This window comes from Andrena cerasifolii, unplaced genomic scaffold, assembly GCF_050908995.1.
Source record: "Andrena cerasifolii isolate SP2316 unplaced genomic scaffold, iyAndCera1_principal scaffold0039, whole genome shotgun sequence".
NCBI lineage: Eukaryota > Metazoa > Arthropoda > Insecta > Hymenoptera > Andrenidae > Andrena > Andrena cerasifolii.
In genome coordinates this window covers 41,978-114,066 of record NW_027484932.1, presented here as the reverse complement: position 1 = coordinate 114,066, position 72,089 = coordinate 41,978, and the positions used below count along the sequence as shown (strand labels likewise).

The 72,089-nt window shown below is 36.3% G+C and overlaps 1 pseudogene across 1 annotated transcript; it reads right to left on the bottom strand.

Annotated features, from left to right (window-relative positions):
- Positions 1-32,683: 32,683 nt before the first annotated feature.
- Positions 32,684-34,649, bottom strand: LOC143378054 (uncharacterized; annotated as a pseudogene). Its single transcript, XR_013087484.1, has 2 exons — positions 33,550-34,649; positions 32,684-33,470 (listed from the first exon to the last, which is right to left on the bottom strand). The product of XR_013087484.1 is annotated as an uncharacterized LOC143378054 (transcript).
- Positions 34,650-72,089: the final 37,440 nt, after the last annotated feature.

Here is a 72,089-nt window from a genome sequence, read left to right as displayed (position 1 = left end):
ACCCGGGTAGTTAATATCGAATCTGTTATGATTTTTACTTATTTGACGGTAATGCTCTGTACACGCGGTACGTAACTTGAACAAGAGGTTTTTGCAACGGGGCATTCAGGGAATATATCGTTAGGTTGGTGGTAGTGCACTTGATATATCTCATCCACTTCCACCGTGTTTGAATTAAAACAATTTAGGCAAAATTTTACGCCTTCCGTGGTCGTTGCTACGCCCCCCGTAACACAGATTAATGCGTTTGAATCTGACAAAACGCCCCGCAGCCTGCGGCTTCGGTAATATAACGTGTTTTGACGTTGACGCGAATCGCGCATGTTAGGTATCAATGTATTATGTCTCGTCAGGCAGTTTGTTTAGATTTCGTAGGTAAATGTTTCCTAAGTGATTCAGACTTGGTTTGAAGAAAGTACCACCGTGTGCACACGACACAATTGGTTGCGGGACGCGTTTGTAATAAAACTGTATTGCACCGAGGGCAATTAGGGAATGTACAAGGCGTATGTAAGAAATGAATTTGATACGTTATCACCGTATTTGTTGGATCTAGTTGGGAGCAATTTAAGCAAATTTCGTCGTCTTCGTTATTTGCTACTATGGTCCCGGAAACACAGACCATCCACTGTATAGATGCCGTCAAATTTTGTAGTTGGCGGCTCCTGTAGGCCGGTTTCCATGGACTAACGTATTCTGTATACATGCTAAATAGGCAATTGTGGGTACCGTATGTTAGGGAATTTATTCCTATTAACAGTTGACGGATCCCACCGCTGTCACCAAAAATATGTCCGTCCCGGGTGAGGTCTTTAGGAACGATGACTATGGGGAAGGAAAAAGACAGGCGCGAATCTAAAATCCGGCACTCTGAGATTTTTGGGGGAAGACCAGGCGCGAATATTAAATCCGTCACACTGAGGGTTTGGAAGGAACTTAGGCGCGAATCTATAATCCAGCACACTGAGGGTTTGGAAGGAGAGGAACGTCAGGCGCGAATCTTGAATCCAGCACACTGAGGGTTTTGAAGGAATTCAGGCGCGAATCTATAATCCAGCACTCTGAGGATTTTGAAGGGGATCAGGCGCGAATATTAAATCCGTCACTCTAATCGACCAGGGAAGGATTTAAAAGGCGAATACACACCCTGGAAACACCTGTTAGGTCTTATTTTAGGTTTGGCTCGGTAATTGGATTTACCGTTATATTATTCGGCTCATGCAATAGTATGTTTGTAAACAGAGTAAGCGTCTCGCGTTCACTAACAGAAATCAGCTGTTGCGGCAGCTTGTTGGTTTGGGTTCTTTGTAACCAAAGGGTGCACACAATAATTCAAAGCGTGATTTAAAACTAAGCGGTTTATTAATAATGCTTGGGATTTTAAGCATTGGCACATGACATTGATATAGATAGTAATTAATCACAATATGAAAATATGAATATGAAGTACATAGGTATAAGCAAATGAGATTATTATAGAAGCAATAAGCGTTGCTAATATGAAATATAAATGATCGCAATAAGCTTTAGAATGCAATATAACGTGGAATACAATAAGAATAGTAATGCAAAAATATATATACACAAAGAAAGCATTAATGAGAATATATAGGTAATAAACGTTAGTAATACAAAATAATGAAGGTTCGCAATAAGCTTTGATAGACAAAAATAATAATAGTCAGTGGTATGGAGATGAATAACAATATTAATAATTATAATTGCTTACGGTAGTTGCCGTAGAGCACTAATTTGAACACTTTGGAATCTTCCAATTATAAACTTTTAGTAATATAAGTTAGTTGCTCACGGACTTTCGTGCAGCAGAAAAATGATCGCTCTGGCCTCTCAGGACCTCGTATTTATAAGATTTTACAGGAGTATTGCGGGGGGTACGCGCGGTAAAGACCTTGACATATTTAAGAAATAAGTCGTAGTAGGACTTCCGGGGTTTTTATAAACGGTACGTCTATTAATAGACGTATTTATGTCACGTACGCCAAATATACGTCGCAATTAGGTTTCTGGGGTTTTTATGACTGCGAAAAGAGATACTCAACTCGTCGTATGGATTTCGGGTGTTTTATAGGATAGGGGTTAGATTGGCTTGGACTCTGTGAGTCGTAAAGAGGGGATTGAGACGTGGTCTCGATTTAAGAGGGTTTTTGTAACGATGGACTTGTTTGAATTCGTTTTAAAGGGAAGGATTCGTGCCTCATGTGGCGAATAGGCGAAGGGGTTTTGTAACGATTATCTCGTGTTGGGGACCGCTAAGGTACAACATCGAGGTGGAGTTTTGTATCGATCATCTTGTATTGGGGACCGCTAAAGTACAACATTAAGGTGATCGACGATTGAGGAGATGGGGTAAGAGTTGAGTTTCAGGGACTTCGGTGGAGTGGTTTTGAGGTTAAATAATAGATTTTTGGAATAGGACCGCGCGAAAAATAGTGGGACGTCACATATTTAAAACAAAAATAAATAAAGAAATAAAAAGAAATTTAAAAAAATAAAAAAAATTATAAGAAAATTTAAAGAAAATAAAAAAAAAATTTTAAAAAATTTAAAAATATTTTTTAAAAATTGATAAAAAATAAAAAATAAAGAAATTTTTTTAAATTTTGTTAAAAAATTGAAAGAAATTTTAAAATTTTTTTTTAAAAAATTAAAAAAAAATTAAAAAATAGAAAAAATTAAGAAAAAAATTTAAAAAACATAAATAATTTTTTTTAAATTGTTAAAAAATTAAAACAAAATTTAAAAAAAAATTTTGAAAAATTTTTAAAAATTTAAAAAAAAATTTTTAAAAATTAAAAAAAAATTTTTAAAATTTAAAAAAAAAAATTTAAAATTTTTTAAAAAATATAAAAAATAATAAATAATTTTTAAAAGAAATAAATAATTAAAAAAAAAATAAAAAATGAAAAAAATTAAAATATAAAAAAAATATATACAAAAATTTAAACGAATAATAAAAAAATTTAAAAATGAAATTAAATAAACAAATAAAAAATTTTAAAAAATAAAAAAAAAATTTTAAAAAATTTAAAAAAATTAAAAAAAAATTTAAAGAAATAAATAAAAAAAATAAAAAATTAAAAAAATTATATAAAAAAAAAATTTTAAAAAAATTTAAGAATTAAAAAAAAATTTAAAAATAAAAAAAAATTAAGAAAAAAATTTTAATAATATAAATAATTTTTTTTAAAAAAAATTGTTAAAAAATTAAAACAAAATTAAAATTTTTTTTTTAAAATTAAAAAAAATTACAAAAATAAAAAAATTAAGGAAAACATTTAAAAAACATAAATTTTTTTTTTTAAATTGTTAAAAAATTAAAACAAAATTTTTAAAAAAATTAGAACAAAATTTTAAAAAAATATTAATAAAAATTTTAAAAAATTTTAAAAATATAAAAAATAATAAATAATTTTTAAAAGAAATAAATAAATAAAAAAAATAAAAAAAAAATTAAATAAAAAAATATGTACAAAAATTTAAAAGAAAAATAAAAAAATTTAAAAATAAAAAAAATAAACAAATAAAAATTTTAAAAAAAATAGAAGAAAATCTTTAAAAAAATTAAAAAAATTTTAAAAATTAATAAAAAAAAATAGAATTTTTTTTTAAAAAAATTAAAAAAAAATAAAATAAAAAAATTTTAAAATATAAAAAAAATTTAAAATAAAAAAAATATACAAAAATTTAAAATAAAAATGAAAAAATTTAAAAATATAGAAAACAAATTTTAAAAAAATTTAAAAAATTAAAAAAAAAATTTTAAATTTAACAAAATAAAAAAATTACAAGAAAATTAAAAGAAAATTAAAAATTTTAAAAAATTAAAAAAAAATTTAAATTTTTAAAAAAATGAAGCAATGAAACATTTTTAAAAAATTTAAAAAAATTTTAAAATTTAATAATGAAATTTTTTTAAAAATTTTTTAAAAAAATTAAAAAAAAATTATAATAAAAAATTTAAAAATATAAAAAAATTTAAAAATAAAAAAAATATACAAACATTTAAAAGAAAAAAAAAGAAAAAATAAAAAACATAAACAAATAAAAATTAAAAAAAAAAAAAAATAAATTTTAAAAAAAAATTTAAAGAATTTAAAAAAATGAAAAAAATTAATAAATAATATATAGAAATTTTTTTTTAATATTTTAAAAAAAAATTTAAAAAATATAAAAAAAATAATAAATAATTTTTAAAAGAAATAAATAAATAAAAAAAAATAAAAAAAAATTTTAATTTAAAAAAAATTAAATAAAAAAATATATACAAAAATTTAAAAGAAAAATAAAAAATTTAAAAATAAAAAAAATAAACAAATAAAAATTTTCAAAAAATAAAAGAAAAATTTTAAAAAATTTTTAAAAATTAATAAAAAAATTGAAAATTTTTTTAAAAAAATTAAAAAAAAAATTTTAAATGAAAAAATTAAAAAACATAGAAAATTTTGTTTAAAAAAAATTTTAAAAATTAAAAATATTAAAAAAATTAAAATATTTAAAAAACAATTTTTTTAAATAAAAAAAATTAAGAAAAAAATTTAAGAAACATGAATAAATATTTTTTAAATTGTTAAAAAATTCAAACAAAATTAAAAAAAAATCAAAATATAAAAAAAATTTAAAAAATAAATAAAAAAATTATAAGAAAATTAAAAAAAAAATTTAAAAATTTAAAAAAATTAAAAAAAATTAAAAGAAAAGAAAAATAAAAAAATTAAAGTAAAGAAAAATTTAAGAAAAAATTTAAAAATTAAAAAAATTTTTTTTTAATATTTTAAAAGAATTAAAAAAAAATAAAATAAAAAATTTTAAATATAAAAAAAAATTTAAATAAAAAAAATATACAAAAATTTAAAACAAAAATGAAAAAATTAAAAAATATAGAAAAAAATTTAAAATTTTTTTTTTTAAATTTAACATGTAACGTCCCACGATTTTTCGCGCGTTTCCTATTCCAAATTCCACTAGTAAACCTCAAAATCACTCCACTAAAGTCTATCAAACTCAACTCCTACCCCATCTCCTCAATCACCGATCACCTTGATGTTGTACCTTAGCGGTCCCCCATACAAGATGATCGATACAAAACTCCACCTCGATGATGTATCTTAGAGATCCCCATCACGAGATAATCGTTACAAAACCCCTTCGCCTATTCGCCACATGAGGCACGAATCCTTCCCTTTAAAACGAATTCAAACAAGTCCATCGTTACAAAAACCCTCTTAAATCGAGACCACGTCTCAATCCCCTCTTTACGACTCACAGAGTCCAATCTAACCCCTTTCCTATAAAACACCCGAAATCCATACGACGAGTTGAGTATCTCTTTTCGCAGTCGTAAAAACCCCAGAAACCTAATTGCGACGTATATTTGACGTACGTGACATAAATACATCTATTAATAGACGTACCGTTTATAAAAACCCCGGAAGTCCTACTACGACTTATTTCTTAAATATGTCAAGGTCTTTACCGCGCGTACCCCCCGCAATACTCCTGTAAAATCTTATAAATACGAGGTCCTGAGAGGCCAGAGCGATCATTTTTCTGCTCACGAAAGTCCGTGAGCAACTAACTTATATTACTAAAAGTTTATAATTGGAAGATTCCAAAGTGTTCAAATCAGTGCTCTACGGCAACTACCGTAAGCATTTATAATTATTAATATTGTTATTCATCTCCATACCATTGACTATTATTATTTTTGTCTATCAAAGCTTATTGCGAACCTTCATTATTTTGTATTACTAACGTTTATTACCTATATATTCTCATTAATGCTTTCTTTGTATATATATATTTTTGCATTACTATTCTTATTGTATTCCACGTTATATTACATTCTAAAGCTTATTGCGATCATTTATATTTCATATTAGCAACGCTTATTGCTTCTATAATAATCTCATTTGCTTATATCTATGTACTTCATATTCATATTTTCATATTGTGATTAATTAATATCTATATCGATGTCATGTGCCAATGCTTACCATCCCAAGCATTAGTAATAAATCGCTTAGTTTTAAATTACGCTTTGAATTATTGTGTGCACCCTTTGGTTACAAAGATCCCAAACAAACAAGCCGCCGCAACATCTGATTTCTGTTAGTGAACGCGAGACGCTTACTCTGTTTACAAACATACTATTGCATGAGCCGAATAATATAACGGTAAATCCAATTACCGAGCCAAAACTAAAATAAGACCTAACAGGTGTTTCCAGGGTGTGTATTCGCCTTTTAAAACCTTCCCTGGTCGATTAGAGTGACGGATTTAATATTCGCGCCTGATCCCCTTCAAAATCCTCAGAGTGCTGGATTATAGATTCGCGCCTGAATTCCTTCAAAACCCTCAGTGTGCTGGATTCAAGATTCGCGCCTGACGTTCCTCTCCTTCCAAACCCTCAGTGTGCTGGATTATAGATTCGCGCCTGAATTCCTTTCAAACCCTCAGTGTGACGGATTCAATATTCGCGCCTAAGTTCCTTCCAAACCCTCAGTGTCACGGATTCAATATTCGCGCCTAAGTTCCTTCCAAACCCTCAGTGTGACGGATTTAATATTCGCGCCTGGTCTTCCCCCAAAAATCTCAGAGTGCCGGATTTTAGATTCGCGCCTGTCTTTTTCCTTCCCCATAGTCATCGTTCCTAAAGACCTCACCCGGGACGTGACAATATTTTTTTTGTTATATTTTTAAATTTTTTAAAAAAAATTTAATAATTTTTTTCGTTCTAATTTAAAAAAAAAATTATTTAATTTTTTTTTTCAATTTTTATTCGTTATTTATTTTTTAATATATATAAACTTTTAAAAAAAAAATTTTAAAAAAATTTTAATTCTTTTTTTAATTTTTTTTTAATTTTTCAGAATTTTTTTTAAAAATTTTTTTAAAATTTTTCTCTAAATTTTTTTTTTAAATTGTTTTTTTTAATTTTCTTTTTTAATTTTTTTATATTTTTCTGTTAATTTCTTTTTAAATTTAAAAAAATATTTATTTTTTTTCAATTTTTTTAAAAAAAAATTAAATTTTTTTTACTGTTATTGTTAATTTTTTATTTATTTTTAATTTTATAATTTTTTTAAACAGTTTTTAAATTTTTTTTATATTTTTTCGTTATATTTTTAAATTTTCTTAAAAAAAATTTTTAAAATAATTTTTTCCTTTTTAATTTTCTAAAAAAAAATTTCCTAATTTTTTCTTTAATTTTTATTTATTTATTTTTTTATTCGTTATTTATTTTTTAATGTATATATATTTTTAAAAAAAAATTTAATAATTTTTTTCTTTTTAATATTTTTGTTAATTTTTTAAAATATTAAAAAAATTCAAAATTTTTAAAAAATTTTTTAAAATTTTTTAATTTTTCTAAAAAAAAAATTGTTAATTTTTTTTTAATTTTTCTAAAAAAAATTGTTAATTTTTTTTTTAATTTAAAAAAAATTGTTTTTTATATATTTTTTTTAATTTTTAAAATTTTTTTTAAAATTTTCTTTTTTTAATTTTTCTACATTTTATTTTTTTTTAAATAATTAAAAAAAAAATTTTTAGTTTTTTTAAAAATTATTATTATTTTAAAAAAAATTGTTTTTAAAATTTTTTTTAAACTTTTATTTTTGTTTTTTTTTAAATTTTTTAAAAATTTTTTTTAATTTTTATTTATCCTTTTTTATTTATTTTTTTAAAAAATTATTTATTAATTTTTTTCATTCTTTGTATATTTATTTTAATTTTTTTTAAATTTTATATAGAATTTGTAACAAAAAAATTATTTCAATTTTCCTTTAATTCATTTATTATTATTATTTTTTAAAAAAAATTTTAAAAATTTATTTTAATTTTTTTTACAAATTTTTAAATTTTTTTTTTAAATTTTTTAAAAAACTTTTAAATTTTTTAAAAATTTTATTAAAAAATTTATAAAAAAAATTTTTTAATTTTTTTCTTCAAATTTTTGTTTATTTAATTTTTTCTTTAGTGATTAATTTGTGATTATCATTACTCAGGACTACGTTATGTAAATCTGATACGTCAACTATTCTATATGGTCCAATATAATGAGGATCGAATTTGCTTAGTCGAGGTTCTTCTATAACATAGGCGTACTCTCCTTCTTTGAATTGTTGCGGGCGTGCTCGTCTGTCGTAGTATCGCTTTGATCGTTATTTTGCTCTGTTGAGGTGGTCTGCTGCTGTGTTGCGAATATTTGTCATCCGGGTGATTAGTTCCGCCAAATAACTCCCGTAGGTTTCCGTATCTTGATCCACATCAAAAGCGCTGGGAAAACGAGCCATTTTCCCAAATACCAACTCATGTGGTGTGAAGTTGGTGGCTTCGTGCACAGATGTATTATAGGAAAACATGGCAAATGGATTGAAGAGATCCCATTCTTCATGCGACTCCATGTAATGTTTTAAATATTCCGTAAGGACGATATGGCTTCTCTCCAAAGATCCGTTTGTTTGAGGCCTGTATCCGGAAGTGGTTACTTGTTGTATCTTGAATATTTCGGCGAGATGTGTCATTACCTTCCCCACAAAACTAGTTTCTTTATCGGTTAATATTGAACGAGGAGTTCCAAAAATTGAAATAGAATGTCGTGCAAAGGCATCTGCAATTGTAGTGGCTCGAATATTTGGTATTGTAACTGCGATGCAATATTTCGTGAGGCTATCTTGCATTGTTAAAATGTAACGATTCCCAGCAGGAGTCTCTGGGAGTGGTCCAACGGTGTCTAAAGCGAGCTTATCGAAGGGCTCCAAAGGTGTATCAGTGATGATCATAGGTTGCCGTGTTTTTGCTCTAACTAATTTTTGTTCCTGACAACTCTTACATTTTCTGATGAAATCCTGTACGTCTCTTCGCATACCCTGCCAATGGTATTTTGTTTGAAGTCGATTAAATGTTTTGGTAACTCCTTTGTGTCCTCCAATGAGGCTGCTATGAGCTTCCTCAATCAGTTGTTTCTTGATGTCTTCTGGCGGATTTTGAAGATTACTGCTCGATACGGTTGGCTGTGGTATGGTTGGAATGGCTGGTTCCTCTTGATCCGAACTGCTATCTTCAGGTGGTGATGATTCACAATCTATTGGAATGGTGTTTATCGCCCTGGGGGTGTTTAAACCAAGGGATAAATTCCGCAACGGAATTGATACGTTTTGTGACGGAATTGTTATGTTTCTCACAGGGATGGGCGTGGATGCGATAATTGGATTACTGAACGTAGATGATACTGGTGAAATAGGAGGATTTGACCTGTTTGGTCCTTCCATGACTGTTTGTGAAAATAATTGACTTTGATCTGCGGGTATCAGTGTAGCGTCCAGTGGATTCAAGTCGCAGAAAGGATTCGAATCTGCAGTTAAAGTTCTGTCCTCCTCAATGGATTCCTCTTCTTCCTGATTTACCGGTGCAGGTTGTATGGTTGGAGACGAGGGAGGCGGTATGTTCCCTTTTTGCATGGTTTGTGGTAGTTTAGTTTTTCGATACGTTCGGCGAACAACTGGGGTAGTTGGTTCGTCGGAATCTTCAGAATTGGGTTCCTTGTAATTTGGCTTCGTTTCTTGGTTTCGGCTTAACGTCCTGATGCGATGTCCAATGGTGTTAGTATCAGGGTTCGTCCTTCCTTTAGGGGTGAGAGGTAAGCAAACTGCTGTAGGGTTTCGTGATAATGCGTCAGCATTTTTGTTGATTTTTCCAGCTTTGTGCACGACCTCAAGAAGTTTCAGTTTCCATTTAACCAGTCGCGAAGTCGGATCTTTGACCGAATGCAACCAAACCAAGGGTCGGTGATCGGTAACTAGAGTGAACTCCTGACGAAAAACGTATGATCTAAAGTATTGAACAGCGTATACCATAGCTAAGCATTCCTTCTCCGTGGCGGAATAGTTTTTCTCGGCTTGATTTAAGCTAAGGGAAGCATAGGCTATCGGTAAGTCAGAGCCTATGTCTCCCTGGCTTAGAACTGCTCCAACTGCAAAATCCGAAGCATCTGTAGTGATGACGAATGGTCGATTGAAGTCTGGGTATTGCAGAATTTGTGCTTTGCAAAGCTCGTCTCGTAATTTTTCAAAGCTTTGTTGTTGCTCTTCAGTCCATTTGAATCTAATTCCTTTTCCCAAAAGTTGGATTAACGGTTTTGCTTTCAATGAATAGTCTTGAATAAAACGGCGGTAATATCCTGTTAAACCCAAGAATTGTTGGATATTTCTCTGTGTCTTAGGCACAGGAAAGTCCTTCACTGCCTGTAGTTTCCCTGGATGCGGTTTTACCCCGTCTGCTGATACTATGTGTCCCAAGTATGCAACTTCTTTGCGGAGAAATTCACATTTGTTGGTTTGGAGTGGAAGTCCATGGTCTCGAAGGCGATTTAACAATTTCTTAATCTTGATTTCGTGTTCCCGGAGCGACGAGGAGTAAACCATGATGTCATCCAAATATACGAATAATTCAGTACCCTGCATACCTGTTAGAACCTGATCCATGAGGCGTTGAAAGGTTGGTGGTGCGTTCTTCAAGCCAAAAGGCATACGCGCAAATTCATAATGCCCGTACAGAGTGGTAAAAGCTGTTTTCGCTTGGTCCTTCGGATCCATTTCAATTTGGTGGAAACCATTGGCCAGATCAGAAACTGAAAAATATTTGGCGCTCCCCAGTTTGTCCAAAATTTCTGTGATCTGAGGAAGTGGATATTTATCACTGATTGTTTTGTCATTTAACGCCCGAAAATCGATGACCATACGCCAGCGTTTGTTACCGGCAGAATCGGTTTTCTTAGGTACGATCCACAAAGGGGAATTGTAAGGTGATGTAGACGGTTTGATAATGCCCTGTGATAAAAATGCTCCTACTTGTCGTTGAATCTCCTCTTGATGTACAAGTGGGTATCTGTACTGTCTTGTATTAATTGGAATTTCATCAGTTACGTGAATAGAGTGATGGAAATTTGGAGCCTTATCAAGGTTATCTCCCGGCAAGAAAAACCTATCAGAGAATTCCTGAATAATGTCCTGAATGTGTCTTTGTTCTTCCGGATTGAGATGACCAGTTTTTAGGGTATTCCATATACTCTGACCTCTGTTTTGTTCGTTGATGGGCTGTGCTGAATACGATGAAATTGGATCTTCGTCGGAGGAGTCCATGATGTCGTAAGGATGTAAGTATTGAGGCTCCAAATCTATTTCTTCTTCCTCATCCCCGGTGTTGGTGGCCAAAACGTAACATGTTCCGTCTCGATTAGATACCACGGCTTCACCGATGAAGACGTTCTTTGATGTCCTGAGGCGTGGGAGATAACCTTCCTTGACTTCCGGGTTTGCAACTGACAATGCTATCTGCTGCGTTGTCCTTCCAGGGAGTCGGTGTTTTGTTTTGGAAGGGTTAGATTGTGCCTCCATATCTGGGAAATTAATAAATCTGATAGGCCTAATCGGCTGACTGTGAGTTACAAGAGTCTTGTGGTGGTAGAAAATCTCTGCTTGCTCTTGTAGTAAAAAGGGACTTCCCATGAGACCATCTGCTGATACTGGAAGATTTTTAATAACATAGAAATACGCTGGAATGCCATTGATATGTAGTGTAGTGGTACCCAAAGTGTGAACGGGTGCAGGAAATAGACTCGTTATCTCTATCCTTTCCCTGGAAGTGATCTCGGCCTTATCTCCAAATACGTTAAGGGCGACTAGGTTAACGGAGGCTCCTCCGTCTACGAGGAACTCCCCTTGTCGGATTTCCAGTTCCGGAACGTTGACTCTGACTCTCGGTATGGGTGCTTCTTTGAATAATCTTCGTTCTTCTCGTCGGTGAACTTGACTGTTTTTAGGCGATCCTTTTTTAATACGCTCACCGGATCGCCGCTGCGATAAGCGTTCTCGGAGTTTAAAGACTTACTTGACCCGACAGACGAGGCTATCGGCGATCTAGTTCTACGCTGAAATCTGTTTCTTTCCCTACAAATCTTCCCGTCGTGTCCTTTCGTGCCGCAATTCCAACAGTACAGTTCTTGCCTGTCGTTACTTTTCCCGACGTATTTCCTATCGCGGTAATTACCCTCTTCTGACGCATCGGAATTATAGTTTTGGTCGGTCTTCGTGTTCATTTTCCGAACTCGACGTGCTCTTGTCCCTAAAGTATTGCCGGCGATATCGTGAGGGAGAGGGTGATTGAGGGTACAGAGGTCGCGCCCCGCGATCCCGTTCACGGCTCCGTCTATTTCCGCGGTACTCGTCATCGTAATCTGTGGATCGGTCGTCGTAGGTTTCTCGACGATTCCTGAGTCGGCGATCAATTAAGAGGACGGCCTCAATCGCGTCGTCCAGATCCTTGTGTTTTCCCCCTAATGCCGCCATGCGCCATGCAACGCGTTCCGGTAATCCCTCGATGAAGTTTTCCAGGATGTCTTTCTCCATCTCCTTAGTTATTTCGTCGGCGTTCGCACCGTATCGATCACGAATTGCCGTGCGAGTGCGATGAGCAAGGCGACTAACCCGGTCGATATATCTTCTTAAGGATTCGTCACTACGAATTTTAAGTCGGGCGATTTCTCCTTGGAAATGCGCCAGATTACGTCCCGGAGTTTTGTTAATACGATTGTTAGATATTCAGGCTCCGTATTCGGTGGTATTAAAGCCAACCCGTTTTCTACATTCTGCGCGAAAATCGAGAGGGATGGATTCTCACCATCGAAAACCGGAATTGAAGCTGCAGCGTACTGTATGCAGTTACGCTGTGTAAGCAAAGCCATTGAATTGGCCATTGACAAAGTTAGATTAGCTATATCCTCAGGAGAGGCCGAGGCTTCTGTCCCGGGCATGATTAATTTAATAAGATAACGACCCGAACAGGCGTTACAATAAAAGCGAAAGATTTTCTTTCCCTTTTTACAGATATTTTTATTGCTTCAAATTATCCGAAACCGTTCACGGACCGTGCGTGAAGTAATTTTGTATGCGACGAGGGCAATACAAAATTGGTTGAGTCTCGTACAAGAACTCGTTACAAGACTCGCAAAGAAGTACAGGCGGATCACGTTGAAACCGACGTTCTAATGCTGTACTTGATATTCCTTTAGGCGTGGTTAAAGCACACTGTGATTATGCTACCATGGACCAAGGTGGTTGGTCGCCCTTTAATACAAATATTCTCGCGATATTCCGGCCTAACACTAATAGACCTTCTCGGACGCGGGGCCGTAGATTTTAAATCGTGCTGAAGCAACATCAAAATCCGAATAACCAGCTAAGAGAATTATCCCACCGCTGTCACCAATTTGTTGCTGGGGGCAATGAGAATGGCGGCTGCGAGGCCGAGGATTGAATTTGTTTTTAGAATTTGTTAGTAGCGGACGAACCGGGGTCTGGTATCCCCGGGAGCCGCTGTAAGGAGGTTGGATATCGTGGACGAACCGGGGTCTGGTATCCCCGGGAGCCACTAGGAAGGTGGATATCGTGGACGAACCGGGGTCTGGTATCCCCGGGAGCCACTAGGAAGATGGTTGTCGTGGACGAACCGGGGTCTGGTATCCCCGGGAGCCACTAGGAATGTTAGTTTAGCCTCGTAACTTTATAATGTGATATCCCTTGAGCGGTAAAGAGGTATCTTTGTGGGTTGGTCTCAAAGAGGAAATTCGGATGGTGATTGAATAGAACACTGAATTTATAATAACTAATTATATTCTGTACGTTCAGTCTTTACAAATGTTTACGTGTTTTTGTCGCGGTACCTAGGTCCGGACCTCTCGGTTTTAACGCAACTGAGAAATTGCGGGGGTCTCAAAGAGCTTAATAATTGCAACACCTATCAGCGACTCTACGTACTGTCTGGTTAAAGTTGAAATAATACTCGATCTCGCAAGCCTATTTCGTCTACGCGTACTAGACTGGAAATGAGCCCCCGAGCATTGATTCGTGGCCCTTTTTATATCGTGAAATTTGGCTAAAAAGTAGTTGGGATATGAATACCTTCTTTGAATATTAGGTTTTCCGGGAAAACTCGGTTGCATCCCACCACTGCGGGAAACTGTGACCCCGCCGGTTCACGCGCATTCCGGACACCAGAAAGGATTTAAGAGTTCAACGATAAGGCTGCGTACGTAACAAAATAAATAAATAAATAAAGAATTAAACAAAAATTTAAGAAAAAAAATTGAAAAAATATTTAAAAATATTGTTTAAAAAAAATTAAAAAAAAAAACATAAAAATTTTTTTTAAAAAAAATTTAAAAAATATATATATGTATATTAAAAAAAATAAAAAATGAATAAAAAATAAATAAATAAAAATTATAAAAAAAAATTAAGAAGAAAAATTTGAAAAAAGAATTAAAAAAAAGGATTAAATTTTTTTTTAATTTAAAATATATACATATTAAAAAATAAATAACGAATAAATAAATAAATAAATGAAAATTTAAAAAAATTAAATTTTTTAAAAATTTAAATTTATAACTATTAGTGTTAGGCCGGAATATCGCGAGAATATTTGTATTAAAGGGTGACCAACCACCTTGGTCCATGGTAGCATAATCACAGTGTGCTTTAACCACGCCTAAAGGAATATCAAGTACAGCATTAGAACGTCGGTTTCAACGTGATCCGCCTGTAGTTCTTTGCGAGTCTTGTAACGAGTTCTTGTACGAGACTCAACCAATTTTGTATTGCCCTCGTCGCATACAAAATTACTTCACGCACGGTCCGTGAACGGTTTCGGATAATTTGAAGCAATCAAAATATCTGTAAAAAGGGAAAGAAAATCTTTCGCTTTTATTGTAACGCCTGTTCGGGTCGTTATCTTATTAAATTAATCATGCCCGGGACAGAAGCCTCGGCCTCTCCTGAGGATATAGCTAATCTAACTTTGTCAATGGCCAATTCAATGGCTTTGCTTACACAGCGTAACTGCATACAGTACGCTGCAGCTTCAATTCCGGTTTTCGATGGTGAGAATCCATCCCTCTCGATTTTCGCGCAGAATGTAGAAAACGGGTTGGCTTTAATACCACCGAATACGGAGCCTGAATATCTAACAATCGTATTAACAAAACTCCGGGACGTAATCTGGCGCATTTCCAAGGAGAAATCGCCCGACTTAAAATTCGTAGTGACGAATCCTTAAGAAGATATATCGACCGGGTTAGTCGCCTTGCTCATCGCACTCGCACGGCAATTCGTGATCGATACGGTGCGAACGCCGACGAAATAACTAAGGAGATGGAGAAAGACATCCTGGAAAACTTCATCGAGGGATTACCGGAACGCGTTGCATGGCGCATGGCGGCATTAGGGGGAAAACACAAGGATCTGGACGACGCGATTGAGGCCGTCCTCTTAATTGATCGCCGACTCAGGAATCGTCGAGAAACCTACGACGACCGATCCACAGATTACGATGACGAGTACCGCGGAAATAGACGGAGCCGTGAACGGGATCGCGGGGCGCGACCTCTGTACCCTCAATCACCCTCTCCCTCACGATATCGCCGGCAATACTTTAGGGACAAGAGCACGTCGAGTTCGGAAAATGAACACGAAGACCGACCAAAACTATAATTCCGATGCGTCAGAAGAGGGTAATTACCGCGATAGGAAATACGTCGGGAAAAGTAACGACAGGCAAGAACTGTACTGTTGGAATTGCGGCACGAAAGGACACGACGGGAAGATTTGTAGGGAAAGAAACAGATTTCAGCGTAGAACTAGATCGCCGATAGCCTCGTCTGTCGGGTCAAGTAAGTCTTTAAACTCCGAGAACGCTTATCGCAGCGGCGATCCGGTGAGCGTATTAAAAAAGGATCGCCTAAAAACAGTCAAGTTCACCGACGAGAAGAACGAAGATTATTCAAAGAAGCACCCATACCGAGAGTCAGAGTCAACGTTCCGGAACTGGAAATCCGACAAGGGGAGTTCCTCGTAGACGGAGGAGCCTCCGTTAACCTAGTCGCCCTTAACGTATTTGGAGATAAGGCCGAGATCACTTCCAGGGAAAGGATAGAGATAACGAGTCTATTTCCTGCACCCGTTCACACTTTGGGTACCACTACACTACATATCAATGGCATTCCAGCGTATTTCTATGTTATTAAAAATCTTCCAGTATCAGCAGATGGTCTCATGGGAAGTCCCTTTTTACTACAAGAGCAAGCAGAGATTTTCTACCACCACAAGACTCTTGTAACTCACAGTCAGCCGATTAGGCCTATCAGATTTATTAATTTCCCAGATATGGAGGCACAATCTAACCCTTCCAAAACGAAACACCGACTCCCTGGAAGGACAACGCAGCAGATAGCATTGTCAGTTGCAAACCCGGAAGTCAAGGAAGGTTATCTCCCACGCCTCAGGACATCAAAGAACGTCTTCATCGGTGAAGCCGTGGTATCTAATCGAGACGGAACATGTTACGTTTTGGCTACCAACACCGGGGATGAGGAAGAAGAAATAGATTTGGAGCCTCAATACTTACATCCTTACGACATCATGGACTCCTCCGACGAAGATCCAACTTCATCGTATTCAGCACAGCCCATCAACGAACAAAACAGAGGTCAGAGTATATGGAATACCCTAAAAACTGGTCATCTCAATCCGGAAGAACAAAGACACATTCAGGACATTATTCAGGAATTCTCTGATAGGTTTTTCTTGCCGGGAGATAACCTTGATAAAGCTCCAAATTTCCATCACTCTATTCACGTAACTGATGAAATTCCAATTAATACAAGACAGTACAGATACCCACTTGTACATCAAGAGGAGATTCAACGACAAGTAGGAGCATTTTTATCACAGGGCATTATCAAACCGTCTACATCACCTTACAATTCCCCTTTGTGGATCGTACCTAAGAAAACCGATTCTGCCGGTAACAAACGCTGGCGTATGGTCATCGATTTTCGGGCGTTAAATGACAAAACAATCAGTGATAAATATCCACTTCCTCAGATCACAGAAATTTTGGACAAACTGGGGAGCGCCAAATATTTTTCAGTTTTTGATCTGGCCAATGGTTTCCACCAAATTGAAATGGATCCGAAGGACCAAGCGAAAACAGCTTTTACCACTCTGTACGGGCATTATGAATTTGCGCGTATGCCTTTTGGCTTGAAGAACGCACCACCAACCTTTCAACGCCTCATGGATCAGGTTCTAACAGGTATGCAGGGTACTGAATTATTCGTATATTTGGATGACATCATGGTTTACTCCTCGTCGCTCCGGGAACACGAAATCAAGATTAAGAAATTGTTAAATCGCCTTCGAGACCATGGACTTCCACTCCAAACCAACAAATGTGAATTTCTCCGCAAAGAAGTTGCATACTTGGGACACATAGTATCAGCAGACGGGGTAAAACCGCATCCAGGGAAACTACAGGCAGTGAAGGACTTTCCTGTGCCTAAGACACAGAGAAATATCCAACAATTCTTGGGTTTAACAGGATATTACCGCCGTTTTATTCAAGACTATTCATTGAAAGCAAAACCGTTAATCCAACTTTTGGAAAAAGGAATTAGATTCAAATGGACTGAAGAGCAACAACAAAGCTTTGAAAAATTACGAGACGAGCTTTGCAAAGCACAAATTCTGCAATACCCAGACTTCAATCGACCATTCGTTATCACTACAGATGCTTCGGATTTTGCAGTTGGAGCAGTTCTAAGCCAGGGAGACATAGGCTCTGACTTACCGATAGCCTATGCTTCCCTTAGCTTAAATCAAGCCGAGAAAAACTATTCCGCCACGGAGAAGGAATGCTTAGCTATGGTATACGCTGTTCAATACTTTAGATCATACGTTTTTCGTCAGGAGTTCACTCTAGTTACCGATCACCGACCCTTGGTTTGGTTGCATTCGGTCAAAGATCCGACTTCGCGACTGGTTAAATGGAAACTGAAACTTCTTGAGGTCGTGCACAAAGCTGGAAAAATCAACAAAAATGCTGACGCATTATCACGAAACCCTACAGCAGTTTGCTTACCTCTCACCCCTAAAGGAAGGACGAACCCTGATACTAACACCATTGGACATCGCATCAGGACGTTAAGCCGAAACCAAGAAACGAAGCCAAATTACAAGGAACCCAATTCTGAAGATTCCGACGAACCAACTACCCCAGTTGTTCGCCGAACGTATCGAAAAACTAAACTACCACAAACCATGCAAAAAGGGAACATACCGCCTCCCTCGTCTCCAACCATACAACCTGCACCGGTAAATCAGGAAGAAGAGGAATCCATTGAGGAGGACAGAACTTTAACTGCAGATTCGAATCCTTTCTGCGACTTGAATCCACTGGACGCTACACTGATACCCGCAGATCAAAGTCAATTATTTTCACAAACAGTCATGGAAGGACCAAACAGGTCAAATCCTCCTATTTCACCAGTATCATCTACGTTCAGTAATCCAATTATCGCATCCACGCCCATCCCTGTGAGAAACATAACAATTCCGTCACAAAACGTATCAATTCCGTTGCGGAATTTATCCCTTGGTTTAAACACCCCCAGGGCGATAAACACCATTCCAATAGATTGTGAATCATCACCACCTGAAGATAGCAGTTCGGATCAAGAGGAACCAGCCATTCCAACCATACCACAGCCAACCGTATCGAGCAGTAATCTTCAAAATCCGCCAGAAGACATCAAGAAACAACTGATTGAGGAAGCTCATAGCAGCCTCATTGGAGGACACAAAGGAGTTACCAAAACATTTAATCGACTTCAAACAAAATACCATTGGCAGGGTATGCGAAGAGACGTACAGGATTTCATCAGAAAATGTAAGAGTTGTCAGGAACAAAAATTAGTTAGAGCAAAAACACGGCAACCTATGATCATCACTGATACACCTTTGGAGCCCTTCGATAAGCTCGCTTTAGACACCGTTGGACCACTCCCAGAGACTCCTGCTGGGAATCGTTACATTTTAACAATGCAAGATAGCCTCACGAAATATTGCATCGCAGTTACAATACCAAATATTCGAGCCACTACAATTGCAGATGCCTTTGCACGACATTCTATTTCAATTTTTGGAACTCCTCGTTCAATATTAACCGATAAAGAAACTAGTTTTGTGGGGAAGGTAATGACACATCTCGCCGAAATATTCAAGATACAACAAGTAACCACTTCCGGATACAGGCCTCAAACAAACGGATCTTTGGAGAGAAGCCATATCGTCCTTACGGAATATTTAAAACATTACATGGAGTCGCATGAAGAATGGGATCTCTTCAATCCATTTGCCATGTTTTCCTATAATACATCTGTGCACGAAGCCACCAACTTCACACCACATGAGTTGGTATTTGGGAAAATGGCTCGTTTTCCCAGCGCTTTTGATGTGGATCAAGATACGGAAACCTACGGGAGTTATTTGGCGGAACTAATCACCCGGATGACAAATATTCGCAACACAGCAGCAGACCACCTCAACAGAGCAAAATAACGATCAAAGCGATACTACGACAGACGAGCACGCCCGCAACAATTCAAAGAAGGAGAGTACGCCTATGTTATAGAAGAACCTCGACTAAGCAAATTCGATCCTCATTATATTGGACCATATAGAATAGTTGACGTATCAGATTTACATAACGTAGTCCTGAGTAATGATAATCACAAATTAATCACTAAAGAAAAAATTAAATAAACAAAAATTTGAAGAAAAAAATTAAAAAATTTTTTTTATAAGTTTTTGAATAAAATTTTAAAAAAATTTAAAAGTTTTTTAAAAAATTTAAAAAAAAATTTTAAAATTTAAAAAAAAAATTAAAATAAATTCTTAAAATTTTTTTTAAAAAATAATAATAATAATAAATGAATTAAAGGAAAATTAAATAATTTTTTTGTTACAAATTCTATATAAAATTTAAAAAAAATTAAAATAAATATACAAAGAATGAAAAAATTTAATAAATAATTTTTTAAAAAAATAAATAAAAAAGAATAAGTAAAAATTAAAAAAATTTTTTTTAAAAATTTAAAAAAAAAACAAAAATAAAAGTTTAAAAAAAATTTTAAAAACATTTTTTTTTTAAAAATAATAATAATTTTTTAAAAAACTAAAATTTTTTTTTTAATTATTTAAAAAAAATAAAACGAAGAAAAATTAAAAAAATAAAATTTAAAAAAAAAATTTAAAATTTAAAAAAAATTAAAAAAATGCACAGGTATCTGCTCACTTCAATCAAGATGAGCTCCTAGAATGGCACATGAAGTTAGACCATTTAAATTTCAAGGATGTGGTGAGAATAGTCAAAGATACCATGGGTCTAGATGCGGGAAAAATTAAAATTCCCGAATGTGACATTTGTATTAGAGGAAAAATGACTAGTTTGCCTTATACAAAAAGTAAATCACCATGTAATGAGCCTTTAAAAATTGTTCACTCAGATGTTGTTGGTAAAACTCGGGTCCAATCACTGAATAGAGCTAAATATTTTGTCTCATTCATCGATGATGCCTCTAGATGGTCTGTAATATAACTTCTGGGACGGAAGAATGGAGTGATATCGGCTTTTGAACAGTATAAAAGTCATATGGAAAATCAGACAGGAAAAAGTATTAAAAGCCTACAGTCTGATAATGGTAAAGAATACTGCAGTACTCAGTTTGATAGTCTGCTTAAAGCTCATGGTATTCAGCGTAGACTTGCTGTACCACATACTCCACAACAAAATGGGTATCACTGAACGTTTTAATAGAACAATAGTTGAAATGGTAAGATGTCTGTTACTCCAGTCGAATCATCCACAATCGTTTTGGGTTGAAGCTGTAGCGACAGCTTGTTACATTCGTAACAGATCACCTACATCAAGTTTAGGTGGTATGTCTCCCTATGAGAAGTTAAAAGGAGAAGAGCCCGATTTGTCCAACATGCATATATTTGGATCTACTGTGTACGTCTTGGATAAACTCCCAACCAAAGATAAATTTGCCCCGAGATCAGTTAAAGGTACTTTTGTTGGATATCCTCGTGAAGCCAAAGGATTTCGAGTATGGTGACCTGATTCAAGGAAAATTGTGATTGCACGAGATGTAAAATTTGTAAATAATGTCCACGAATTGTCTCAAAATGAAAAACTTGTTGATTTCCTCAACGAACAAGAAGGAGACGGTGAAGGTACCTCAAATGATGATGAGTGTGTTATACAGACTGCTGATAAAAACGGACAAATGGTTAGTCCGATGAGAAGTCGAAAAGAGAGAAAAAGTAAGTCAAGTAGCAGTTCATCTTGTCCATCAAAAACACTAGAAACAACCCCAATAAATCCACTAAAGTAGTAATACAATGGGGATTCTAGACCAGGTCCTCCGAGGGGAGCGCGGGGGCGGGGGAAAGTTATGGCGCGCGGGGGAGTGCGGCGGAGAGAAACATGGGTGCGCGCGCACGAGCCGCGGAGTGGGAGAAGCCGTAATCGTGGAGGGGATCAGTCCGGGCCGAACCGCCCCGGAGGCCTCTCCAGAGCTGGCCCACCGTCGGAAATTTCTCAGAGGGAGACATTGACCCTCGAAAAAAATCTCTTTCAGAACTTGGTCCACCCGAAAATTTTTTCAGACCTAACCCAGGGTGGGGACTGTCCTAGAAATTTTTTTTCCTAACCAATATGCATCAGAAATTGTTTCGGACGATGTCGGGAAAGATCGGCGTTTTTCGACACCGCGTCTTCGAGGGGAAAGAGACGGAGCATTACTTTAAAGTTAAAATTCTAGGAGGGAAAGAGACACCTCTACATAGGGGATAGAATCGCATGCATTCTAAAGCTAACAGTATTTCAAAGCGTTCCGATTTAACGTCGCTGCGTTTCGCGCGATCTCGCGTAATTCGACTCCTCTGGAGCAGCCGTGCAGGGTGATGTCACTTGGCAGCGCGAAGAACGAAATAGAATCTTTTTTCTCAACGCAGAGAAATAATAATTATTGAAACGGCGAATCTTAAAAATTAGGCGGTGAGAGGATGAACACGGGTAAATAAAATTGAGAAATAATATATGTTTAAGAAATATATATTGTTACAAATAATAATATGAAAGAATAATATGAAGGAATAATATAGAATATAAAAAAAATAATTAAAATTTATTTGGCTTAATTATCCCACTCGATCACATTATCAGCAAATATATTAGTTAATGGTAAATCCATAGGAACTGGCACAGGGTCAGTTTGAACTGCAACAACACTAGCCCGAAGCCCCGATACTTTATTCCAATAGGTATCAAAATCAATATTTTCCGCTTTGACGTTTCGCCAAGCCACACTCTTTGGATGATACGCATGATTATTCTGAGATATAGTTATTTGTACATTATCATCATCATCGAAATCGCCTAAAAACGTTTGTTGTTCATATCGATGCATCCAATATTCCTCGTCATCCTCGAAGTAGTCGTGTATTGGATTATCGCATTTTTTAAAAACTTTTTAAAAAATGTCGCCATCCTGATTAGCTTCCGCCTCATAAAGTTCTGCACATCGAATTTCTTCGGTTTGAAACGCAACATGTCGACAGGCCGCATACATTTTCGGGCTGGATGAATGGATAACTGCCGCAGCAGCGGTGATCGTAGCGATAGCCGGACGTTTCAAATTCATGGGCAATGAAATAATCTGAAACCGAGTTTTCTTATAATTCTCAAAGTTACTAACACAACGATTCACTAAAATATGATAATGGAAACTTACGATATTAATCGATTGTATTTCCATGCGTTGAACGATTGATAATATCATTCAAAAGCAATTTTCTTCAAAGCAATTACACGTAACACAAAAAATGAAAAAAGTGTTTCAAAGAACTGACAAAGTGACTGCACGTTGACCACAATTTGAAGACAACTGGTCTCGCTGCATCTCCAAGCTCCCACATGTGGGCCCATGCCTAAAGTTGCATAGCTTTGCAAAGTAGGATGCCTTTGTTCTTCGCCATCTTCATCACAGGCCACCTGCATTTTCGCTGATCATCCTCACCTTCTATACATATACGAATTATTCACTAACCATCCTCAGAGTGCACTTATCATGTTCTTCGTATTCTTCTCCCTTCTTCTTTGAACACATCATTCGACTAGGTCACACCACTTTTGATCGCGTATCGAACGTGAATTGGACGTCTATTGAACCACTTTCAACACATAACGTACCACTTTCATCGTCTATCGTATCACTTTCAACGTCTTTCGTACCACTCTGAACGTGTGTCAAACGTTTATCATACGTGTATGGTACCGCGTTGATCATGAATCGTACTACTTCTACATAATAATTACAACTATCGTCTTAATCTAGCGTACATGCAGAAGGTTGGAGGTTGAGGAGGGTGAAGAAAAAACAGTTATGAATTAAAAATTGATTATATTTTATTTGTGTATTTCCCTCTGGCGTTTAGACCACCAGTTGAATATTTTAAATACATTTTGCATGGCACAGTGCTTTGCGTGTCTGCCACATCGGAGAGTATTAACTACGTTTAGCTTATTTAGAGATTTGATATCCTCGTAGTCAATGTCTAGCGTCTCGATGATCACGTCCGGTCTCGTATTTTCATCGAGGAAATCCACGAGCCAATCGCGTTTCTGCAGCCCTTTAACATATACGACATGGGGTGTGTCATCTTCCTCGTTGATCGCATCGGCTACAGCTTTCATAATTAGCTGTTTAGCCATACTGTACGGAACGTCTCCATCTTCCCAACGTAGTCCATGATGTTTTGCCACCAACCACCGGATGCTCGATTTGTCGGATTTTGTAAGAAGATATTGTGGCATCGAACTCCCAAAAATATAGTGCGAGAGAATTGTTCCCTTTCGTAGGATAGCCACTTCCTTCGCGACAAATCTTCCATCGACGATGAACCCTTGCAGGTCAACGAATGTTGGTACGACCATTATCGATACAATTTAGAGGTTCGTTCGCTTCCAAGACAGACTGGAGAATGCGGTCTGCCTCGTAAAGCATCTCGATTTTCACGATGAAATTTTTGTACGAATTTGGTACAGGAGAGGGCGGGCAAGTAGCGCAGTAATTTAATTGATTTTGCGCACCACATTTGTCAGCGGATTGTATTCAACTACCCGATCGTGCAGAATCAGACAGTAGGCCGTAGTATTTGCAGGTACGTTTTCTTTACAATCAAATTCTATGCGCACGTCCACGGTGCTATTCTTGATCGACTCATTTTGTCGCGAGCAATCAATCACCACGAGGGGGCCAAATTGCAAAAATTGGGCCACGGTGAATAATGCCTCGGTGCAACTATGTCCGTAATACAATTTACGAAAATGCGTGTACATGTTAAATAAGATGGCGTGCCTATTCTTGTCAAAGTCCAAGTTCATGTCATCGTACGGGTAAAATTCCGAGTTGAGAAAAAGTTTTACATTGGTCAATTTGCAGTGGTCAAATCGAGTAACATCTTCAGTCATCACATTCATTCGAGCAGTCTGTAGAGCAAAGATAATGTATCGCGGCTTCTCCAACTGTGCAGCTGCCTTCACGGCCCACGAATGCTTGGTCGTGCTCTGTAAGAGAGGATACTCGTACAGATCCCACGAGCCAAAACTAATGCTCAGGTTTTGTCCACTTTCCAAAGCATGTAGCAACGACAGCTTATTAACGTCGTTCAGCGTCACGTGAGGCATCCGCCATTGCACTTTAAGTAATTCAATTTCTGGTTCCGACGACGGCGATCCTATTAGAGAATTGTTATCGTTGCGCGATCGTATTAAAATCAATTCGTGACGCGCATTAATAACCATGCGTTTGTAGTCCTCGCAAATCCCAACAAATATTTGAGCGGGATACAGAAATTGAAATGATTTTTCACTATTAGCTCATCGTGCCGTTTCAAGCCCCATTCCGCATTCTCCATATTTTTGTCTTCATCAGATGTCACCGATACATAGTTTTTAAGCGTGCTAGTTATTCCAACGTTTCTGTTACGATCAATCTCCGCACCATTCAGTTCGTATCGAATCTCGTCAAATATGAATGCCATGCAATTATTTCCCAACATCACCGTTGATACATCATTCGGCTTATTTATCGTCAATTTCCCCTCCAGGTAGAGGAAACTTTCTCTCGGTAATGTGTATAAATCCTGTTGCTGTATAGGTATTCTTATCTCATCGCTGTATCCAAACGTCGTGTTGACGTAAGGGTTGTATGTGTGAGTCTCAAGCTTGACGATACGATCATAAAACGTCGGCTTCGTGCTAATGCTTAGAATGTCGGTCATTTTTCAACTTAATTGCGTACAATGAATCCCAGCGATTTCAAAAATGCAGTGTTCGCATCACTGAGCCTCTTCTTTTTAGCGTAATCAGAGCTGTTTCAGTGGTTGTTGTTGTTGTTCTTGTTGTTGTTGTTGCAAACAATTTCGTTTGGAAGAAACGTGTTTCTGGAGTCGTTCAACACAAGCATCTCATTCCACCGCACCACATGTATTATCATCGACGTCGTCGTACGTGCAGTCTGATGGTAATCTCTTCACTTCGAAAATCAAGCAACCGTCCGTCTTGATCCACAACGCGTATCGTTAGATCCGAAATGACCTGTGCGGTGATTGGAAGGTAAATGATCTGCGCGGGCGTTTCCGATATCTTATATGCCGGCGGTACTCTGGGAGAAAATTCATGTATCGTATGTACGCGCTTCCCATTGCTGTAGGCGCCAGCGGTCACGCTACATTCGATGCGAATAATGTTCACATTCATGGTATTAATCGGATCGTCCGATTCGTGCCACTGTCCCGGTTCTAATACGCGATTCGTCGAGAATCCCAGTAACGATCCAATGTTATTGGGCTTCGTAAAGTCTACAATGAACGAGCAGTACAGTTCACTTTTCATGGTGTTGTTGTTGGGCCGCAACACTATAGGATACACATCATTGTCGCTGCCATCGTTGGCATCGGTGCCATCGAGATTTTGAGGATACCGCTCGAGTAATCGCTGTTTCAAATACTTGGCAATGGCGTCTAATTCGTATGAACCGTGGGGAATCGTAATGTATTCATGGCTGGTGTCGACGCTGTTGTTGGTCTCATAGTTTGTGGTGAAGTAGAATTTATCGTTGCTCGAGTCCATGTTGGGTATTGTATGGTAAGTTTCAAGAGTTGTTAGGCCAAGCTCGTAATCATCGTCGCTCAAATTTATGGGCGGAAAGTAGCTTACCGCGAGGGTGCTACTCTTGCCGGTTAGAGTGAATGTCACCGACATATTCCAAGCTGTACGACTGGACTTGTTCTGAATCAAAGTGTTGAGAAGTCAATCCTTAAATTTGCGGCCAATCGTTTGTAGAAAGCGTAGACATAGTTGGCCACAATTGCTCTGATTGTACTCCTGATAAGGCGCGTGATTGTATTTGATTTTCACGACATCTTTATCCAGATATTGTACCAATTCCTTAGGCGGTTGAAGATTGCCAAAGCTGTCGAAGTATACAGCTCGAAGCCCCCTCTTCGCATACGCCACCCAATGAGTCCCCGGTCCCACAACATTGTCCAAATTCACGATACCGCTCTCGTTTCGACGTACTCTTCCAACAGGTAGTGCATTGCGCATAAAAACACCTCTAAAGAATGAAGTACGCATACGTTTTGCCAACTCCTCCAATTGCGCATCTGTAGTTACACCCACAGGCATTTTTATTGTCTTCTCGGCGTTTTTTTTTCGTTTCGATATTCCCTGTCCGCGCTTGTATGGTGCGAGATAAAGTCCGCGACCTTCCATGGTGCGATTATGACGCTGCATTTCCTGCAGCTGATGTTGCGCCGCCTTATTATCGTTTACCGCCTGGGCGATCCCCGCTGCTCCACCGGCTAATGATTCGAGAAAACCTAGCAGCGGGAGAAGTGGTAATATGCCACCTCGTTTTGCCACCGGAAGAATCCGCTTTTGCGATGCTCTCCTTACAGTCCTTTTGCGGGGTTTTGTTTTCATCCCCATTCCTATTTCCGTCTTAGCTTTCATAGCTGCCCAAACAGCTGTAGCAGCATCTCTTTCACCCAGAGTCGAGTCTCGCGCAACGATGCGTTTTCGCGGTTTGTCAGCGAGAACCTTATCTGCCGCGTGCCTTTCACTGAGGTCGTTGCTTCGCGAATATGCAATATCGTGTTCGCAACACGCTGCGTCCAACGGATTGATGCCTCGATCGCCTCTAGCCAATCGTTTTGCCAGATGAGTTCCTGGACCACAAAACTGATATCCTGGAATATGTAATTCGATAGGTAACGCGTTTATCGCCCGATTTAACAGACCACAACCTTTCTTTAACTCTTTTCGGTGACATTCGCTGCAGTTTTTAATCAATGGTGCTGGACCGTCGATATGCGTTCGCTGCCAAGGGCGATTATAATGTTCCAAGCACCGACGATACTGCTGAACCTCAGAATCGGCTTTTATATGCTCGGGGAGTCTGTCCCACAACTGATCGATGTGTCTGCCAAACTCTCGCCGTAGAATAATCTTTGATATATACTTCAACTGCTCAGCGGTTAGGTCTCGAATATCACAATTATCCGACAGGATCAGAAGCATTTTGAATAATGAGCTGTTTTGCTTCGGTGCGAGCCTATAAATAGAGCGCACCGCAGCTTCGACGTATCAAAATCATTTTTCGCAGTTCACGGAGAGGATGCGATTCGTGCGACAACCTGTGGCGATACGCGTGACTAATTTTGACGATAAATCGCAAATAATGTCTCCGAAAACGAGACGCAGACACGGCAGCATGCTACCAAACACTATACGCTGCCTCATTTGTGGCCCATCAAATTGTGGAAAGACCAACGTGCTGGTCAGCTTGTTGGAAAGTCCTCACGGCGTGTGGTTCGAGAACGTGTACGTGTATTCCAAGTCGTTGCAACAGCCAAAATATAAGTATTTGGAGAATTTATTGACTCCGATAGATGAAATTGGCTACTTTACGTTTTCGAATAACAGTGACGTCATCCCACCGAGCGAATCGCTTCCGAATTCCATTTTTATCATTGATGACGTGGCATGCGACAAATAAGATACGATAAGGGAATACTTTGCAATGGGGCGCCACTCGAACGTCGACTGCTTCTATCTCTGTCAGACGTATGCAAAGATTCCCAAACATCTTATACGCGACAATGCGAATCTGTTGATACTGTTTAAGCAGGATGGTACCAACTTGAAACATGTGTACAACGATCATGTAAACACTGATATGTCTTACGAGGATTTCTGCGCTTTGTGTCGTAATTGTTGGCAGCGGGAGTATGGTTTGATGGTGATAGATAAAGATAGCGCAATGTCCAATGGACGTTATAGAAAGGGATTTAACGAGTTTGCGGTACCGTGAGATGCTCAATCGTCGTCAACACATCGGTGGGAAAGCAACGTCTGCGATACAATGATGATTAGTAGTCAGGAGATTAAGGATCGCGAGAGAATAGCGATGGAAATTGCAAAAACCAGCGAATCCATTCGCAGGAAACATCAGTCTTTGAAGACTGACAAGATGGATGAAGATATCGCGCTGGAAAGATACTTTAAACCTATTACCGAGCCCTTAAAACATATTGTGGAAAATACTGCTGAGACAGAAGCTGACATATCACCTGCGACGAGTATGAGCATTGAAACATTAACGCCTAAAACAAAAATCCGGCCGAAATGGAACGCATCGCGTAAAAGAAATAGTAAACAGTCATACATGTCATTGGAAAATTCGCTCGTAACCTCCACACCAGTTCAATCGAAGCGGAAACGACAGAATGTCACATCAAACGATTCCACGGTTCCTCCTGCGTCAATAAATACATTTCCCGATGTACAGTCACTCACAACCAATGATGACGAAGACGTGTATGAAACTTCTGCCGATGAGTCCCTTGCAGCATCTATTAGAGAGCAACTCCAAACATCCGAGGGGCAAGAAACGTTTCGCAACAATTTCGATCCGCTGGGACAAAAATACATGAGCGCAATCCTAAGTGGTGATAAGGATACGACCTTAGATTATGAGTACGGTGTACACTTTGGTGGTAGTGGAATGATGCTGGGGGATAAGGCTTTCGATATGGACAAGGATGATAATATAATCATAGACGGTGTAAGATATGCAGGAACGCCCGGTCTGTACGAACTGATTTTCAAGAGAATTCCCGATGATGCTATATACACAGATGCTGATAAACAAAAATACAAAAGAATACTGCTGATGACGAATGCTCACAGACGTGGCCATAGCGCACAAAACCCCATATTGAGTAACAAGGGATACAAGTACAAACATGTAATTGCGCCACTACTACCCCGTGTATTGACCAGTAAAGCGGGGAAAGGTCTAAGGACATCGCGAGTCATGGTGGTAAACGATAACAAGATCGATTATGTGCACCGGGCGTCAGACGGGTAACAACTCGCACGACAACGAAATTCTATCGATTATCGAGGAACTCCGCGAGGCAGGCCTCATTATAAATTAAACCGCACGCCGATGATGTGCACTGTGTGCGTCGAGTAGCCGATCAACAAATTTGGGGTATCGTTAGAGAAGAGTGGAGCAGCTACAATGGACTATTACAAATGGAGCGGCATGCTTCGAAATTATATGCGTGATAACGCTCTTTGCGTGACCGGTGCCGACTTTGATGCAAAATCGGGCAAGATACGACGCGTAGCTCAGCCGGTGGCCGACACAGATGCCGTTAATAAACTATACGTGGAAAAGAGCATTAAACTTTTGAGAGAGCAGCAGGAAGAATTAGAGATGAAGCTGGTCGCATTTCAGAGAGATATGCTGACGTTGCAAAACAGCGTTCAAAAGATATCGCAAGCATTGAATCCTATCCCGCAGCAACAATGCGAAGGAGAATCATGCGAGACGGTTGAACTTGTCCAGAATTTCCTTGGGGCGGTGGAGAGCACATAATGCACGTACACGATAATTATCGCATCATTCGTGGCAAAGATACATCTGCGATCAAACATGCAGCCATTATCGAAATCCATGAGTGAAGAAAACCATGGCCACAAGAAGCTACAACTTGTGGAGGAATTGTACGCTCCAGCTCGCAGACATTTTCCTCGGAGGCGCGTCATAGTGCGTGGATACGACGATCTGTGGCAAAATGACAATGTAGAAATGCGTCCATACTCGCGATTCAACCAGGGTCACCAGTACATACTCACCGTCATCGATGTGTTGAGCAAGTATGCATGGGCGTTGCCGCTCAAGACTAAAAGTGGCGCTGAGGTGACTAAAGCGTTTGCAAAGATATTTAGAGATCGATATCCGAAAAATTTGCAAACCGATCAAGGAAAAGAATTTTACAACACCGATCTGCAGAAACTCTTGAAAAAGCACGACATTATTCGACGTATTCGGTGATGAAGGCCTGCGTCGTAGAATGTTTCAATCGAACTTTGAAGAACAATACGTGGAAACTGTTTACGCTCAATGGAACCTATAGATGGACCGATTCGCTACCGCTTCTACTTGCAGAGTATAACGCGCGAAAACAGAACCATCGGAATGCGTCCTTGCGATGTTACCCTTGCGATCGCCGATAAGCTGCTAGCCACCGTGTACAGCAACCTAAAGATCGCTGCTCCAGCGAGATTCGAGTTGGGCGAGTTTGTGCGCGTGAGCAAATTTAAAACCATCTTCGATAAAGGCTATACACCGAATTGGACAACGGAGGTGTTCGAGATAGCCAAAGTACAGACAACTAATCCCGCGACGTATCTGCTCGTCGATTCCTGTGGAAAACCCGTTGCCGGAGGATTCTATGAACACGAGCTGCAACGCGTCACCGATCCTGATGTGTATCTAGTGGAAAAAGTGCTGCGCAGAAAGCGGGATAAGGTATACGTCAAGTGGCTGGGGTTTGATAAATCACACAATTCTTGGATAAATAAAAATAATGTATTGTAAAATAATAATAATAATAATACATAATTCAATAAAATACAATGATATATATGTGTGAGCAATTTTATATTACATAATTCCACTATTTTATTAGAACGAGTTAATAAATATAATAATTTCTATACATGTACAAAGAATTTTATTTTATTTTTACGCAATAATTCCGCTATTTATAAGAACGAGTTAATAAATACAATAATTTTTTATTTTACAATGGTATTCTATAATGTCCCCAGGGCAGCGTGTCAGTTGAATCGGGTACGATATACCGTTTGTCATCGTATGGACTTAGAGCGATTTTGGATTCCGAAATTGTGTACACTTTGTGCAATTTCGACCGTATGCATGATTGCCTGCGAACCATTTCGATCTCCTTTTGCAAACACTGCGCGTAGTCGTCGAAAGTTATCGTTCTGGCTATGACGTTGGTCTTGAGGCCTTTCGCCGAATTCGGTCAATATCATCCCATTATTTTCGTCCTTCATCGGACCCGGGACCTTCTTATTTAAGCGGGGCATATTATATGGATTGTCAGTAGGATAATCGCTTGTGTCGAATCTATCGATATTGCGTTTCATGGACTCGTAGATATCATCGCATTGAATGCGATAGATGAGGCTATCAGTGTCTGTGTATAGAATTTTACAATTTTGAGCGTGCAGGGGAGACATGTACTCGTGATGAAATTCGTACAAACAAATTTTTTATATGTCTAGAATGCACATACCCACATATATCGGTTTGTTGAATTTCACCTCGAGTTTTCGCAATTCAACAGCTATTAAATTTTCCGAAGAAACACTTCTGCTGTGGAAATTCGGTTTCGCGATCATTGCCTCCGCGCCATATCGCCCTTCCCAATGTGTTAAAAGTTTTATGTCCACCTAATTTCGCACATTTTCCATAGTTTTGCCGAATACCGCGTTGTTCATCAATTTGTACAAATTTTTTTCAAAGTCGCTTGTCGCGCATGTTCTAAACCGTGTATTGAGTTCGATGTAATCGCGGAGCCAGGGAGATTGAGCGAATTGAAGCGCGCGGTGTATCTTTGTAATACGAAGACCGTGACTCGTGCACTGCTGCAGGTTGCGATAATGGATAACGTAACGCTTCTTATCATATACCGTCGCGAGTAACTTGTCCTGTCTGCTGCCAGGTGGTTTGGCACGCGTCGGGCAGAACGGTAGATCGGCGTGAGTGTCGTGCAGACGTTGCGGATATTCCAGATCTACCTCGAGAATGTATCCCATGGGCGAATCGACAGCGATCGAAGACACGTAAAAATTTGCGACATCTTCGACCCATTGAAATTTGGCGTATGGTAGGGGCTGGCACATTGCCCATCCGTACAAATTGTTCACGTCAATGCACACCAAGTACGATGACTGTTCCGATGGGTCGTACGATGACATGTACTTGTTATTGGCGTGTGCGTATCTTCCGGAACATTGGCTTAAACCACCACGTATACCGCGTTCGATAAAGATGACCATATCAACGTCTGTGAGCAATTCGAACGTAATTTTGGTATGTTTTAGCATGGCATCCCACGTAAAGCCAGGTAAAGTATAATAATGCGCTGAATCTAATCCATAACTCTTGATACAACTTTCGCGAAAATTTTCAAAAGTATCTGCCAATAACAAGACATCTGTTTTCAAATACAAGTCGCTGTATTCGCCCAAAGTTCTAATCCCGAAACGCTGCCAGACAATCTCGGCGTGCGCGTAATCGCTCTCGGATACAGTCTCACCCGTTAACGAACTGTAGAATGATGAATCGCAATTTAATACATTTTCGCGAGTCTGAGTCAGCCGTATCTTCAACATTTTTTGTGAATGAAATGTACTTTTCTTTCGTTATGGGCAATACGTCAACGCTGCCTTCGAAAGCGGTAGCGATTTCCTCGATAATGAAATGCGAATCGTAGCCGGATAAATTATGGAAAACTATGGGGATGTAAAACGCATTTTTATAATTTAAATTGCACTCCGAATGTGCTGGGCCTCTAAACCGTCCGGATAGATGGCAATGATCGCGAACTCGTACATCTTCAGCCTTGAATGGTTCTTCGCAAATATGACAGTGTGTTGCATCGCGAAATGTCGTCCATTGTTCGGGAGTTAAATCAAGCATGGGAATATTGCTGGTCAGAATGGGTTTGGCGAAGTTTGCAAAATTTTCCAGTTCGTTGACGAACCATGAAACACAATCCGCGTCGCGGCGACATCGATACGTCGACAGTGATGTATCGTACGAGCAATGCATATAATATGCAATGCTGTGCAATTTATGGTGTTGATACGCGCGCAATTTACTATCCATTTCACCCATTCGGTGATTGTCCTCTGTTTTTTCAATGATGCACTCAAGATCGGCGTACACCACGAAGGGGAGCCGCTCCTTCATACACTGGTTGCTGAATATGAGCAGATTGTTTCCTTCGCTGGGCAACAGAATGGCGCAATCATTCATTTGCCCGCAGTCCAGCGAATGGGCCTCCAACTTCTCGGCAGATCCAAAGTAGTGCATGCATCTGCAAAAAATCAAAAATTTTTTATTTAATTTTTTTTTCAACGATATTTTATCAACGTTTCATAAGTTTATATACATACCGATCACAGATGAATTTCTTTGCCTTCTTCTTGCTCAACTGTGCGCTCACCAGCCGGGATAAGTCCTTGATCAGCACAAAGTGCCCTACATCGCCATGCTCATGATTCGGCGTGCAGAGTAGATTGACGTGTCGATCCCTCTTTTGGCTGGTGAGGCGCAGCGGAAAGACCGTCGATCCTTTCTCCATCCCAAAGGTGTACACGTTGACGGAGATGCCGTTCTGCTGCTCAAACTTCCCAAGCTGCTCCAGGGACATTGGAAACTGAATGCCCTGGAGATTTAGCACAGATGCATAGTTGGGGTATGAACTTGAGCGATCAACGCGTATTTCGGCTGGATGGAGAGCTGCGACCACTGCCCACGCGAAACATGCATTGTCCGGGGATTGCACACTAATCGTCGCCTTCTTCAGCGACAATTTCCGAGGCAACTTGAAGTAACACCCGGCACGCAGCGGATTGTACTTATTAACATTGACGGTTAGGTTGAGAATTCTCGTCAATGCCTATCCGCTATCGCGTTCCTGGAACTCTTCCAACGATGCCAGGGTGGGTTCGATGACACATCGTTGGTATCACTCCTGTAGATCGGATGTACCGAAGAGTTCGCAGTTCCGGGTATTGATGCTTTTACAGGCATGTTTGTCCCCTGCCACAAATTCGCCGTTGAACACAGTGTTCACTTTGAGGCTTCGACGTTTCCTCAAAGCGCCCCGCACATGCTCCAGCACAATGGTCCCCGCATCCTGGAGGAAGTTGCGCGGCTCGATATAATTCGAATTTAACACGGCACCAGTTAATACGCGACTATCGAACGCAGTGTCTATTTCGCGCCACAAAAGTCCTGTGCTCGAATGTCCGGCACCTTCATGCACGAAACGTCCGCGCAACGATTATTTTAATCCTTCGAGCTGCGCGATTTGAGTAATCAGCGATTGCTGAACACCGATTGATAATCGCGGGCGTTTCACTCGGCTGTGTTCTGCCAACGATTCGATGCACTCGTTGCACCGTTCTTCCCACGCGAGGTACTCATCGCGTGAAATCAATCGTGCAGATTGATCCAACAATTGACGTTCTACTTGCGCGAATTCTCCCATGGTTGTAAATGGAATATGTCTTAAAAGCGCACTCTAAACTGCACAAAGTCTCAAATCTCTGCAACGTGTTGTGCGGAAAAGAGTGCGCTTTTAAGACTGATACCATTGTTTGGTATCTCTGCCTAACTCTTTTGGCGTACCCCCATCCCTCGAATGCACCGCATGCAAAAACGACGATCCGTCCCAGCATGGTTCTGTGCAGTTTCTGCCGATACAGCATAATTCTTTCTATGATTCGCGCGTATGACGAATTAGCGCGCAAAATCATCTGACACAGTTTCTGCTGACACCGCATAATTCTAACATTCGGCGCTTTCACAGATATTATATTACATTCAACACATGTCGAGACATTTATCCTTGAAGTTGGGGCTCAAATTACATACAATCGTGCGATATGCTGCGATGTTAAGATTGGAAAACATTATGGAGAAATTGGTAGCTTTAAAATAAAATGCTGTGGTGGGGGAGGCAATTGCACCTCTATTTAAGCCGAGCTCTTGGACGCTATTCCATCAATCGCTCAGTAGCCTCAGTGACTTTGACGGAACAGACGGTACTCCATAAAAAATATAGGGCACATCAAAATGTACAAACACAGCTTAAACGATTCATCCTGCGCAGCCGACAGCGATGGTGGGTTTCCAAATAAATGCCAACAACAGCAGCAACAACAACAACATCATCAACAATACAATATGAGGTATGTACACGTTACTATACACTTTTCATTTACTTCATTCACTGTAAACGCAAACGATCGAAGTATCAATTTTATGTACTTGTTTCTTACAGTTCTGGATCCGTATCGCTAAAAACGATGAAAACATCGAAACTATCAATCGTACGGATCCTGGGGCGTGATTATCCACTGACTGCAACAGCTTATAAACGTCTAACTATAAGAATTCGCATTGGTATGGATTTGTGTCACGTCGAGATCGCCATAGCCGACAATAAAGGTAGCGAGTTAAGCTTTTCAATGTCTACGTGGAAGCTCCTGCTACAAAACGAGGTGGACATACTCCAACGATTACGCAGCAACGCAACATCGCCCCAAACTCACATTATAATTGATCATTTACGACTAGAGTTCACGCGTATTCATAATGATCAACTTATTAAAATCACCGATAATCGCGTTGTCATATATATGACTGAAGCCACGATGTGTAAAATATTCGCGTACAATCATTGCATTGAACATATTTATACGTGGCTAACTGAAAATATGTACTCTGTAAGCAGTAAATATGCCACTTTCGTAGGCGTTCCACGTAGCGCTACCACGCCAACAGATTATGTAAAATTAATTTCTGAAAGCGAACACTTCGAACAGCATTCATTGATTGATTGTGAATTGTTAGCATGTGCAATCAATCATATTGTGGATGATGCTCGTAGTAAAAAATGTTAAATTATATTCTTTTAATTTTATATTTGTAACAATATATATATCTTAAACGTATATTATTTCTCCATTTCATTCACCCATCATCCTCCTCGTCACCTAACTTTAAGATTTGGTGACGCTGCATAATTCTTTCTATGATTCGCGCTGCCAAGTGACATCGCCCTGCACGGCTGCTCCAGAGGAGTCGAGTTACGCGAGATCCCGCGAAACGCAGCGACGTTAATTCGGAACGCTTTGAAATACTGTTCGCTTTAGAATGCATGCGATTCTATCCCCTATGTAGTGGTGTCGATTTCCCTCCTAGAATTTTAACTTTAAAGTAATGTTCCGTCTCTTTCCCTCGAAGACGCGGTGTCGAAAATCGCCGATCTTTCCCGACATCGTCCGAAACAATTTCTGATGCATAATGGCTTGGAATACAATTTCTTGGACAGTCCCCACCCTGGGTTAGGTCTGAAAAATTTTTCGGGTGGGCCAGTTCTGAAAGAGATTTTTTTCAAGGGTCAATGCCTCCCTCTGAAAAATTTCCGACGGTGGGCCAGGTCTGGAGAGTCTTCCGCGGCGGTTCGGCCCGATCTGATCCCCTCCACGATTACGGCTTCCCCCACTCCGCGGCTCGTGCGCGCGCACCCGGTCTTCCTCTCCCCGCAGGCCCCGCGCCCATGTTTCTCTACGCCGCGCTCCCCCGCGCGCCCTCACTTCCCCCGCCCCGCGCTCCCCTCGGAGGATCTGGTCGAGAATCCCCATTGTCTTACTACTCACTATGTTACTCCGTACTGGATATAGAGGTCGACCAAGGAAGATGTATCATTCTTCACAACGAAGTGAAGACGACAATCAAACTGAAGAAATCGATGATTATAATGTATTTGCTGATGAGGAAAGGGAAAACAGTGAAATGTTTGCTGGTATAGCTGAAGTTTCAGTCAACGAAGCTTTGAGTAGTGTGGAGAAGGAAGCTTGGGGAAGAGCAATTCAAGCTGAAGTTTCAAGTTTAATTAAAAATGATACTTTTGTGATAGTAAAGTACAAGGATGGGCAGAATGTAGTTGGGTCTCGCATCGTTCTAACAAAGAAACATAGACCAGATGGATCAATTGTCCGCTAAAAAGCCAGAATCGTAGCAAAAGGGTATAGTCAAAGATTTGGAATTGGCTATCATCAAACGTTCGCACCAGTTGCTAGATTAGGCACAATGCCCGATATTTCGAATACAGTAACCAGGTTAGCACAGTTCACTAGTTGTCCAAAGAGGTGGAATATTGTTAAAGCAAAAAGAGTTCTGAGATACCTTGCTGGAACCAAAGATTTAGGACTAGTCTATACTCTGATTATTTATCCACGGCCATCAAACATAACATTCTCACAAATTAAAATAAAAAAGATATATAAAAAAATTATAAAAAGCAAAAAAAATTAAAAGAAAAATAATAAATAAAAAAATAAAAAATAATTTCAAAAAATAAAATAAAATGTTTTAAAAACTAAAAAATTAAAAAAAATTTAAATTAATTAAATTTTTTTTAAATAATAATTTTTTTTAAAAAAATTAAAAAAAATAAGTAAATAAATAAAATTGAAAATATTTTTTTAAATTTTTAAAAAAATTTTAAATATAATTTTAAAAATAATTAAAATAATTTTAAAAAAAATTTAAAAAATTTTAAATTTTTAAAAAAATTAAAAAAAATATAATCAAATTTTAAAAAAAATTTAAATTTCTTTTAAATGCTTTTTAATTTTTTTTAATATTTTAAATTTTTAAAAATTTTTTTTCTTTTTAATTTTTTTTTAAAAAAAAATTTTGTTTTTAATTTAAAACAAAAATTTTTTAATTGTTTTAAAAAAATTTTTCATTCAATTTTTTATTTTTTAATATATATATTTTTAATTTTATTGTTTTAAATTTTCTTTTAACTTTTTTTTTAATTTCTTAAAATTTTTCTTTTATTTTTTTTATATTTTCTTTTAATTTTTTTATAAATTTTTTCAAATTTTTTTTTTAAATTTTTATATAAAAATTTTTTTAATTACTTCATTTTTTAATTTTTTTTTTTAATTTTTAAAAATTTTTTTTTAAATTTTTGTTCTTAAATTTTTGTTTAATTCTTTATTTATTTATTTATGTTAGAGTTTGCAGGTCGGAAAAAGGAAGATACGGCCGCTTGGCGTTCGGGGTCCCACTTTTGTTCAAGCGCACTTGAAAGGGTCTACGGCCAAGGATTCATACCTGCTTCAGGAATAAAATAATTTTTTATTCTTTATCGTTTCGATATGGAAGTGAGACCAATGGATTCCTTGTGTTTTTCCAATGTAAATCATATGTAATTTCATGAAAATCGGACTATTATGAACGAAGACAACTTGACATGATATAAATTGAATCTGGAAAATCACCCTTTAGTGACGCGTATCTGAATTGTCGACGAAGTTCCAGTTTTCGTCTGCGGAGGACAAAACATTGATAGAGGATATATCTAATTAAATATTATGTCCTTTATGATTGCAAGAAGTGAAAGGAAATGTGTGGAGAGAAGTGTCAATTAAATTAAACAGAACAGGTAAACTATTTTCCAACTATACTTATTTCTTTATTATTGCTAATTATATTTATTTATTCTTTCATCACACATGTACGAGGCACTTAGAACTAAAGGAATGTCACTGACATTTTTAAATTTTACAGTTAAGAGCAGGAATGCTTACAATTAGTTTAATCGTTAAATATAATGTTATAAATAATGTAAGTAATTTAACGTTATATCAAAATATCATTTAAAGGCTAGAAAAATTGACAGTGCCAAAGGTATGCCAGTGATTTATTATCTCATGCGCTTCAGTATAAACACCAATTGCTATTAGTAACGAGAATACGAATATTAGTACGAAGAATTTCTCTGAATCTGTTGAGTGACGATAAACTCAATACAGTTTTAATACTATCTTAAATTAATAGTGGTATTCAAAAATTTAACTTGCATTGTATTTAATGCACCTGCTACCAACAAATATGTTACGTTACGCCAAAACAGATGCAGCACGCTGTTTCGTACATATAATCCATCAGATGAATTTACAGAAACAATTAATTTGGGGCGTTCAAAATCATTCGATTATATACGAAAAAAAATTACCCGGTTACAAAAGTCGAAATGTACACGAAAGTGCGTGGAAATCAATAAGCAGCCACATAAAATCAGAAAGTATTATACATAAGAACATAATATAAATATATATTTAAGATAATAAAATAAAATATTATTTCGTTATAGTTTCATATTGGCAAGAAACTTCTCCAGCAAGCGAAATGAACCAGTCTGCGAAAGCGTTACGAATATCCATAGTTTGTTAATTCAGTCTTGCATAGCGTCTTGTCTTATTTATTTTCAACGTGAATGCTTCATCTGCTACTAAAACATTTGGCATCGAAATGTCTGTGCATGTGAGAGATTTAGTAGGCGGCACGTGCAAGCTCTGATCATCAGTAAGCGAAGCTTTTACAAATGTACAATTGGCAAATACTGTTCCATCACTATTCCCTCCATAGGAACCGCTATTTATTGAAATATGCTTGTGACTACTTACAACTGCCATCAATATAATGGAAAATGTTCCTTTATAATTGTAAAATGCCGATCCAGTTTTTGGGAGCAAATATATGCACGCGTTTGCCATCCACTGCGCTAACACATTTCGGGATATTTCACTTTTTGATAAAAGTCGGTTCGTTTTTTTTCCATTTTTCATTATTAAATTTTCACGGCATAAGTTGCCTCTCCAAGGCGAAAACTGATGGCTATTGCACGAAAAGACAATAGTGAATTGAATCTAAAACATTATTTAAAATAAGAAAAAAATAATTAAAATAAACGAATAGTAATTTTGCAATTGAATAATTACGAATGGAAATTCAAAAATCATTCTTCAATATACAATTTGGTTGTGCGGTTAATATAACTGGTTCTCAAACTCATTCTAATTTGATACTTTGACGTCGATCTTTCACGGGACACGTAAATGATTTTCGGACAAATTATATGTTAACTAACCCAACTATGTTTACACAATTAAACTAATCAATTTTTGATACACAAATAACATATAGTTCTAATATAAAAAATTAATTGTACCTGTCCTTCATGCGCGCCGTACTTGGTGGGATGTTAATAACGTGTGATTTTTTATTTATGTTCGGACGCCTCTTTCGACAATGTTCTCTTGCCATTCCACAGCCCCCTCCGGTGAAGTGAAATAGTTCCGAAATCTATCCCGGATGGCAAACCCCTCGGCATTACCAAACCCTCCTACTCCAGCCAATGGCGTCATGTTATTTATTGCCATGCTTGGCTCCAAATGTTGTTGCTGCGCGGGATTGTTGCACATATATTCATCGCGCAACATGTTGTGGAGGCAACATGTTGCGGTTATAATATTATCTGTAGTTTCCGGCAGTACGGCAATTGTTGAAAAAAAAATGCGAAATGTCTGGGACAATATCCCAAATGCATTTTCTGACACCCTACGGGCGCGACAGAGCCGATAATTAAAAAAATTTTTCGACAGATCTTGTGCTGCAACGTTCTTTGGGTATGGTTTCAACATACGTTTTGTGAGGCGAAATGCCTCATCGCCCACAATTACATGAGGGGCTGTAACGTTCGATCCCGGAAGAGGTTTGTCCATTGGAAATTTCATTTTGTCTTCACTTATGGCTTGGCCCATAATTGATTTGGTAAATATACCGCTGTCTCCTTCTTTTCCATACGATCCCACGTCAATGATAATAAATTTGTAATTTGCATCCACCAATGCTAATAATACTATGGAAAAGAAGTTCTTGTAGTTAAAATACAAAGAACCGCTATTGCTTGGGCATTGTATTCGGATGTGTTTCCCGTCAATAGCTCCAACACAATTCGGAAAATTCCATTTGACTAGAAAGTCGGTGGCTATTTTCTCAAAACCTGCAATACTCGGCTGCGGCATAAATAATGGAACTAATTTATTGCACAATTGTTCCAATACGGTGCGTACAATAACACTTATGTAATTTGGTGATATTCGAAACGCAAATGCTAATGATCTATAGGATTCTCCAGTGGCTAGGAACCTGTAAAAAATATATTTTCTAATTATTTCAGCTGGTGATTGTAAGAAGAGATGGAGGAACATATGCGATACATGTAGGAAAATGAAGCGGGGCATCAAGTACGGTACAGGGTCGGCAGCAAAGTACATCTACCTGTAGGTACATGTAGTGTGCAGTGCCATATAGGCACAGAAAAGAATTCAGTACTGTACTGGATGTTTTGACATGGACAGCTCTCGAAACAGAAAAACTGATGGGCAGTATCAGCAAATAATTGGAAGCAGATTGCGACTCCATTGTGATATTTTTTAAAAGTATGTGGATGGCACGCCAAAAATTTCCGCCACACTTAATTGTAGAAACAAAGGCGTTGGTGTTTAAATTGATTAATGATCTCGAAATGGAGTCAGCGCAAGATACATGTGTTTGTGCTTGTGGTATTAGTAAAATACAATAGCCGTGATGTTCCCGAGGTCCCACCGATTCGTACAGAGGATGGTCACCGTGGGGTTTTAGTCAATAAGAATCAGACACTACCTCGGTCTCACACACCGCGAGGTGGAGGTGTTTATAAAGATATCCTCCCGTAAATAGAAAAACGCGTTCGTGCAAGAAACCAACCAAGAGTAACACTGAAAGAGGGGGAGAGAGTGTGACGACGTAAGCGATGACCGAATGCGTGATAGAGTAATTGGCAAAAGGAGAGAGAGAGCGCGCGTAGGTAAAGAAAAAGCGGAATACGGAGAATCGAATGTACGAGAGCGAGGAGAGAATGAACGGGAGAGCATGCAGCGAGCGAAGCGAGAGCGTACAAATCAACGCATGTGCAAATCAGTAGACGGAGAGTGATTATTAAGAGACCATATTTGTATTAACTGTAGTAAAAATATACAACAGCTGTAATAAAATTATGTGACGAAAAAATAAAATATGCTTGTGAAAAATTAACTTGCCTCAATGTCAGGAGCAACTTATCTTCGGGTGAAATTGGCGTCTTGACTCTTGGACACGATTTTTTCTCCAAATCCTTTCCAATATGATTCAAAACGAAATGAACCTGCTCTTTATTTAGGCGAAAAAATTGTCTATACGTTTCCTCGTTATCCACTAAATGGTTTGTTATTAAGATACGAGAATAACCCTCGGTCCTTCGAGTCTGGTACATTGGTTTCACTTCACTTCTATTTCCCCTTTCGAAATATGCTAGCAGAAGCATATCGTCGTCTTCTTCTTCCTGCAGCAACGCACGCAGCAGCAATTTGCGATTCATTATATGAATTTAAATCACTCTATTGTACAGTTCACGTCGCACTGTCACGCCAGCAGGCAATATTTAAAACTGTGCGAACGTCCGTAGATCACAAATTCACAGAGGTGTGTCTCCTTTGAAGACACAAGAACGAGTGTCGTTCTAGCAAAGGTTGGGGAGGTCCTAAGCTAAGGGCAATAAAGTGACTGCATTTATGGCATCCGCTAGGTAGGAGAAACTATGTATTTTAGTGTATCGGGTCTTGGAGTACGCATACCAATTCAAACTTGCGTTTCCATTTCAGAAATGCGAAATAACTAGAGAAAACGAGACATATGTATGTACATGTATGTGTGAACACCTGATTCGACCCGAGTCCCCTGCAAGAAACCAGCATCACCGTCCAGAAGATGTTAGCATATTTCGAAAGGGGAAGTAGAAGTGAAGTGAAACCAATGTACCAGACTCGAAGGACCGAGGGTTATTCTCGTATCTTAATAACAAACCATTTAGTGGATAACGAGGAAACGTATAGACAATTTTTTCGCCTAAATAAAGAGCAGGTTCATTTCGTTTTGAATCATATTGGAAAGGATTTGGAGAAAAAATCGTGTCTAAGAGTCAAGACGCCAATTTCACCGGAAGATAAGTTGCTCCTGACATTGAGGCAAGTTAATTTTTCACAAGCATATTTTATTTTTTCGTCACATAATTTTATTACAGTTGTTGTATATTTTTACTACAGTTAATACAAATATGGTCTCTTAATAATCACGCTCCGTCTACTGATTTGCACATGCGTTGATTTGTACGCTCTCGCTTCGCTCGCTGCATGCTCTCCCGTTCATTCTCTCCTCGCTCTCGTACATTCGATTCTCCCTATTCCGCTTTTTCTTTACCTACGCGCGCGCTCTCTCTCCTTGTGCCAATTACTCTATCACACATTCGGTCATCGCTTACGTCGCCACACTCACCCGCGCTATCATTTGCTACCGGTTCTCTCTCAGTGTCGCTCGTAATTGCTTTCTTGCACGGCGAGTTTTTTTTTTTTTTTAACGTGGGGAAATCTTCATAGACACCTCAGCCTCCTGCGGTGGGAGATCGAGGTAGTGTCGGATTCTTACCGACTAAAACCCCACGATGAATCATCAGGGTTGCCGGGAATGTTTTTGATGGACAAGATTGTCAGTGGAAGGAGACCGACGTGATGATGCCGTGACTTCACTGACACACGCATTAGCACCACTCCTGTAGGTGTTCCCCCTCCATTGCCAATCTTCTCCATCAAGAACATTCCCGGCAACACTGACGGGAGAGCTGGATAAAATGTAATCTAATTATGAATTACAAATTACGATTAAAATGTAATAGTGTAGTTGATTACACATTATTTTTTGTAATCGTTAATTTAGGTAGTTGACCATTTGGTTTCGTCAACTACCTAAATGAACGATTACAGAAAATAATATATAATCAACTACACAATTACATTTTAATCGTAATTTGTAATTCATAATTAGATTACATTTTGTCTAACTGCGACTAATGGTGCCCATCTTCTGCGCGATTCGGGGGGGGGGGCACCCGCACCAGTTCACGGATCTTCTGCTGCTCTATTCTGCAGATCCAGCATTATCTTGAGGACGGATGTCTTTGCCTCCGCCAACAACTTTCGCGGCAATTTTTTGCCCATTACCCCCATACTCTTAAAAAAGATCATGGTCTCGTCATTTACCTCTTCCATGGACATTTGCAATAGCTGTTCTCTTTCCGCAGATCTTGTTGCTATCGTATCCATGAAATTGCGGTATTCGTTCCTGTGCCTTTTCGGCGCTGCATATGAATTGCTGCAAGTTCTTTTTCGGGAAGGAGCGATTGTGTCCTCTTGCGGTGATTCCGGTGATGGAACACCTTCCGAGCAAGTAGCAATTTCTGTTAACTCTACGGGTGCTGAAAAGTCGTTGGTACCGCTGTTGTTATTATTAGGCATATTCCTATTATTTCCTTTTGGGAGTTCCATATTGCTCTGTGTGCTACAATAAAATAAATAAAATAAATTTTTAAAATGTATTTTAGGACTCATCTTGTGTATAAAAAATACTTGCCTTCTCTGAGACGAGACAGTGTTCAAAAACTCTAAAAGTTTCATCAATGCCCACTCTTTTTTGGGCTTCGCTGCCGACCCCGTGCCGTGTTTGTTGGCCCGCTTCTTCTTCATGAAAGACTCGCGAATATTTTTCCACCGCGTTTTACATTCATCAGCTGAAATAGTTAGATAATATATTTTTGAGGGGATTCTTTGCTACTGGAGAAGCATTGAGATCGTTATCATTTGCATTCAAAGTAGATAAGTGTTGTTGAAACAAACGAACAGATTCTTTCCATAAACTAATATTTCCTATTTGAAAGGAAATGCAAAAGGCTTTATAATAAAATGGAACTTTTCAAACTGTTTTGAAGCTATTGATGGAGAGCATTTTCGAATATTGTGTCCACAGAATAGTGAATCCACATAAATATTGAATCCACTACAACTAAAAAGAAAGAAAAAACCTCAAAATTAAGCAAAATACAGAAGGATTGTAATAGCAGTGGTGATGAAAACGGTGAAGACATATGCATTTATGTCCAAGAGTCATATTGTTCTTTGAAATTGAATGAAGGTTGTATACAGTTTACACCTTGTTGTAACTGGTTGGAGGACTGCAGAATTTGATGAGTTTCATTGTTATAAGTGCTAGGGCCAGCATCTAGTATGGTACCCGGTTTTACCCAGGCCATGGGGTAAAATCGTAAAAACGGATCATTTTTTAATGATACGTATTTTTGGTCGCTGAATTTGAATCCGTTGCCCGTTTTGGCCCATCACGTCTAGTTTTCCCGTAAATTGCAAAATACTGTTGTAAACCTGTAAAATGCCATATAAATGCAACATATCCTATTTCCATAAACTTATAACGTCAAACTCTCTAATCTACTAATCCCAAGACCATAAAACATCTAATTTTATATTTCGTTAACCCTGTAAACCCTAAATCCGTATTTACACATATCTCCACAACCCACTACGGGGCGTTTATACCTCAAACGCTGAAATAAATATTTTCAAATTTGCTCAATCTTCAAACTCGTATAACTTCGCCAAAATCCATCCAACGTTGATGAAACAAAGATCATTTTAAAGTTTGAACTTTCTACTTTTCGACGGTTTGAACCGGTTTTATCGAAATGGGTATCCAGGGGGTAAAATCCGCCCTTAAAGGGAAGTGTGCCAAACTGCAAAAAATTCTTCGTGTTTGTCAAGTGCTACGGAGTACAGAAAATATATTGTGCAGTTTCAAAAACAAACATGAAGAAATTATTGCAGCTTGGCACACTCCTCTTTAAGGGCGGATTTTACCCCCTGGATACCCATTTCGATAAAACCGGTTTAAACCGTCGAAAAGTAGAAAGTTCAAACTTTAAAATGATCTTTGTTTCATCAACGTTGGATGGATTTTGGCGAAGTTATACGAGTTTGAAATTGAGCAAATTTGAAAATATTTATTTCAGCGTTTGAGGTATAAACGCCCCGCAGTGGGTTGTGGAGATATGTGTAAATACGGATTTAGGGTTTACAGGGTTAACGAAATATAAAATTAGATGTTTTATGGTCTTGGGATTAGTAGATTAGAGAGTTTGACGTTATAAGTTTATGGAAATAGGATATGTTGCATTTATATGGCATTTTACAGGTTTACAACAGTATTTTGCAATTTACGGGAAAACTAGACGTGATGGGCCAAAACGGGCAACGGATTCAAATTCAGCGATCCAAAATACGCATAGGACAGGTGGTCGAGTTTATGTATTTTAGAAAAAAAATTTGTGGCCCTGTGTTATTTATTTGAATTTTTCTCCTATTAAAAAAATTTGGATCTGTACTATTATTTAAAAAAGAGTTTATTCTAATGAATACCAATTGCAATTACTTTTTTTTACTTAATAATGTCAAAGTTCTGAGATTTTATTCTTAATGTCCCGATTTTGCAATGGTCTCCCCTACTATTCGATGGTATCAATAGCCCCTAGTTGATGGTTGATGCAAATAAATATAATGAAAGAATACTTTACATGTTCTTTTTACTGTGGTGGCCACATCTTCCCACACGTTATCTTTCAGCACATAGTCCTTATGAGCGTTGACACCAGCATTGTAAATGGCAGGATAAGCTGATACACAATGTATCAGCGTCTCGTCTTCCAGAGTTGAAAATTTTACCTTCAAGGTGGGCATTGTAGGTGCACTAACACAACACTGTGATACGTCAAACTGGCAAACACTTCCCGTATGTACTAAGTATACAGAAGTGTTTTCTGTACTAACCAACTATCACTGTGAGTCGCAGTTTAAATAGTATTTCCTTCAGGGTACGCCTTTTTGAGGTTCAAATCTTATTGGTCGCGAGACATTCCAGCTTTGCAAATCGTACGCGTGGAGGTGGAAAAATATATCTATACAATAAGAACGGGATTTTCTGTGTTTTCCCCGGGTGTGAGTCCCATGATGTAGCCATATGCACGAAGCCTTAAAACGGATTGTTAGCGGGTCACGGTTTACCACCATTTAACGACACTAGCCGTTTGGGCTCCAACACGCTATAAAGTAGTTAAAAATCATGTACCAAATAACTTGTAGTACTGCAGGACAGTCTTTAGGATTAATTTTCAGTGGCCTATCTTTTCTTGCAACTAAAGGTAGGGTTCCACTAGTGCAACGGCGCGCCGCGCACGACGTTTGCGTCCACTTGAAAGGGTCTAATTTATGAGTCTCCGCGCAAGAAATGGGCCGATGCTCTGCCAGGCACGCACGCGGATGCTTGGCGCGCACGTCGAAGATAGTGGAAATTCTAGCCTGCTTTTCTTGCGTTCTTTATCTACATAAAGCTAACGCTGGCGGTTGGGTCAGTAGCCGAAACAACATCTTCACACTTCATACTACTTGAGAGGTTTGAAGTAGAGCTATTCGACTATTCGACTATTCGAATATTCGAATAATTCGAATAATTTCGAATACGAATAATTTCTTCGAATATTCGAATATTCGGATCTATCGAATTATGCGATTGTGCCGAAAAATAACGTCCACCATAATGTACCAATATGTACCCATACCACCCGGAGTTCATACAGTACAATGTTCCTTCTTTAAACTATTTTATATTTTTTATTTTAATATTTAAAGAAGAGAAAGTTTAAAAATTATTTTAATTATGATACACACATTGGGAACACCCCTCCTTAAAGAGAGGGGACTTGCCCCCTGCGAATTCGGCGACGGAGGACGAACCTTCATCCTCTTGAAGTAATCGATGAGGAAAACCTCGCATCTGGTTGCCAAAAATTATTGTGGCTGATCGGCCAGAGTGCCTCGCCAGAGTCGCGATTTATGACCATATTGTCCCGCGCGGCGGTTAATAGCAGTACCTACGTCCAGGTCCGAAGCCATCGTGCGTACTACCCACCGAGAGACCAATATACGGATTAACTCATTCTGAGACTGAAGAATGCCTAAAATTATTACAGACGGCATTACGTTCTTGACTGCCCTTTAGAAATGCTGGCAAACGTTCTTGGGATTATCGGTCGAAAACAACGAATGAATTCCCGCTTGGCTCCGATTTCCCTTTTGCCCCAACGCACAGTGGGCGTCAATCTCAAGAATAGAGAAAAAATTCAACGTGCCACTTTTTCTAATCAAAATGTCGAATCTTATGAAGCTACTTTATAAAACACTATTCCTGGATCTGAAGAAATCGATGAGAAGTTTAAAACATCTTCATTTGTATTGTAATGACAAAATGTTGAGCGTACAATCTTTCCTTCACTTGTAAAACCTTTGTTTCTGGCATCTTGGGTCCCGTCACAAAATTAGGCGATTGGAAGGTTGCCCAAATATTGTATAATTACGTATGAATGTATTAACACTTTATGAACAGTATTTGGTATATAGGATAACATGTATACAGGTTTGCAAATATTTCTGCACTTTCCATAGTATATTGATATATTTATCAAATTGTTCTAGTTTTTTGGGAATTGTTGACTTAATTTTTCTAAATAACGGCAATCTTCCGTATGAGTTGTACATTAATACTTTTTTTTACGAACTTCCTTAATTATATTCGGCAGTTTCAGTGCGAAAAATGTGATGCTGTTTAATTTTTCCCTATTTATTGGGATTCAGCCTCACTCTACGACATAGAATACAGGGAATTACTCCATTATTGGTAAATATTGCCAAATCTTGTTTTCGCAGTTGCAAAGCCAAATATATGTTTATTATAAAACAAAAATGAAATTTGCTAGGAAATTCCCGGAGGGTAACTAAAATGACGATAATTGCTAATATTTCTTCAATGGGTTTCTTATTGAAAAGAAGAGTATGTAACTAATTCTTTGTTATTGCTTACCAAAAACGATACTACTCATTTCGGTTCCCAAAAAATTTGTGTCTTTTATATCATCAAAACTTAAAAGACCCAATTCAAAATTTTACATAAGAAAAAGCATACAAACTTTGACACGTGTTTACACACAGATCATATGTAGACGCCACGATATTTTTCCCTTTTTTAGGAGTTACAAGAAATATATAAAAAAAGCATAATCCCATAACTTTTGAATTCTGTCTTGTTTCCTTATCTTTGGGATTCTGTCCCACTGTGCCGCTGGATCGCAGCGCGGCTGCGGCTATGACTCAGTTTGGAGGAGTCGAGCGGTTTGTCACCGTGGCTAGCCGCGCGGCTAGTAGATTCCGCCATTATGGCGGAAAACAGACACTCATCGCATTGTGTTGTCTCTCGAGTAGCCTAGGTTGCTGCTGTAGCAGACGCGCGGCCGCGGCCGCTCGAAAACGCGGCTAGGAGAACGGTTACATGCTTCTCCATAAGAGCGGTGCTTAAGATTTGGCCGCCGCCGACCGCGCCATGGAGACTCCACCTTTAGAAAGTACAATTTGGAAAACGTTAAGACGTACACCCCGCGCGTGTCGCTAGGTAGGGACGAGTACAGAGAGGGGATCCAGAGGTCGCCGTCTGGAGGGAGTCCCAGGGCATCAAGGCAGCGTTTTCACGTCTGCCTGGTGCATCCGCAATGTATGTTGCTATATCTCCAACAATTTATTTTGTAATTTTTTAAAACAAAATTTTGATAATTTTTAAAATTTTTTATAAATTTTTTTTTTATTTTTTTTTATTTTTTTTATATTTTAAAATTTTTTTTTAAATTATTTTAAAATTTTTTTAATAAAATTATTTTTAAATTTTTTTATAAAATTAAAAAAAAAATTTTTTAATTCGTTTTTAAAAATTGTTTTTTATTTTCTTAATTGTTTTTTTTTTATTTTTTGTTTAAATTTTATGTATTTTTTTAAAATTTTATTTGTTTTATTTTTTCTTTTTAAAAATATTTAAAAAAAAATTTTTAATTCCTTTTAAAAATTGTTCTTAATTCCTTTTAAAAATTGTTTTTTATTCTTTGCTTTAATTTTATTTATTTCTTTTTTTTAAATATTATTTGTTTATTTCTTTTTTTAAAATTATATTTGTTTATTTGCTTTTTTAAAATTTAAAATTTTTTTTTTATTTTAGTTTTTACTTATTTTTTCCTTCTTTATTTTTTAAAATTTATTTTTATTTTTTTTAAATTTTTTTTGTTTAATTTTTTTATAATATTTTTTAAAAAAATTATATTTTTTTTGTTAATTTTTTAAAACATTAAAAATTTTTTTTAATTATATAATTTTTTTAAAAAATTTTCTAAATTATTTTAAATTTTTTCTAAATTATTTTAAAAATTAAAATTTTTTTTTTTAATTTTTTAATTTTTTTTTTAAATTTTTTAAATAAATTTTAAAAAATTTTTTTTAAATTTTTTAAATAAATTTTAAAAAATTTTTTTTAAATTTTTTAAATAAATTTTTTCTAATTTTTTTAAAATTAAAAAAAAAATTAATTTTTAGAAAAAAATTTCCTTTTTAATTTTTAAATTTTTTTTTAATATTTTAAAAAATGTTAAAATATTAAAAAAAGAAATATTTTTTTAAAAAAATTAAAAGAAGTTGAAGTAAAAATATATTAAAAAATAATTTTTTATTTAAATTTAAAAAAAAAATTAACAAAAATTTTTTTTGGAAGGATGAAAAGAAAACAAATTACAATTTTTTAAATTTAAAAATAATTTAGAAAAATATTTAAAATAATTTTTAAAAAATTTAAAAGAAAATTTGAAAAATTAAAAAAATTTAAAAAATTGAAAAATTTTTTTTTTTAAATATTAAAAAATTTATAAAAAAATTAAACAAAATTTTTTTTTAATTTTAAAAAAAAATTAACAAACTTATTAAAAAGAAAAAAATTATTAAAATTTTTTTTTTAAAATTAACAAAAAATTTTTTTTAGAAAAATTAAACAGAAAAAAATATAGAAAAAATGTAGAAAATTTTTTTTTTAAAAAAATTAAAAAATTAACAAAAAAATATAATTTTTTTCGTTTATTAATAAAACAAAATTTTTTAAAATTTAAAAAAAAAATTAATTTTTTAAAAAATTAAAATAAGAACTATAAAATTTTTTTAAATAATTTTTTTTAAAGAATTAAAAAAATTAAAATGCAAATATTCTAACAAAATAAAATAAAAAATTTAAAAATTTAAAAATATAAAAAAAATAAAATAATATTAAAAGAAAATTTGAAAATGAGAATTTTAAAAAAATTTTAAACAATAAAATTAAAAATAATTTTTTTTAAAAAAGTGGAAGAGAAAATTTTTTTAATTTAAAAAAAATGAAATTAAAAGAAATAATAAATTTAAAAAAAATTTAAATTGTAACGTCCCACGATTTTTCGCGCGTTTCCTATTCCCAATTCCACTAGTAAACCTCAAAATCACTCCACTAAAGTCTATCAAACTCAACTCCTACCCCATCTCCTCAATCACCGATCACCTTGATGTTGCACCTTAGCGGTCAACAACACAGGATGATCAATACAAACCTCCACCTCGCTGATGTACCTTAGCGGTCCCCATCACGAGATGATCGTTTCAAAACCCTCTTCGCCTATTCGTCTTACAAGGCACGAATCATTCCCTCCAAAAACAAATTCAAACAAGTCCCTCATTACAAATCCCTCTTAAATCGAGACCAAGTCTCAACCCCCTCTTTACGACTCATGAAGTCCAAGCCACTCTAATAACCCCTTTCCCGTAAAACACCCGAAATCCATTCGATGAGTTGAGTATCTCTTTTCGCAGTCATAAAAACCCCAGAAACCTAATTGCGACGTATATTTGGCGTACGTGACATAAATACGTCTATTAATAGACGTACCGTTTGTAAAAACCCCGGAAGTCCTACTGCGTCTTAAACCGAAATGTGTCAAGGTCTTTACCGCGCGTACCCCACAATACTCCTGTGAAAGTACATAAATATGAGGTCCTGACAGGCCGAGTCCTCTTTCTTCGACAGAAACCTCTTCGGTAGAAGGCTTTCTTGAAAAGTATATCTTAAAAGTGTTAATATTAAACTCAGTGTTCGACGATCACCGTAAGCCATTTATATTACTTAATATTATTGTGCATATCACCACCATACCATACTATTCTATTATTTTGTTTATAACTGCTTATCGCAATCTTACTATTCAATTATTTCGTTTATAACTGCTTATCGCAATCTTACTATTCTATTATAACTGCTTATCGCAATCTTATCATATTATTATTATTAACGATCATTATTAAACGACTTATATTGTATCTCATGTCCATATATATATATTAAATGTTATAACCATATTACAAATATTGTGCCAATGCTAAAAGCCCCCTCGCACGATTATAATAACCGATTAACGAAGTTAATAAATCGCTTTGTTTAAAATCTTGCTTCAAGTTGTTTGTGTTCAACCATTAGTTACGAACGTACTAAGATACAAACCAACGAGTCGGCGAAACAGCTGATCGCGGATCGCGAACTAGAGAACAGTGACAGTGTTTACTAACATTCCCTTGCATAGCTGCACGTATAGACGAATTTCTCAAGAAATATTACGAGGAAACTTTTTGTGCCTATGCAACGGTAAATCTGATATTACGTAAACCAAAACAAAGTGCTAACGGGTGTTCCCCAAATACGCTCTAGCTTTTAAACTTCCCTGGTCGACTAGTGTGCTGGATTATAGATTCGCGCCTGGCGTTCCTCCCTGTAAAACGATTAGTGTGCTGGATTATAGATTCGCGCCTGAATTCCTTCAAAATCCTCAGTGTGCTGGATTCAAGATTCGCGCCTGACGTTCCTCTCCTTCAAAACCCTCAGTGTGCTGGATTCAAGATTCGCGCCTGACGTTCCTCTCCTTCCAAACCCTCAGTGTGCTGGATTATAGATTCGCGCCTGAATTCCTTTCAAACCCTCAGTGTGCTGGATTATAGATTCGCGCCTGAATTCCTTTCAAACCCTCAGTGTGCTGGATTCAAGATTCGCGCCTAAGTTCCTTCCAAACCCTCAGTGTGACGGATTTAATATTCGCGCCTGGTCTTCCCCCAAAAATCTCAGAGTGCTGGATTTTAGATTCGCGCCTGTCTTTCTCCTTTCCTAATGTCATCGTACCCAAAAGACCTCACCCGGGACGTGACAAAATAATTTTTAAAAAAATTAAAATTTTTTAAAAATATAATAACGAAAAGAATATTAAAAAATTAAAAAAAATTTCTTTTAAAAAATTAAAACAAAATTTAAAAAATTTAAAAGACATAAAAGTTTTTAAAAATATATATATGTAAAAAAATTAAAGAAAAAAAATATAAAAAAATTTTAAAAAATTAAAAAAAAATTAAAAAGAATTTCAAAGAAAATTTTTTAAAAATTTCAAACAAAAATTTAAAAAAATTTAAAAAAAATTAAAAAGAATTTCAAAGAAAAATTTAAAAAAATTAAAAAAAAAATTAAAAAGAATTTTAAAAAAATTAAAAAGAAAATAAAATAAAAGAAAATAAAAAAGAAATAATGATTTTTTTTTGAAAATATTAAATAAAAATTAAAATAAAAATATATAAAAAAATTAACAAAAAATTTTTTTAGAAAAATTAAAAACAAAAAGTAATTTTAAAAATTTTTTAAAAATAAAAATAAATTTATACAAAAATTAAACAAAATTTATTTTGAAAAAAAATTAAAAAAAAAAATTAAAAATTTAAAAAAAAAATTTTAAAAAATTTAAAAAAAATTAAAAAAAAGATGTTACAAATTTTTTTAAAAAAATATTTAAAAGATTAAAAAATTAAAAAAAAATAACAAAAATAAATAATTTTTTTTTAAAAAAAATTAATAAATTTAAAAAAAAAATTTATAAATTTTTTTTATAAAAATTAATAAAATTAATAATTTTTTTTTAATTTAAAAAAATGTTTTGAAGAAACAACAAAAAATAAATTAATTTGTTTTCAAAAAAATTAAAAAAAATTGATTCATTTTTTTTTTAAATTAAAAAAATTGATACATTTTTTTAAAAAAAAATAAAAAAATTAATAATTTTTTTATGCTGAGATTTGGCACACTTGACACCGTGTTCATATCCCGCGCCGCAGCGTATACATACGTAAGGCGCTGCATGCGTGTGGGTAGTGTGAACGTTTCCCCCTCTTGATACCGTTTTACTTCTTCTTCGTCGTTGTCCCGTTTTCGTCTATTGATCACCTTTTATAGTTCATAAGAGTATTATAATTGCTTATAATAAATTACATTTATACTCAACAAGGTTATGGGCCCAGGTAACGTAAAGAAAGACAAACATATTGTATATGTAGAGACGTTTATAATTGGGCATTGGAAGAGAAAAGCGTGGTATGTAAAAGTGAGGTTATGTGCCTAGACACCACGTGGGGACAAATCAAATCGAAACGTAAAAGGCAAGGTACATAGAAATAAAAAAATGGCATCCTTTTCGCAATCAGTTGACCGAATTTATAAACTAAATGGAAGCAATTATCAATCGTGAAAATTCAACATGAAAATGGCGTTAGTACAGCGGGAATTATGGCATCACGTAACCAAAAGGACAATCAAGCCGGAGGATAACGATGCGGAGGAATTGGAACGCTATAACCGCAAAGAAGAAAAAGCATTGGCCGCCATCGCTCTAAGTGTGGAACATGATCAACAAGGACATATAATTGTTTGCGAAACGGCATCCGACGCATGGGAGGCTTTAAAAAGAATTTTTGAACCGAAGTCACGAGCAAGAATTTTGCAATTAAGAAAACAAATAGTATCAATACACCTGGAACCTGATAAACCATGACATTGTACCTCGGACGAATTAAAGCATGTTGTGACAGCCTGAGAGAAGCTGGATGTGAAATTAAAGACGATGACGACAAAGACAATGCTAAATGGTTTGCCAGAAGATTACGAAGCCATCGTTATGACACTGGCAAATTTGGATGACGAGATATTCAAATCGTCTGAGATAAGGGAAATATTACTAAACGAATACGGAGATTCGAATCTAAGATTGGTGGACGAAAGGAGGCGTATCACCAAATGAAGGAAGTACGTAACCAAAACAAACAAGGCCAGCCAAGCAGAGAAGTCCAGAACCAAAGAAGACATGGCCAGCAAAGCAGAGAAACCTACAACCGAAGCAGAGAATCATCACGTCAGTAGTAGGACAAGGGGGATTCTAATTCAAATTTGAGTTTCAAGGTCATGATCAAGACCTTGAAACTCAAATTTGAAAATTTGTTTTTTTGTCGGCGGGCTGGCGGCGGATGACGTCATAGAGATGGTGGAGTGGTGGGGGGTATCATCGAGGAGGAGGAGGAGGAACCGCGGGGTGAAGGTGCGCTACTCTGGAGCGTGGTACAGACTGTCGGTAAGGAAGGTGCTACTCTGGAGCGTGGTACAGACTGTCGGTAAGGAAGGATATATTAATTTTATGATATTAATATAAATGAAAAAACTTCTCGGGGCGACGGGGCTCGAACCCAAGACCTCCGCGGTACGAGTCAGCCGCCTAACCAACTCCCCCAAACGCCGTCTCAGACATTAGTCTTTTCCGAATGGTACATATAGCGAAACCAACGGAGCGTCACATATGACACACACACACACACACACACACACACACCATGAGCCGTTGCCAAACGTCGGCGTATAATAATAATTTATTTTTATGAGAAATTTTATCAGAAATTGTTTCGGACGATGTCGGGAAAGATCGGCGTTTTTCGACACCGCGTCTTCGAGGGAAAGAGACGGAGCATTACTTTAAAGTTAAAATTCTAGGAGGGAAAGAGACACCACAACATAGGGGATAGAATCGCATGCATTCTAAAGCTAACTGTATTTCAAAGCGTTCCGATTTAACGTCGCTGCGTATCGCGCGATCTCGCGTAATTCGACTCCTCTGGAACGGCCGTGCAGGGTGATGTCACTTGGCGGCGCGAAGAACGAAATAGAATTATGCTGCGTCAGCAGAAATCTTTTTTCCCAACGCAGAGAAATAATAATTATTGAAACGGCGAATCTTAAAAATTAGGCCGTGGGAGGAGGAACACGGGTAAATAAAATTGAGAAATAATATGTGTTTAAGAAATATATATATTGTTACAAATAATAATATGAAAGAATAATATGAAGGAATAATATAGAATATAAAAAATATAATTAAAATTTATTTGGCTTAATTATCCCACTCGATCACATCATCAGCAAATAGATTAGTTAATGGTAAATCCATAGGAACTTGCACAGGGTCAGTTTGAACTGCAACAACACTAGCCCGAAGCCCCGATACTTTATTCCTATACGTATCAAAATCAGTATTTTCCGCTTTGACGTTTCGCCAAACCACACTCTTTGGATGATACTCATGATTATTCCGAGATATAGTTATTTGTACATTATCATCATCATCGAAATCGCGTAAAAACGTTTGTTGTTCATATCGATGCATCCAATATTCCTCATCATCCTCGAAGTAGTCGTGTATTGGATTATCGCATTTTTTAAAAACTTTTAAAAAAATGTCGCCATCCTGATTAGCTTCCGCCTCATAAAGTTCTGCACATCGAATTTCTTCGGTTTGAACCGCAACATTTCGACAGGCCACATACATTTTCGGGCTGGATGAACGGATAACTGCCGCAGCAGCGGTGATCGTAGCGGTAGCCGGACGTTTCAAATTCATGGGCAATGACATAATCTGAAACCGAGTTTTCTTATAATTCTCAAAGTTACTAACACAACGATTCACTAAAATATGATAATGGAAACTTACGGTATTAATCGATTGCATTTCCATGCGTTGAACGATTGATAATATCCTTCAAAAGCAATCTTCTTCAAAGTAATTTCACGTAACACAAAAAATGCAAAAAGTGTTTCAAAGAACTGTCAAAGAGACTGCACGTTGACCACGATTTGAAGACAACTGGTCTCGCTGCATCTCCAAGCTGCCACATGTGGGCCCATGCCTAAAGTTGCATAGCTTTGCAAAGTAGGATGCCTTTGTTCTTCGCCATCTTCATCACAGGCCACCTGCATTTTCGCTGACCATCCTCACCTTCTATACATATTCGAATTATTCACTGACCATCCTCAGAGTGCACTTATCATATCCTTCGAATTCTTCTCCCTTCTTCTTTGGACACATCATTCGATTAGGTCACACCACTTTTGATCGCGTATCGAACGTGTATTGGACGTCTATTGAACCACTTTCAACGCCTAACGTACCACTTTCAACGTCTATCGTACAACTTTCAACGTCATTCGTACCACTCTGAACGTCTATCAAACGTCTATCGTACCGCTTTCAACGCCTAACGTACCACTCTGAACACATATCAAACGTCTATCATACGTGTATGGTTACCGCTTTGATCATGAATCGTACTAATTCTACATAATAATTACAACTATCTTCTTAATCTAGCGTGCATGCAGGAGGTTGGTGGTTGAGGAGGGTGAAGCAAAACAGTTATGCATTAAAAATTTATTATATTTTATTTGTGTATTTCCCTCTGGCGTTTAGACCACCAGTTGAATATTTTTAAATACATTTTGCATGGCACAGTGCTTTGCGTGTCAGCCTCATCGCAGAGTATTAACTACATTTAGCTTATTTAGGGATTTGATATCCTCGTAGTCAATGTCCAGCGTCTCGATGATCACGTCCACTCTCGTATTTTCATCGAGGAAATCCACGAGCCACTCGCAGCAATTCCTATTTCAATTGCTCTGCAAATTATGCCATACTATACTATTCTTTGTTATATTATATTAAACTACTTTGATTTATATTTTATTTATTTACATTCTACTTAACCTTAAGAAGGTGACAGGTTCTCAAAACAGTTGACAAACATCATTTGCAATTTAAATTTACGGAACTTAAGAATTCTAATGAAAATAATAAAAATCGTTTTTTTCTATTTCTTGGAATATCATCAAATATTTTACATTAGTTTCCACTTTGCTTACATCTTAAAATTTCAGTACCTGTCGTATGGCAAGGAAAGTATTCCTTTTATATAAAATGCAGTTAAAAATACGGTGTATTATTTACATAACAAGTTTCTTGTTTATACTTTACACGTCGTCGCAACATTTAAAAGCAACGGAGATTTACTTTCTGAACTTATTTGTAAAGTGCTCCCTGCATTTTATCACAGACATGATTGTGAAATTAATTCATCGTGCACGCGTTGTCGTAGAGTTTACGGCGCAGACACAAAATAATACCAATAATCATCATGTATTTAAGTCTCTTTGAATTTCTACGAACGTTTTACCTTTCGTCTCTGGCGTAATGCGAAACAGAATTAGTGTGCAAGCTGCAACGACTACAGAGTACGCTAAAAATGGTAGTGAGTGACCATAGTTCAAATTTATAGCTACCCATATGTAAAGTTTGGTCGCTATAGTACCTAACACCCCACCAATTACACCTACGAGACACGTGCCCATCGCTTTGACCTCAGTAGCAGAGATTTCTGACATTAGGATGATCTGTAAAGAGACCAATCCGCAATTGAAAGTGAAAATCAATATTATGAAAGCTAGAAGTAGTGCCCAAGTGTACATCTGTACGTTCAAATTCAAGTATTCCTCCGCGTAAAAGAAAACACCAATCATGAGATCACAAATAGCTGCTGTAATACCCGACGCGAGAATAAATGGCTTACGGCCAAGTTTGTCGACCAAAAATGTAGTTAGAAAGGAGGAGACCACTTGCGTTACACCGATAACAATATTCATCGAATAGTCAGACATCAAATTGCTGGTTGATTTGAAGATGAGCTGACCGTATATGAGAATTGTAAAGAAACCACCGAAATTGTGCATCACGGTAAACAGCAGTATAATAATGAGGGCACGTAAATTTCCACGCGATGCAAACATGTCCTTCAGAGTTTCACTCTTTACCACGTCTTTCTCTGTTTTCGATAGGGAGTCAACCATCGTTTGCAATTCTTCAGAAACGTCGGCTTTCCCTCTTAGTTTTTCCAAAACGTCTTCCGCTTCGTCCACTCTATTTCTCATTATCAGGAAGTACGGTGACTCGGGCATAAAACAACAGGCGATTGCGAAAGCAATGTTGACGACCAAGAAAATTCCAGCCATCAGAGATAACGAGAGATGCGGGGCAACTATGAACGTCACAAGAATGCCGGTATTGTATATAATGCCTACAAAAGATGATGCAGCACCACGTGTCGCTGGTGACGATATCTCGCCTATGTACATTGGGAGAAAGCAAATAAATATTCCTAATGCTACCCCTGCCAGAAGTCTTGCTGCGTACAATTCCTATAAAAAAAAAACAAGCGTATGAATTAGCGATTGTAGCTGATAAGGAAATTTGGATAAATGAAAGTAATTTATCGAATTGAAATTTAGTTAAAAATTTATATGGTAACTGTAAAAGTAAACTACTATTTGTAAAATACAATTTTTAGTCTATGGTAAACAAAACATATGGGTCATTCCACGCCAAATTGACCACTTTTTTCCCTTGATATCTGGAAATTTGTTTTAAACGGAATATGATGTAGTCCTCGTTAAGTTATGGGGGATTTAAGTCATTGTTTTGCCGATTTCGAATTTGTTTAAAAATTACAAGGTTTTGAATTTTTCGATTTTTGATTTTGAAGATGACATGACTGTTTTCAGCACAAATCTGATGAAGATTACTGTTTTCAACATGCAACAGTTTCGACCGCTTTCTTACTTGCTACCCTTAACGCCGTCATTCGAAATGATCATATTATCCTCTCCTGTTGAAAGGAGCCCACAACTGACTACGACGTTGAATATGAGCGGTAACACCTAAATGATGCAGTACCACGCCATGTAGCTTTATTTTATAGAGAACACTTCAGCGAATATGGTAGTATTTTAGGGGTATTTTAAAAATCGTGTCTACGAGCCGAAATTTGCAAAATAAAACTTTGTTTATAATTCTCATTATTGTGAAAATGATTTTTCAACCTGAAAAAAATTATTCAAGAAGGTCGATTCTTCTCGATTAAAATAAAAAGGAATCGAGTAAATACGATAAATAGTTCCCCAGATAAAAAATCATCTGTAGGGTGACCTGTCCAGTGAATGAACGTTGTTCATGTAATACGAAAAATTAACGCCTATTTTTCTTTTTATTTTCTTTTTACTCATAACTTATACGGCGTTAATTCCGTTTATTCAATATTTGTCCTCACTGCCGTTCATTCATTGGCAAAAGTGTACATTTCTTACGTTACCATTGAATGAACAGCTTACCCGGTCTTTTTTTCTTTTGACACTTTCGCCGCGAGTGTGGAGATCAGGTTAACCCACCCTAAAAACCAAATTTCAACTACAGTAAATCCTCGTTACCAGCCCTACGAACGGGGCTGGCGGCGGGCTGCTAACGCGTTGTGGACACTATTCCGCGCGACCAATGGCGCGAGTGAGAAAACCCAATGAGCGAGCGAGAGGAAACGAAAGAGTCGACGGCAACTTCGTATCGACTCTTTGTCTAATCCTTTGCCAGACTTTTAATGAAAGTTATAACTATCAAATATTGTCTGACTTTAAGTAATAAAACAGCTCGCTTATAACAATAACATTCAGAGGATTAAATAACGACTTTTGAATACTAATTTTAAAAGACATGCAGCTTAAGTGTTAATTCCCTGGGCAGGTCACCCTACAACTCATTTTCATGAAAATGGACAAAAATCGTGAAATCAAATTAAACCACCCATAATTTCCCAAGGACTACATCATATTCCATTTGGAACAAAGTCTCAGCCATCGACGGAAAAAAATGATCGATTAGGGGTGGAATGACCCATACAGAATAAAATGACTACAGAGACACTCCAAACCAAATTAATCTCATGAATTTTGATGAAATTTAAACATGATATTAGTGCGCGTTAAAAAGGAGTATACATTTGTTTTACAATATTACACCCAAGTTATGCAATGTGTGCCTATTCGTGCGAAAACATTCTGTATAAATATATTTGTATCTCGAGCCCCATTCATTTTAACACTTAGAATTAGGTAGGTTGTTGACAAGAATGAACAATTGCTGTGTCCTGATCAAAGGGTACTATGTAAACGGCTATGAAATCTGTCTATTTCATTAGTAGACTATTTCATTAAGATACTCAACCGCCCGTAATAACGGCTCATATACAGTAGTTGGCGCGGGGCCTCCTTAATTTGATTTCACGATTTTTGTCCATTTTCATGAAAATGAGTTGTAGGGTGACCTGCCCAGGGAATTAACACTTAAGCTGCATGTCTTTTAAAATTAGTATTCAAAAGTCGTTATTTAATCCTCTGAATGTTATTGTTATAAGCGAGCTGTTTTATTACTTAAAGTCAGACAATATTTGATAGTTATAACTTTCATTAAAAGTCTGGCAAAGGATTAGACAAAGAGTCGATACGAAGTTGCCGTCGACTCTTTCGTTTCCTCTCGCTCGCTCATTGGGTTTTCTCACTCGCGCCATTGGTCGCGCGGAATAGTGTCCACAACGCGTTAGCAGCCCGCCGCCAGCCCCGTTCGTAGGGCTGGTAACGAGGATTTACTGTAGTTGAAATTTGGTTTTTAGGGTGGGTTAACCTGATCTCCACACTCGCCGCGAAAGTGTCAAAAGAAAAAAAGACCGGGTAAGCTGTTCATTCAATGGTAACGTAAGAAATGTACACTTTTGCCAATGAATGAACGGCAGTGAGGACAAATATTGAATAAACGGAATTAACGCCGTATAAGTTATGAGTAAAAAGAAAATAAAAAGAAATATAGGCGTTAATTTTTCGTATTACATGAACAACGTTCATTCACTGGACAGGTCACCCTACAGATGATTTTTTATCTGGGGAACTATTTATCGTATTTACTCGATTCCTTTTTATTTTAATCGAGAAGAATCGACCTTCTTGAATAATTTTTTTCAGGTTGAAAAATCATTTTCACAATAATGAGAATTATAAACAAAGTTTTATTTTGCAAATTTCGGCTCGTAGACACGATTTTTAAAATACCCCTAAAATACTACCATATTCGCTGAAGTGTTCTCTATAAAATAAAGCTACATGGCGTGGTACTGCATCATTTAGGTGTTACCGCTCATATTCAACGTCGTAGTCAGTTGTGGGCTCCTTTCAACAGGAGAGGATAATATGATCATTTCGAATGACGGCGTTAAGGGTAGCAAGTAAGAAAGCGGTCGAAACTGTTGCATGTTGAAAACAGTAATCTTCATCAGATTTGTGCTGAAAACAGTCATGTCATCTTCAAAATCAAAAATCGAAAAATTCAAAACCTTGTAATTTTTAAACAAATTCGAAATCGGCAAAACAATGACTTAAATCCCCCATAACTTAACGAGGACTACATCATATTCCGTTTAAAACAAATTTCCAGATATCAAGGGAAAAAAGTGGTCAATTTGGCGTGGAATGACCCATATGTTTTGTTTACCATAGACTAAAAATTGTATTTTACAAATAGTAGTTTACTTTTACAGTTACCATATAAATTTTTAACTAAATTTCAATTCGATAAATTACTTTCATTTATCCAAATTTCCTTATCAGCTACAATCGCTAATTCATACGCTTGTTTTTTTTTTATAGGAATTGTACGCAGCAAGACTTCTGGCAGGGGTAGCATTAGGAATATTTATTTGCTTTCTCCCAATGTACATAGGCGAGATATCGTCACCAGCGACACGTGGTGCTGCATCATCTTTTGTAGGCATTATATACAATACCGGCATTCTTGTGACGTTCATAGTTGCCCCGCATCTCTCGTTATCTCTGATGGCTGGAATTTTCTTGGTCGTCAACATTGCTTTCGCAATCGCCTGTTGTTTTATGCCCGAGTCACCGTACTTCCTGATAATGAGAAATAGAGTGGACGAAGCGGAAGACGTTTTGGAAAAACTAAGAGGGAAAGCCGACGTTTCTGAAGAATTGCAAACGATGGTTGACTCCCTATCGAAAACAGAGAAAGACGTGGTAAAGAGTGAAACTCTGAAGGACATGTTTGCATCGCGTGGAAATTTACGTGCCCTCATTATTATACTGCTGTTTACCGTGATGCACAATTTCGGTGGTTTCTTTACAATTCTCATATACGGTCAGCTCATCTTCAAATCAACCAGCAATTTGATGTCTGACTATTCGATGAATATTGTTATCGGTGTAACGCAAGTGGTCTCCTCCTTTCTAACTACATTTTTGGTCGACAAACTTGGCCGTAAGCCATTTATTCTCGCGTCGGGTATTACAGCAGCTATTTGTGATCTCATGATTGGTGTTTTCTTTTACGCGGAGGAATACTTGAATTTGAACGTACAGATGTACACTTGGGCACTACTTCTAGCTATCATAATATTGATTTTCACTTTCAATTGCGGATTGGTCTCTTTACAGATCATCCTAATGTCAGAAATCTCTGCTACTGAGGTCAAAGCGATGGGCACGTGTCTCGTAGGTGTAATTGGTGGGGTGTTAGGTACTATAGCGACCAAACTTTACATATGGGTAGCTATAAATTTGAACTATGGTCACTCACTACCATTTTTAGCGTACTCTGTAGTCGTTGCAGCTTGCACACTAATTCTGTTTCGCATTACGCCAGAGACGAAAGGTAAAACGTTCGTAGAAATTCAAAGAGACTTAAATACATGATGATTATTGGTATTATTTTGTGTCTGCGCCGTAAACTCTACGACAACGCGTGCACGATGAATTAATTTCACAATCATGTCTGTGATAAAATGCAGGGAGCACTTTACAAATAAGTTCAGAAAGTAAATCTCCGTTGCTTTTAAATGTTGCGACGACGTGTAAAGTATAATTTATAAACAAGAAACTTGTTATGTAAATAATACACCGTATTTTTAACTGCATTTTATATAAAAGGAATACTTTCCTTGCCATACGACAAGTACTGAAATTTTAAGATGTAAGCAAAGTGGAAACTAATGTAAAATATTTGATGATATTCCAAGAAATAGAAAAAAACGATTTTTATTATTTTCATTAGAATTCTTAAGTTCCGTAAATTTAAATTGCAAATGATGTTTGTCAACTGTTTTGAGAACCTGTCACCTTCTTAAGGTTAAGTAGAATGTAAATAAATAAAATATAAATCAAAGTAGTTTAATATAATATAACAAAGAATAGTATAGTATGGCATAATTTGCAGAGCAATTGAAATAGGAATTGCTGCGAGTGGCTCGTGGATTTCCTCGATGAAAATACGAGAGTGGACGTGATCATCGAGACGCTGGACATTGACTACGAGGATATCAAATCCCTAAATAAGCTAAATGTAGTTAATACTCTGCGATGAGGCTGACACGCAAAGCACTGTGCCATGCAAAATGTATTTAAAAATATTCAACTGGTGGTCTAAACGCCAGAGGGAAATACACAAATAAAATATAATAAATTTTTAATGCATAACTGTTTTGCTTCACCCTCCTCAACCACCAACCTCCTGCATGCACGCTAGATTAAGAAGATAGTTGTAATTATTATGTAGAATTAGTACGATTCATGATCAAAGCGGTAACCATACACGTATGATAGACGTTTGATATGTGTTCAGAGTGGTACGTTAGGCGTTGAAAGCGGTACGATAGACGTTTGATAGACGTTCAGAATGGTACGAATGACGTTGAAAGTTGTACGATAGACGTTGAAAGTGGTACGTTAGGCGTTGAAAGTGGTTCAATAGACGTCCAATACACGTTCGATACGCGATCAAAAGTGGTGTGACCTAATCGAATGATGTGTCCAAAGAAGAAGGGAGAAGAATTCGAAGGATATGATAAGTGCACTCTGAGGATGGTCAGTGAATAATTCGAATATGTATAGAAGGTGAGGATGGTCAGCGAAAATGCAGGTGGCCTGTGATGAAGATGGCGAAGAACAAAGGCATCCTACTTTGCAAAGCTATGCAACTTTAGGCATGGGCCCACATGTGGCAGCTTGGAGATGCAGCGAGACCAGTTGTCTTCAAATCGTGGTCAACGTGCAGTCTCTTTGACAGTTCTTTGAAACACTTTTTGCATTTTTTGTGTTACGTGAAATTACTTTGAAGAAGATTGCTTTTGAAGGATATTATCAATCGTTCAACGCATGGAAATGCAATCGATTAATACCGTAAGTTTCCATTATCATATTTTAGTGAATCGTTGTGTTAGTAACTTTGAGAATTATAAGAAAACTCGGTTTCAGATTATGTCATTGCCCATGAATTTGAAACGTCCGGCTACCGCTACGATCACCGCTGCTGCGGCAGTTATCCGTTCATCCAGCCCGAAAATGTATGTGGCCTGTCGAAATGTTGCGGTTCAAACCGAAGAAATTCGATGTGCAGAACTTTATGAGGCGGAAGCTAATCAGGATGGCGACATTTTTTTAAAAGTTTTTAAAAAATGCGATAATCCAATACACGACTACTTCGAGGATGATGAGGAATATTGGATGCATCGATATGAACAACAAACGTTTTTACGCGATTTCGATGATGATGATAATGTACAAATAACTATATCTCGGAATAATCATGAGTATCATCCAAAGAGTGTGGTTTGGCGAAACGTCAAAGCGGAAAATATTGATTTTGATACGTATAGGAATAAAGTATCGGGGCTTCGGGCTAGTGTTGTTGCAGTTCAAACTGACCCTGTGCAAGTTCCTATGGATTTACCATTAACTAATCTATTTGCTGATGATGTGATCGAGTGGGATAATTAAGCCAAATAAATTTTAATTATATTTTTTATATTCTATATTATTCCTTCATATTATTCTTTCATATTATTATTTGTAACAATATATATATTTCTTAAACACATATTATTTCTCAATTTTATTTACCCGTGTTCCTCCTCCCACGGCCTAATTTTTAAGATTCGCCGTTTCAATAATTATTATTTCTCTGCGTTGGGAAAAAAGATTTCTGCTGACGCAGCATAATTCTATTTCGTTCTTCGCGCCGCCAAGTGACATCACCCTGCACGGCCGTTCCAGAGGAGTCGAATTACGCGAGATCGCGCGATACGCAGCGACGTTAAATCGGAACGCTTTGAAATACAGTTAGCTTTAGAATGCATGCGATTCTATCCCCTATGTAGTGGAGTCTCTTTCCCTCCTAGAATTTTAACTTTAGAGTAATGCTCCGTCTCTTTCCCACGAAGACGCGGTGTCGAAAAACGCCGATCTTTCCCGACATCGTCCGAAACAATTTCTGATAAAATTTCTCATAAAAATAAATTATTATTATACGCCGACGTTTGGCAACGGCTCATGGTGTGTGTGTGTGTGTGTGTGTGTGTGTGTGTGTGTGTGTGTGTGTGTGTGTGTGTGTGTGTGTCACATATGTGACGCTCCGTTGGTTTCGCTATATGTACCATTCGGAAAAGACTAATGTCAGAGACGGCGTTTGGGGGAGTTGGTTAGGCGGCTGATTCGTACCGCGGAGGTCTTGGGTTCGAGCCCCGTCGCCCCGAGAAGTTTTTTCATTTATATTAATATCATAAAATTAATATTTCCTTCCTTACCGACAGTCTGTTGTACCACGCTCCAGAGTAGCACCTTCCTTACCGACAGTCTGTACCACGCTCCAGAGTAGCGCACCTTCACCCCGCGGTTCCTCCTCCTCCTCCTCGATGATACCCCCCACCACTCCGCCATCTCTATGACGCCATCCGCCGCCAGCCCGCCGACAAAAAAACAAATTTTCAAATTTGAGTTTCAAGGTCATGATCATGACCTTGAAACTCAAATTTGAATTAGAATCCCCCTTGCCCTACTACTCACGTCAGACACCAGAGCCCAGAGTCGACAACAGGAAGTGCTTTAAGTGTGGCAAGCAGGGGCACACATCACGGTAATGTAGAACGCCTCAGTCTAGGTCAAAGCCAAATCAAGAAACAAGTACAGGTTCTGCCCGTAAGAACAAAGACTCGTATTTATTAGAAATAAACAATGCCCAGTTAGATGATTTTTGGTTAATCGATAGCGGTGCAACTCACCACAAATGCAAGCATAAAGAATGGTTTACAAATTATAGAACAATAGAGAATGAAACAATTTATTCCGCCGACATTCATGTAGAGAATAACTTAAAGGCCATTGGAATGGGTCATGTAAATATCGAAATTTATGTAAACAATGATCCTGTTAGTATAACTTTACCAAACGTATACCACGTACCGAATGTTAGAAGGAATTTACTCTCAGTTTCAAAGATGGAAGGTAGGAATAAAAAGGTAATATTTGATAATGGAAGGGCAATAATTTTGAATAAGGTGACTAAGAAGGTAGGGGGGGAGGCATTTAGTAAAGATGGTTTATATGTAATCAAAGCGAAACGTGTGAATAGTATACCAATTATTTCAGGAAAAGAGACACATGCAATTATTAATACACATGTAACCGAAAGCGAAAAATGGCACCAAAGGTTTTGTCATATAAGTACATCGAAAATTAAAGAATTGTGTGCAAAGAATTTAGTTAGAGGGTTAGAGAACGTAACCATTGAAAGCATTCACTGTAATGGATGTAGCGTCGGAAAATCCACGAAAGCTCCGTGCAAGCAGATAAAACATAAACAAACCGGAAACGTATTGAAACTGGTTCATTCCGATTTGTGTGGACCCATGCCTACAGAATCGATTGGGGGTTCAAAATATTTTCTCACATAGGGAAATATATTGCTGGAATAGAGCGAGAGACAGAGAGGAAACTAAAAAGAATAAGAACAGATAACGGGTTAGAATTTTGTAATAACGAACTTAAACATTTGTTTGATGATCTAGGAATAAAGCACGAACGCACAAACACTTATACGCCACAGATGAATGGTGTGGCGGAAAGAGTAAATCGTACATTGCTAGATTTGGTGCGTGCAATGTTAGCGACGGCGCAGTTAACTCAGAGATTTTGGGCCGAAGCGTTGCTGACAGCGTGTTATGTTAAAAATAGAATAATGCATTCAGCAGTTGAAAATGAAGTTCCGGAAAAGGTTTGGACTGGTAATATACCAAGTATAAAACATTTAAGAATGTATGGATGCTTAGCGTATACCCATGTAGCGAAACACAGCAGGCACAAGCTCGACGCGAGAGCAAGAGAATGCGTATTAGTAGGATATTCGAGTCAAACGAGAGGTTACAGATTGTGGGACCCAGTAATAGATGATATAATACAAACGAAACACGTGGAGTTTGCAGAGTATGTGTGTGGTTATGAACATATTAGCAATAAGAGAATTCATAGCGTCCCGACTGATGACGAATCAGATACAGAGGAAACACAGGATGTTACGATAATCGAAAAGACAGAAGACGTGCAAGTAATTGATAGAGAAACAACGGACGATGATATGAAACCGACAGACGATGATATAAGGGAGACAAATGAGGGAAATGTAGTGCGTACCGTAAAACGTGGAAAAGTAATAAGAAACCCATGGGGTCGAGCGGGTAAACCCAAGAATATTCAGATTAATTTGACCGAAATAATAGAACCTACAACGTTTGAACAGGCAATGGCATCGTCTCAATGTAACGAATGGCGTGTTGCCATGGAGGAAGAACTCAATAGTTTAGAACACAGGGATACATGGGAAATAGTTGATAGGACGGAAAGTACGCGATGCGTTGGCAGTAGGTGGGTGTACAAAGTAAAAACAGATGGAACTGGAAAAGTAATCAAATTTAAGGCTAGGGTAGTCGCTCAGGGTTATAGTCAGAAGAAAGACGTAAATTATTTTAATTCATATCCACCAGTTGCAAATATATCCACAATTAGAATGTTACTAAGCATGTCAGTATTTCAGGGTTGGGAGGTACACCATCTAGACATCAAATGCGCGTATCTACACGGGGAGTTAACAGAAGACATTTACATGAAATTTCCTCCTGGGTATGGTCAATTGGAAGATAAAGTAGCAAAATTAAAGAGACCGATTTACGGACTAAAGCAGTCAGGCCGAAATTGGAATGATGCAGTTAATGCTTTCTTAACCGAGAAGGGATTACAAAGACTGAAAAACAATAGTTGTGTATATACATACGATAACGACGTAATCCTAACCATGTATGTAGATGATATTGTGATATTTACTGGCAATACTAAGAAATTAGAATTAGTTAAGAAATTAATAATGTCAAAGTATGAGACAAGGGACTTAGGAGCAGTATCATATTTATTAGGCATAAAAATAGATTATAATAAGGAAAGTATAAGATTATCGCAAGAAATATATATAGAATAACTGTTAAAAGAGTACAACTTGAATGATTGTAAAGGTACAAAGACACCGGTCGAATTAGGTATAAAGTTGTCGAGACTAGATAGTCCATTGAATGAATTTGAAGTGGAGGAAATGAAAAACGTACCATATAGGCAACTCGTTGGGTCTTTGATGTACATTGCACAGGCAACACGACCGGATATACTATATATCACCTGTAAGTTATCGCAGTCCGTTTCAAATCCTGGTAGGATGCATTGGGTACAAGCTAAAAGAGTTCTAAAATACTTAGGCACAACAAAAAATAAAATTTTAATGTATTGCTCAGGCAACAATGAAGTAGAGATCTTTAGTGACGCAGATTGGGCGGCAGATCTCGATGATAGACACTCTTACAGTGGTATGGTGGTATTTTTGGGTGGAAATGCTGTTTCATGGAAAAGTAACAAACAGAAGTCAATATCCACCTCAACAATGGAGGCCGAGTACGTAGCGTTAACGAATGCTGTAAAAGCAGTCACGAGTATGGATATGATGTTTAACGAGATGCGAAACTCACTAGATGTTGAATTACCGTGTAAACCATATGTCATTACATGTGTTAATAAATCAGCAATTGCTTTCGCGGTGAATAGAGTGGAAAGGTCAGCTTCAAGACATATTGACATCGCGTACCACGTAACGAGAAAAATATGCGAAGATGGATTAATAAATTTAAGATTCGTCTCATCTAGTGACAATGTGGCTGATATATTTACGAAAGGATTGCCATACAATATAATGACACCGCATGCAATGAGATTAGCATAATAGCGTATAGGTGTGTAAACTGAGCCAAAAGTGTTGGATTGCGGAGATTTGGCACATTTGACACTGTGTTCATATCCCGAGCCGCAGCGTAAACATACTTAGGCGCTGTATGCGTGTGGGGAGTGTGAAAGTTTCCCCCCTCTCGATACCGTTCTTCTTACTTCTTCGTTGCTGTTCCGTTTTCTTTATAGACACACTTTATAGTTCATAAGAGTATTATGATTGCTTATAATAAATTACATTTATACTCAACAAAAAAAATTTTTTAAAAAAATTAAAAAAAATTAATAAAAAATTTAAAAAAAAAATTTTTTTTAACAAAATTAAAAATAAAATTGAAATAAAAAAAACAAAAAATAAATAAAAATAGAAAAGATAATAAATAAAAAAAATATTAAAGAAATTAAAAAAATTTTTTTTTTAAATTTAAAATTTTTTTTTTTAAAAAATTAAATAAAAATAAAATATAATTTTTTAAGAAAATTTAAAAAAAATAAAAAAAGAAAAATAAATATAAAATTAAAAAAATATATAAAAAAAGCAAAATTAAAAAAAAATTTAATAATTTTTTTTAAAAAAATTTAAAACAAATTAATAAAAAAACAAAAAAAAGTAATTTAAAAATTTAAAAAAAATGAAAAATAAAATTAAAAATAAAAAATAATAACAAGCAACAAAAATAAGTAAAAAATTAAAAAAAATAAATAAAAAAAAATTAAATTTTTTTTTCGAATTAAAAAAAATAAATAAATAAATATTAAAAATTAGTTTTTTAAAAAAATTAAAAAAAAAATTTTAAAAAAATTTAAATTAAAAAAAAAAATAAAAAGATTAATAATTATAATAATAAGCAACAAAATAAGTAACAAAAATTTAAATATTTAAAAAAAAAGATTTTTAAAAAATTTGAAAAAAATTGAAAAAGAAAAATTAAAATTTTTTCTTTTAAATTTTAAAAATTAAAAAATTTAAAAAAATTTTTTAAAAAAGCGTAAAAAAATTAAATAAAAAATTAAATAAAATTATGAAATTTTTTTTAAAAAATTAAAGAAAAAAAAATTTTAAAAATTAAAAAAAAGAAAAAAATTTTTTAAAAAATTAAAAAAAATAATACAAACAATTAAATAAAAATAAAACGCAAAAAAATAAATAAAAAATTAATTTTTTTTAAATTAAAAAAAAATAAAAAACAATTAAATAAATTAAACTAAAGAAAAATTTTAAAAAATTTAAAAAAAAATTAAAAAATTTAAAAAAAATAATAAATAATTTAAATTTTTTTTTAAATTTTTAAAAAATTAAAATAAGAAAATGAAATTAATTTTTTAAAAAAAAAATAATATAAAATTTTTTAAAAAATTAAAAAAAAATTTAAAAATTTAAAAAAATAATACACAATTTTAAAAAAAAATTTAAAATTTTTAAAAATTAAAAAAAATGGAAAAAAAAATAAAAAATTTTTTTAAAAAAAATTAAAAAAAAAATAATACAAAAAATAAATAAAAATAAAACGCAAAAAAATAAATAAAAAATTAATTTTTATTAAATTAAAAAAAACAATTAAATAAATTAAACTACAGAAAATTTAAAAAAAAGTAAAAAAAATTTTAAAAATTAAAAAAAAAATTTTAAAAATTTAAAACAAAAATTTTAAAAAAATTAAAATTTTTTTTAATATTTAAAACAAAAATTTAAAAAAAATTAAAAATTAAATAATTTCAATTTTTTAAAAAAATTATTAAAAATAAGATAAATAGAATTAAAAAAAATAATTTTTAAAAAAAAAGTTTAAAATTTTTTTTAAATAATTAAAAATTAAAGAAAAAAATTTAAAATTAAGAAAAAATTAAAAAAAAATCAAAATAAAAAAATTAAATAATTTAAAAAAAAAATAAAAAAATTTTTAAAAAATTTTAAAAAAATTTACAAAATTTCAATAAATTTAAAAAAAAAATTTTTAAATTTTAAAAATTTTTTAGCAATAAAAAAATTTTAAATATAAAAAAACAAATAAATATTTAAAAAAAAACAAAGAAAATTTTTTAAAAAAATTCAAAT